The sequence below is a fragment of the Epinephelus lanceolatus genome, chromosome 8 (assembly GCF_041903045.1).
Source record: "Epinephelus lanceolatus isolate andai-2023 chromosome 8, ASM4190304v1, whole genome shotgun sequence".
Lineage (NCBI taxonomy): Eukaryota > Metazoa > Chordata > Actinopteri > Perciformes > Serranidae > Epinephelus > Epinephelus lanceolatus.
Genome location: NC_135741.1, coordinates 1,602,076 through 1,669,230, shown reverse-complemented (window position 1 = coordinate 1,669,230; position 67,155 = coordinate 1,602,076). Strand labels below are relative to the sequence as shown.

Sequence of the window (67,155 nt, the reverse complement as noted above, 5' to 3'; positions counted from 1 at the left end):
TTAACACTGCCTTCACCGTCCCTCAGTCTTTAAATCAAACGCACCTCAGACACAGGACCTTCTGACTCTTGTATATTTCCGTCCGCAGCTTTAAAGATTGAACGTCTTCATATGTTGAACTTCGCTGACAGGAAACTAAATGTTCAGACTTTTCAAATTAAAGCGCAGACCTGATAATTAAACTCTCAGTCTGCAGCTACACACTGACACAATTCTGTTTTCAATAAAATAATGTTCCTTAGTTGTAAAAATCAAACGCACCTGAAGTGAGGACGTCCTTCTGTTCAAAAGAAAACTGAAAATTAAAAAGTAAAAATTATCTGGACATTTAAAAATCTCTCATCTTCAACAGAAACTGGTTATTAAAACTTTTCATCCATGTTTTTTCTGTCTGAAACAAACTTCCTGTTTTATTCTTTGTTTTTAAACCAGTTGGAACGACGTGATGCGTTCACGGACACAAACTCTGACTCGTCTCCTCATCCAGTTGTTTTTTGGTGTTTTTTCCTTTTACAACGAGCGAAATAAACACCTTGTTTTTCAGGCATCTTCTGAAACATTTAAATGATTTACAGACAGAAACGATTTCAAATGACGCAGACAACTTGTCTGTTTCTATGAGCATTTATTTTCTCACTTCCTGTTCTGATTATTTATTTTACTGAACTTTTATTTTTCTCCTCCGGCTGATCTCAGTTTAAACTTCCTGTAGTTAATAAACGAAAATAAAACTGCAATTTTTTGTTGTTATTGAGCAGCTGTTTGTGGGCATGGCCTCCTGATGACATCATCACTACTCCTCAATTGGCTCTTTTTGTTTGATAAACTTTGTTTCTGCTCAGTATTTTTTCAGAATAAAAGCACCCAGAGTCTGCTGGTGATTCGTCACATTTTCAGGGAATTGAACCGACGACCTGCTGATGATGATGATGATGGAGATGATGAAGATTATCAGCACCAATCTGGATTTAAAAAAATAAAAACACTTCATTTGTTTGGTTTTTTTTTGGCAGCTGTAAGACTCCGCAGACGTTGCTACGTTTCCCACAAAGCACCACTGCTGGTGTGCTGTATCCATGGCAACGCAAGAGTCCAATCACACCAAAGGGAGAGAGACAGGAACAGTGTCAGTGTTTTACATCATCCTCCTCCTCCTCCTCTTCCTCCTCTCAGCTCCATGGAGGGATCTCTTCTCCAAACTTGGCGCAGTGAGCAGCGTTTTTAGCTTCAAACAGAATCTGAAGGAGAAAAAAGTTTCAGTTTATTGATCTTAAATGATGAAGATGTTTTATTGACAATAATAAACGTATGGAGACAGATTTGTGTCAATATTATTTGTGTGAACTGATCAACAGCCTTAATGTGTAATCTGAAAATTTAAAGCACAATCGGATCTGCAGATACATTAAGTCCATCAAAAAAAACAACAGTAAATTCATTTAATTAATTTACAAAGAAATGAAACGTATTTGCGACAATTTTACAAACATTCACCAATTTTTGTGAATCCAGCTTTTATTTATAAATCTAACTTCAAAAAACAAAATATATGCAGGAAATTCAAATCCCAGCCTACACATGTGCTTTAACAAACAATCTTTTTTTTTTATTTGTGTATCTGCAGATCCATTACACACTCGTAAAATAGTTTTTAGGGTTTACAAATCTTTCTTTGCATTTGTGGAAATATATTCACATTTTTCACATTAACACACAGATTGTCGAATTCCTCGCACACATTATACTTATAGAAATCCACCTCCATAAACAAATATTGGCACTAACCTATCTCCGTACACAAATATTGGCACTAATTTATCTCCGTACACAAATATAGGCACTAATCCATCTCCATATTAATGACATATTGTGATTAAGATGAGGTCACCTGGTTGTGTATGTAGGCCTCACACAGGTAGCACCACACGGACAGGTCACTGAAGCTCAGCACCAGCGGGTGTTCAGAAACAACACCGTGATTCACCATGTGCTCATTAACGTAACGACCACACAACACCTGAGACAGGAAGGACAGCAGGTGAGAAACATCATCATCAACAGGTGAGACAGACTGTGTGATGGACAGGTGAGACAGGTCACCTGGTAGCAGGTGAGACAGGTCCAGTTCTCAGCGTCAGAGCCGCATTCCTGACACGGCTGGAAGATGTCGATACCTGAGGGGGGGAGGGGCTTCACAGCATCCAGGTGAGGACACCAGGGCAGAGGGTCCACCACAAACAGAGTCTGAAGACAGACAGAGACAGGTCAGTGACATGGAGACAGACAAGTATTAATACATATCATTTAGTTATATAAAAATAATATTCTCTGACGTCCGTCTGTCCTCCAGAAATCAACTCCAGTGACGTCTCAGGCTTCGACCAACCACACGCTCCCTCTGTCTCTGGCTCTGCCCCCGCTCCATCAGCAGCCATGTCTCCGGAGGCAACCGACTCTGATGCTGCCACGGCAACAGCCTGTGAAGGGTTAATAAAGTATGAAAGACATGAAGATGGACCTTATCTATGATCTATATATTAAATCTGTATATCTAAACTCTCTATATATAAATCTATATATCTATAATCTACATAAAATAATTGGATATATTTATTGTCTTTATGAAATTATTAGTAATATATCTAAAATCTAAAAATAAATCTTTACATCTATAATTCATATATAGCAAATCTATACAAATTAATCTATATATATATGAATCTATATATAATCTATCTACATATTTATATATAATAAATCCATATATTTGTAAACTATAATGTATGTATACATAAATCTACCATCAAGACATATAACAAATCTATATCTATAAAATATGACTAAATATAAATCTCTCTCTCTCTCTCTATCTATATATGTATATAAATATATTAAATCTATATATCTATAACCTCTATATAATAAATCTATAAATCTATAATCTATATCTAGTCAATTACTCCAGGCCGTTGATGGACTTCCTGCTCACCTGAGGCTGGGTACTTGTTGCTGATTGGCTCTGCTCAGGTGTCACGTCACAAGACTCCGCCTTCACTTCACCTTCACAGGTGACCTTCTCCGAGCTGGGGCGAACCTTTGGTCTGGCCCCGCCCACGGGGGTGGACGTAGCAGGAGTGTTATTGGCTGAGGTTTCAGTGATGTCCAAACTGGCCAACCCCCGAGTGAGCTGCTCCAGACCACCCTCCGTCTGATTGGAGGAAAACAAGCAATAAGAGTCACAATATTCTAATGTCATCCTTTTTTCCTCATTCTGATATTAATCTAAAACATTTACTGATAGTTCCTTCGATCCTGCAGGGGGCAGCGGTGGTTTGTCTGCGCTGCTCTGCTCTGACTTCCTTCCATGTCCTTTAGAACTACGTTTCCCACGATGCTTCAGGGTGGGTAGGGACGTCCGCACAGACTCTGGGACTGAGAGAAAAATCAGGGAAGTAATTAACAATAACATTAAAAAATATAAAACAGATGAAGTCCTGCACTCACTGTATATCCTCAGCGAACTCCAGTAGGGGGCGTGGTGTCGGATGACCTCGTTGATCGCTGTCACGGCACAGTGATGTGGAGGGGGGAGGGGCGACACCAAGGAGGGAGGTGGGTCTCCTAGCAACACGCTAGTGCACATCGCCATGGAGTCAGAGATGGACGTCAAGTTATAACCTCCCTGAGAGACAGAAAGAGAGAGATCACTTCAATTTCCTTCACTTTACATTAATGCACTTCATTTCACAACATCTCACAACCATTCACTTCACTTCTGTTCACTTCACTTCACAACCCTCACTTCACTTCTGTTCACTTCACTTTACAACCCTCACTTCACTTTGCAACCCTCACTTCACTTCTGTTCACTTCACTTCTGTTCACTTCACTTTACAACCCTCACTTCACTTCTGTTCACTTCACTTTACAACCTTCACTTCACTTTGCAACCCTCACTTCACTTCTGTTCACTTCACTTTACAACCCTCACTTCTCTTCTATTCACTTCACTTTACAACCCTCACTTCACTTCTATTCACTTCACTTTACAACCCTCACTTCACTTCTATTCACTTCACTTTACAACCTTCACTTCACTTTACAACCCTCGCTTCACTTCTGTTCACTTTACTTTACAACCCTCACTTCACTTCTATTCACTTCACTTTACAACTGTCACTTCACTTCTGTTCACTTCACAACCCTTCACTTCACTTTACAACCGTCACTTCTATTCACTTCAATTTCCTTCACTTTACATGAATGCACTTTATCATCATCTCACAACCTTTCACTTCACTTTACAACCCCTCACAACACTTATTTCACTTCAGTTTCCTTCACTTTACATTAACGCACTTTATTTCACATCATCTCACAACCCTCACTTCACTTCTATTCACTTCAATTTCTTTCACTTTGAAATAATGCACTTCATTTCATTTTGTTCACTTCACAACCTTTCACTTTTCTTCACTTTTATTTACTTCACAACCCATTCACTTCACTTCACAACCCTTCCTTCCCTTCACTTTACATTCCTTCACTTAACTTCAATGCACGTCATTTCACATAATCTCATAACCATTCACTTCAATTCAATTCATAACCTTCACTTCTGTTCGCTTCACTTCATTTTCCTCATCTACCCTTCACCTCAGTTTCCTTCACATTACATTAATGCACTTCATCTCACAAAGCCTTTACTTACCTTGTTTTGTTTTTTTTTTTACTTCATAACCCATTCACTTTACTTGAAGACCCTCACTTCACTTCCCTTCACAAGAATCCCCTAAGAATTCCCTGATCTTCACTCTTCACTGAATTCACACACACACACACACACACACACACACACACACACACCTGACAGTTTGTGTGTTTACCTCCAGTATGAGTAGGACCCGCCCCCCCGCCAGTGACATCAGCAGGTGTGTGAGGTGGGCGTATCCCTCTGGGGTCACATGATATCCACCCAGCGGATCCCCCCGAGCTGCATCGAACCCGGCTGACACCAGAACCAGGCCGGGATTAAACTGCAGAGAGAAGCTTGACCAATCAGAACACTCCTTCAGGTCTGACCGCTGTGTGTGTGTGTGTGTGTGTGTGTGTGTGTGTGTGTGAGATGTTACCTCAGTTGCGATCGGCATGACAACCCTGTGAAAGGCTGCCAGGTAGTCGGAGTCGCCCATCCGCCCGCCACTCCACGCCACATTCACGTTAAACCCTGCCCCCTTGGACACGCCCACTCTGTCAGGGGCAGCATCTATCGAAGACGGGAAGAAAATCCCGTTGTCATAGCGATGGAGGGAGATGTACAGGACACTGGAGAGGGAGAGACTCACCATCATTATCACTTCATTTCACTGTACATCACTTCCTGTCACATGACACTCCTCCTCACCTGTCATCGTCCTCAAACATGTGCTGCGTCCCGTTGCCATGGTGAACATCCCAGTCCAGGATAAGGACTCGCAGTGGTGCATCGTGGGAGATTTTCTGGGCGTGGCGAGCAGTGAGCGCCGCCGTGTTGAAGAAACAGAAACCACACGGAAAATCTTTCTCTGCGTGATGACCAGGAGGACGCACGATCGCCACGCTGTTACTCACCTGGAGAGACCGACAGGAACACGTCTCATCTCGTACCACAGACTGTAGATAATGTACTGCACCACCTGGGTCAGGTGGGAGCTAACGTTAGCTGGTTAGCGGCACTGCTCATTCGGTGATGACAGCTGGTAACATGTTCCCAGTGGCAGACTGTGTTGCTACGGAAACATTGTGCCCATATTACGGTCTCCCCCAAAATAATGGGTGTAGCTTCCGTTACATCACCCTCTGGTTTGTGGCTCCGGGACGACGTTAGAAGCGTTAAATGAGCTGTGCTGCTAGTTAGCTTCTACCAGACCTGGGTGGTGCACAGAGTAGCAAAACTAAGCTATAAACCGACATGTATGACCGGTCAAGAATATTGTGGCTAACTAACAGTTAACCGTTGACGTCCCTCATATTCAGTGTCCGTATGTACCTGTCCTGTGAGGATCTTCTCCACTGCAGTGAAACAGCTCCCAGCAGCCAGCAGGGCAGACTGGAAGCTCTGGTTGTTGATGTAGATGGAGTTAAACTCGTTTCCCAGTTTGTACAGATCTCTGGGCTTCATCGCTGCTGTGGCCTTCATCTGCTCAATGTGCTGCACACTGCGCGCACACACACACACACACACACACACACACACACACAAACCTCTGTAAACATCACCGCCTTCATGTGTTATCAGAACAATCTGAAAAATGAGTTCCAGAACGCTCCCTAAAGTCGGAACGACTCAGAAAGTCAATAAAAAATTTGGTTCATGTTTGATCGATGTTAGAAACGTCTTCTTCACATGTTGCACACAGCACGTCTTCTTCACAGCGTCCGTGTTGTTTCCACGTTACGACTTAAAGCTCACGAACACAAACATGAACACGGATGAGCATCAGAGAAGCACCTGAATGCACCATACGTACCTGTGACACCTGGACAACTCCTCCTCTGTTGCTAAGCGAGCTGGTATCCGTTGGCAACGGTCGACCAATCCCAGCTGCTGATGTTTGGAGAAGATTTTGAAGATTCTCTGAGGCTGTTCAGGATGATGTCTGCATGTGAGTCACAGAGTTACAGTTTTATCATCACATACACACGCACTGTGTTTACACGTCATACATCATCATATCACATCACAGTTATCTACAGGACGGGCGGAGACGAGGTCACCCACCTGTCCCACATGTTCAGGTGCTCCATCATACTCTCATCATAAACCAGACCTGTTGTTGTGGTAACGGAGGGGGCGTGGTCAGTCTGCTTTGTGCTGTGCTTATTGGTCGTTGCTCTGATGACACGCCCCTCAGCAAACGGGCCGCCTTCTGCACAGGAAACAGGAAGAGGACAGGAAGTTTATGTTGAGCGTCGTCGTTCTTTCCCTGTGTGAATGTGTGAGTTCTGCTTTTCAAAATAAAAGCTGAGGCAGTGTGATGGAAGTCTCACCCAGCGTCTGCAGAGAGGCCCAGTGTGGATACAGAGCTGAGACGGTCTGAGAGATCGACTGCAGGGCGCTGAAGGACGGACAGACAGACAGACAGACAGACAGACAGATGGACAGACGGACAGAGAGGCAGTCAGACAGACAGACAGACAGAAAGACATGTGGTTAGAAATCTAGCAGTGTTACTGATAAACTCAGGTGTGTCTCAGGTGTTTCACATGTTACCTGTCAGACGGAGAGGTGGGCGGGGTCAGAGGAGGACAGGCTCCTCCCAGCAGAGCTCTGATACAGGCTGCAGCACCCTCTGCTGTCGACTGCAGGTTATAACCTCCCTGTGCGAGTACAACAGATAATGCTATATACATATACTCAGGCAGTATTTATCTAGGTGTGTATTAAGAGTACATGTGTATACTCTGGATTTATTTTGACAAGGCGCAGCTCCTAACAGTGTTTCACATTGGTTTTTTGTTGTCTGACTAATGACCTTTCTGGTCGACTAATGTTTAGTCCACTATTAGGGGGCAGCCCCAGTGTATACTCCAGTATACATACAGTATTTAGTACACACACACACACACACACACACACACATGTATAATGTGTATATATATGTGTGTGTGTGTGTGTGAGTGTACTAAATGCTGCATGTATCCAGTACAGTCTGCAGTGATGATGTGCGAGTGTTTTTACCTCGAGAGCCAGAATGAGTCGACCTTCAGCCAAACTCATCAACATGTGAGTCAGAACATGGAAACACTGAGGACTCACACACATCTCCCCCTGAAAACACACACACACACAGAGTAAGATATCAGAAAAAAACCTATTTAAATTCTTGTACCTGATCTCAGGTCTGTGGAGTTTTTACCTTCGGATCTCCAACTGCAGCATCAAATCCAGCTGAGACCAGAACCAGCTGAGGCTGAAACTGAACACACACATATATTTATATAATGATGTAAAGCTTATCAGCAATGATGTGTTTCCTGTGTGTGTGTGTGTGTGTGTGTTTCCTGTGTGTGTCTGTGTGTGTGTGTTTTACCTCGTAGGCTACAGGCAGCAGCAGTTGTTGAAAAGCTGCGATATAATCAGCGTCTGTCATCCCCGTCTGAGGATCAGTAACACATGACACTGATCAGTGATCAGTTCAGGATCACATCATCATAATGTGAGGAGTGAACAGAGAGGAGTGAACAGAGAGGAGTGAACAGAGAGGAGTGAACAGAGAAGAGTGAACAGAGAGGAGTGAACAGAGAGGAGTGAACAGAGAGGAGTGAACAGAGAAGAGTGAACAGAGAGGAGTGAACAGAGAGGAGTGAACAGAGAGGAGTCACCTTGTTCCAGGGCAGGTTGATGTTTCTGCCTTCAGCTCGTCCACTGCCGATGAACAGACTGTCAGACTCAGACAGGTGAGGCCAGAAAGACCCCTGCTCATACCTGTGGACACTGAAGTACAGCACACTGACACACACACACACACACAGATAAGACAGTTTTAACTCAGTGAATCACAGGTGCAGGAAAAGACGAACACATGGTTTCTGTGTGTTCACTGTTTATATATCTGTCCTCTGGAGTTTACCTGGGGTCCTCCTGGAACTGGTACTGGATGCCCTGACCGTGATGAACATCCCAGTCCACTATTAACACCCTGAAACACACACACACACACACACACACACACACACAGTCATTACACTGACAGTTTAAGGAGCCAATCAGAGCACTGTTATGAACCTCTGGCCTTCAGAATAAAAGCAGGATGTACACTGATGAAGGTGATGCCACTTTTATACACACTGAATCAGTGTCTGAGAGACCGTCAGCCAATCAGAGCAGAGGATCACTCACACACACACACACACACACACACACACACACACACACCCCTACCTGCTGATTGAGTGTCTGGTCTGAGCGTATCGAGCTGCGATCGCCACGTTGTTGAAAACAGAGTAACCGTTTGCCTCATTTGACTGAGCGTGATGACCTGGAGGTCTGACAGACAGACAGACAGACAGACAGACAGAGAGAAACAGCTTTTTGAGTGATGAACACAATAGAAGTCTCCAAATGATTTGCCTACAAAATGCTTTTAATGTGAAACAAGCGCAGCAGGAAGTGTAACGGTAACACCTGGAGGAAGTGAACGGCTCAATGAGACGACATGTGAACCTGCTGCTCTGACTGAACTGGAACCAGTTTAACACCATTTGTTCCAGAGAAACCTTCTGCTGAGGTAACTGGTAAACATTTGAATTTACAAGCTGATGAGGAGCACCTGAATGCACCATAACAAGCTGTGCTTACCTGATGACAGCAAATCCATTCCTGAGGTCAGAGGTCATCACCTGATCGACCAGCTGGAGGACTGAACCCACCGCTAACACACTCACCTGGAAGGACTCCTACCACACACACACACACACACACACACACACACACACACACAAAAACATATTTCATACGTGTTACGCTCTCTAACTGGCTTTGCTATTGGTTCATCCCCCTCTGCACCCCTCTGTGTGCTCTGGTTTCAAAGGGGAGATGAGCAGCAGGTGTGTTGGACTGTGTGACTGCTGCCTCCTGATTGGACGGTGAGTGCAAAGATCTGTCTCAGGGAGCAGAGGCGGAGTCTCGATGGCGTGGACCAATAGCAAAGCAGCAAAGCCTGTTAGTGGCTAGAGTTATGTCCACTATCTATAACTCTGTGTGTGTGTGTGTGTGTGTGTGTTCTTACAGGATGGAGGTAAATAGAGTCGTATTTCTCAGACAGAGTCTGAAGTTCACTTTCTGTCATCGTCTGAGTCGACTTCATCAATTCCACATAATCCTTCCTGCAAACACACAGAACATTAGAGGAGAGGACAGTAGAGGACAGTAGAGGACATTAGAGGACAGTTGATGACAGTAGAGGACAGCAGAGAACAGTAAAGGACATTAGAGGACATCAGCGGACAGTAAAGGACATTAGAGGACAGCAGAAGATAGTATAGGACATTAGAGGACAGCAGAGGACAGTAGGGGACATTAGAGGACAGTTGATGACAGTAGAGGACAGCAGAGAACAGTAAAGGACATTAGAGAACATCAGAGGACAGTAAAGGACATTAGAGGACAGCAGAAGATAGTATAGGACATTAGAGGACAGTAAAGAACATTAGAGGACATTAGATGACAACAGAGGACAATAGAGGACAGCAGAGAACAGTAGATGACAGTAGAGGACATTAGATGACAATAGAGGACAGTAGAGTCTCACCTGTGAGCCAGCAGCAGTTCGTCCTCTGAGGCCTCTCGGGGCTGAAAACAGAACAAAGTCTCATCTGTGATTCTGAGGTTACAAAACTGAAGTTTACGTGATGTCAGTGAACATTTACAGAGACTTTAATATTTCATTCTGAGCTGCATTCAGGTACAGTAGGAGAGATGGACATCTGTCTTTATTCAGGAGCGTGACTTGTTGATTTCACCTTCAGTATCGCTCTGAGCTCATCGCTAAAACTCTTAGATGGTGATAAAACTTTATTGTCAGATCAGGTCTGAGATGTTCGCTGGATCACAGCGGCTCCAAACTGTTTGTGACTGTTCATAACCAGGAAGTCGTGGTTCAGACGTCCGCTGGCTGCAGCAGATCAGCCTGAAACATTCGACCCTCAACTCAAGAGGCTTCATCACGTCAGACACAATCTTCAGACGTAAAGCAGAGGGGTTCTGAGTTTGGTGGAGCCATCGTGCTTTAATGCAAAATACATGATGATGTCATTTTGTCTCATGCACTTTCGTGTCATGGACACAACGATGAGCATGAAGCCAGCTGACTAAATAGGAAACATCTAAAATGGCTGCCATCCAGCCTCAGGTTGTCACCATGGTCGACTGATTCACAGTTAACCTTTAATCTGAGAGCGTCTCTTACAGGCCGTTACTCTTTTACTGGGTTCATCCACCGCTGCTCTCCAAGGGTTTATTATTACATATTCGTCCTCTGTGTCCTTCAGCACTTTTACAATGAAAGGAGAAAAATAAAATGAATTTTTACAGGTTTACTGCACCAACATGTGAGAGCAGGCAGAGCTCAGAGGGAACGTTACAAACATCTTAAGGGAGGTGCAATTTTATTTTATCAGCTTTTATCTAATCATTTTATTACACTGCTGCTGTTTTGATTTTGCCTCAGTACCCTAAAACCTACCATGTGATGTGTTGTCTTTTGACGTCTGTTGTGCCATGTGTGCAGCTATGTGCACTATGTGCTCCAAGACAGATTTCCCTCCGGAGCAATAAAGTTGATCTGATCTTATCTTAACGTCCGAGGGTGAGATTAACGAGTCGCGCTCTGAGAATGAAAGACCACACTCTTAAGTCCAGTTCAGACCAAAGATTCACAACCAGACCTACAACACCTACTGCCAACGCTCCATTCTGTAACACTGTAAAAGCTGCTGGTTGACAGGAAGTGACCACCATGAGACGGCGTATCATCTCTAGTCAACGACTCTCTGTGCTTCTGATCTGTAACGTTGACAGGAAGTGACCGCCATGAGACGGCGTATCATCTCTAGTCAACAACTCTCTGTGCTTCTGATCTGTAACGTTGACAGGAAGTGACCACCATGAGACGGCGTATCATCTCTAGTCAACAACTCTCTGTGCTTCTGATCTGTAACGTTGACAGGAAGTGACCACCATGAGACGGCGTATCATCTCTAGTCAACAACTCTCTGTGCTTCTGATCTGTAACGTTGACAGGAAGTGACCACCATGAGACGGCGTATCATCTCTAGTCAACAACTCTCTGTACTTCGTTCTGATTTGCAGCTTTTCAGACTTATTTTGTGGCTGAATATAATTTGTAGCTTCTTAAACTCTGAATGAGGATAGTGATAGTGAGATACTGGCTACAGTGATGAAACAAAACCAGCATCAGATGGACTGTATTCATAATCAATACGCCACAATAATATAAATAACTCAGCGCCAATTCATCAGTCAGTGAGAATGTGTGTGTGGGCGGGGCTTAAGCACATACAGCCAGCAGCAGCAGCGACCCACCGTCTGACACCGGCACACTGTGAGGACAGAAACAGAGGGCTCTGTGGGGACGGAGCACCTGCTGCAGCAAGCCAACACGCCGTCTGTGGTCATTTTGACTTGACCAGCAGACTTCACTACAAGCTGATTGGCTGTTGAAACAGGTGACGTGCTTTAAAACCAGCCGCCGGCCATTTGACCAGCTGAGTGTCAGGTGACACCATCAGACGGCTTGAGTCGAGCTCAGACCGGTCAGTTCACACTGCTGACACTTTTCTCTTTATTGGTTACATGTCGTCGTGAATATTTGGTCTGAACTGAGCTTTAAATCAGTACACACACAACAGACAGACAGACAGACAGACAGACAGACAGACAGACAGACCTCCACTCTGATGCAGTGAGACAGCAGCTCCTGTCTCTTCAGCTCCTCCATGATGGACGTCACTCTGTCGGGACATTCTGGATGACTGAACAACAACAACGACACACAGGTGACACCTCTTCATTAATCATGACACAGCTAAATAAACCAGGTGTGTGTCTGTGACGTGTTCACAGAGGGAACACAGGTGAGCAGGTTACCTGTCGTCCCACAGGTTCTTATGATGAGTGAAGATCTCAGAGTAAACCAGACCTGTTCCACTGACCGCTGACCTGCTGCTCAGATCCTACACACACACACACACACATACACACACACACACACACACACATTATTACTAATTACATTACACGTACCTGATGTGTGTACCTGATGTGTGTACCTGACGTGTGTACCTGAGCGTGGTACTCGAGTAAACGTGATCAGCTGTTTGTGTCTGAACTGTTTAAAGACGTCTTATTAAAGAAGAATCATCACTCTGTTTAGTTTCTCATGTCTCACCAGCGTCTGCAGTTTATCGCTCAGCTCCTCGTCCTCCTCTTTGCTCCTCTCCATCCTCCCTCTCCTCTTCGCCTCCTGCAGAGCGCCTCCTCCTTTCCTCTCCTCCTTTCCTTTACTGCTGCTGCTGTTGCTGCTCTGCAAACACAAACAGGAACATTTCATCACTCCTCTCTGCGACACACTTCAGCTGCTCAGATTCAAACAGAGCTCAGACCCGAAATACAGAAACAGAAGAAGAGAGGAGTCATCTCACTGACTTCACTCTGAGATAACCGTCATGTATTAACATGAAACTGTGACGAGAGATCCTGAGGTCAAACTCCAGCTCGGGTTGATGATTGACAGATTTCTTCTTCTTCTCACTCAATAAATGAAGTTCAGAACAAAAACAAACTCTTATGTTGAACAAGTTTCTTACGGATTTCCACAACTTTTATTTTTGTGGTTCGAGAGTAAAGATATGAATAAAGAACTGGTTTCAAACTGTCCGATCCACCAGAGTCTTACACCTCTGAGTTTATCTGATCCTGTTATTGATGCCATGCATACAATGATGTCACACTCCTGCACCTACACTGCTGGAAACTTAAAAGAAGGAGACATGGCAGAGATGAATAAATGTTGCAAAGTGTGGCTTCATGTCATGAAGACAGACCAGCTGACCGACCTGAGGAGACAGACGAGGAGATCGTCTGACTGACTTCAGTCCACATCCTGAGGAGTCTGATCCGGACGGCATCTCTGATCCACCTGAAGAACAACAAGATGTCTCCATTAGTAACAGATCAGCTGATTATTTCTTTAATTAACTAATGAATCATTGACGAGTCCACACTGACGTCTCATTTAGTCCAAACAAATCCAGCTCACTGAGACACTCACAGCAGAGGACCAGATGGTGTTTAATGAGTCATTTAAAGGATTAATCAATCAGAGTTGCCACACGTTTACCAATCAGTAATGTTATCTGACCCGACTGCAGCAGACGTGAAATATCTGTTGAACTGCCTTTAGGTTGTTTTGATGCATTTTCTCTTCAGCATGTTTTAACCAGAGCTGCTTCTCCTTTGTTGCCAGAGTCAAATGTTTTGGTCTGCCTCTCTCTTGAGTCATATATTATATTTGATGTTGGAAAGCCATATTTAAACCATTGTTAAACACGCAGTATCCAGGCGTTTGCAGATATGCAAACTGCCAGCAATCACTTTACCTGCTCATTAGCATCATTAGTCTGTTGCCAACAAGCTGCACACACCGACGTGTATCAGCTGATACTGGTGACATTTCAACAGTTTAAATACAAGGAAAGTATTTCAATCAAAGTCAGACATGTTTTGGGATTTTCAGGAACATATTTTAACAGCAGTCAAAATTCACATTTCATATTAAAAACTTTTCCAAGGTATTCTTTGAATCCCAAACCATTTCCAGGCCTGGAAAACAGTTTTTTTATTTCATAACTTTTCCAGAAATTTTGATGACGGTGGGAACCCCGATCAACGACCAAAGTTAGCGACAACTGACACAAAATGCTGTTTGATTTTAAAACATGAGGAGGAAGAGTTTGTGTCTCTGATCGTCAAACTGCTGCTTCACCTCAATGACAAAGACTTGATGTGCAGTGTCACAGAACACACTCACGTCTAAAGCTGCAGGATATACAACTTTTTTTTTTTTTTTTTTTTTTAAAAAAGCATGCGATCGTTTTGTCTGTATGAGTCACAATTTGAGTGGAATCTGTAATTTTTGCATTTTGTTTTAATTACAAAAATATAAAAATGTTGATAATGTGTTTTTGTCTGGAGTATGATCTGAATGCAGAGTATCTCTGTAGCACCACAATGCTTCACTAACAAATTGCAGCTCCTGTGATTTGAATATTTCACTTGACCAAACTGTGATTTTTTATAATATTTGGATTAATTGTGTCGTCATCATGACACATCTGCAGTCCTGTCCTGTATACAGGATATTTCGTTGTTCAGTTTCACCCGAATCACATCAAATTTTTTTTCCTTTAAATATTTTTTGTGATATTTAAAGAAAACAAGTGTTTGGAGGACATGTTTTCTTTGATTTTTTTGTTTTGGTTTATTTTTCTTGTCAAAATTTTTGGCTTTTTTTCTTTAAACCAGGGTTCCTACACATTTGGAATTTCAAAATTCCATACTTTTCCATACCCTAATTTCCAGACTTCTCTGCGTTTTTTTCCCCCAGAGAATATGCGACATCTGAGTAAATATATCAGTGTATCATATTTCACATCATATTTAATTATTGTTAATAGGTGATTGTAACCAAGTACCATAATGGCATGCAAATAAAAACTCAGGTAAGTTCAGTGTCTGGGCTGAGGCAAAAAGGTTGGGACTCTGGGTGCAAGCGATGCAGTAACGAGACGTCTGTGTTTTTCCTTTCATGTGGCTCAGAATCGTTTCTCCCCCATGTTGGCGACGTCAAACGATTTCACACAAAGCTTGCATCTAGCTCTGTGTGTGAATTGGGAATCCTTGGCCAACCACTATTTATATACGGTATTGTCAAGCCATCCATCCAAAAACTTGCATCTACCCATTGTGAACCACGTGAAACTCGTCTTCTTGTCGAAGGTGCAGTGTTGGAGTGAAACTTGATACCTGGGGGGCTGGAGGAGGGTCATGGGGCAGCGACTGGACAGACCACTTGTCAATCAGGTAAAAGGGGCGGGATGTTTTCTGAGGCGTTTACTCTCACACAAACTGTGCCTGGCCCGGCAAAAACACGATCCGGATTGATTAAATTATTTTTGGAAATACCTAATTTTCTATTTTAGAAAACAGTATTTTAGAACAGTGGTAACAGTCTGGAAACATAAATATTTTTCCATACTTTATTTTTCATTTTCCATACTTTTTAATACCTGGGAATTGATCAAATTTATTTCCATACTCTTCCATACTTTATATACTTGCGTAGGAACCCTGTTAAACATATCTGGCAATTTCGTTCTCTTAAAAATTTCTTGGCAATTTTTGTAGTCATCGTTTAAAAAAATGCCTTTTTTTACAATTTTCATTTTTTCACTCTTAAAAGTTATTTTTGATTTTGTGGGGGCATATTGATTCAAATGGTTGTGTTTTGTATTTATTTTCATTCTTGAAGAAAACATGTCTTTGGATTTGGTCGGCGTGTTTCTTTAAAAAACGTACACCATTTATAACAGCTGGTAACCGTAAAAACATACATTTATCATACATTTTCCTCACTTCAGTCACTCGGGGAGGCTCAAGGAAAAATATCTGTAGCTGAGAAGAGGTTCAAAAGAAAGTCACGCCCCAGCCACACCCTCTCCTCTGACAAATAAAGAACGTTAAGATAAATAAACTCTTTTTGATCAGCTGTGAAACTCATCGTCACAAAGCTGAACACAGACTGTTCCTCTGACTCTGCGGAGACTCGTGTGCAGTAAAATGACACAGACAGAACAGAAACACCAGGTAGAAAAGAAACACTGGCAGCAGCTAACAGTTACTGCACAGTGAGTACTTTAACTACATGTTAATAAATACACACTGTGACGTCAGTCAGGTTTTGATGCAGGACTGTAACTTGTAGCTGAGTGTGTCCACAGTGAGTCTCAGTAACGTTACTGCAGTAAAGGATCCGAGTACTTCTTCACCTGTGCTGTCACAGAGACAGGAAGCTCCGTGTGAAACACAGCGACCTGCTGAAAACAGCTGACTGTCTGAGGACCCGTCAGGCTCTCTGTGACGTCATCATAACAATAACAAATAACAACAATAAAACATGAAACCGTTCAGACTCACCGCAGCTCCTGTTCCTTCCTCTGTTTGTCTCTGAGCGCCAACTGAACGCCAACAACGTCGCGCCCGAGCGACGTCATTGGGGCGTTGGCGCATTGCGATGACGTCACAACAGACAGGCTCTAATGAACTTCTCTTGATACTGAAACTCCCTGAAATATCTTAATTTAAAATCTGCAAAGAGTTCAGTCTGCACACATTAACAGAGCCTGAAGGGACTGAGATCTAATCTGAATTATACTTTTTAATTATATTCTCATTTTTTACAGCTTGTGTCATATATTCTATTTTTTCCCTGTTTTTTTCTTAATTATTGTTTTTTACTACACAGAGACATAATGATTTTAATACTGAGGTCAACCTGCCTTTATGTATTATAATATACACATCTTTTTAACATGTAAATATCATCACTGTCTGTGTTAATATAATAATGCTGATCATGTTTAATCAATGATTATAAATGTATTTATTCCAGCAGCCTGTTCTGTTGCTGTCAGTGTGAATGTGTGAGATAAACACACCTCCTGATTTAAATCAAACACATGGAAATTAAAAAGAGCTGTGAAAGAAATAAAGAACATCCTTTAAAAATGTTCTTATTAAAGAAAAAACATTTATTTATTGAATTATATTTACTAATTTATATCTTTGTCTCATTTACATTTATTTATTTATTTCAGGATTTATCTCACAGCCAATTTTTAATTATGGTTGTATAATTGTATATTACTTGTATTCATAGGCATATTTATTTGTGTATTTATTCATACAATATTTTGGATGCAGTGGTGTGTCTCTTGTATGTTTCATGGCCCATAAAGCTCATTAGAATTTTTTAAAGTAAATTGTGATTTTTTTTAAAAATTATTTACATTTTATGTTAATTTATTTTCCATTTTTTTACTGTTTTATTTTAGATATTTTATTATTTTCTTTTACTATTCACTCATATTGATTTTATCTGCCTTGCTTTTTGTAAATTTGTTTTTCAATAAAGAAAATAAACAAACACATTTTACCAAAATAAAAGCTACATTTGGAATAACAGCAACATTAAAAGTTGGAATAAATCTCACTCTATATATATGAAAATATGATTATAGTTATTATCAATAATATATCATGTGATTATATAATTTCTTCTATTGTCCTAAAATAAATCTTTTATTATCATCATATTAAATAAATGAATACATATTTGTTTCTTATAAATTTGACACCAGTTCTGTCCATTAAAACATGCTGACAAGGTTCAGACTGGAAATTAAATCTTCTTTTTATCTAGATCGTCATGCGGAGCAGAAGATTTAATATTTTATTATCCATTAATGGAGATTTATCTCAAATATAAAAGTTTGAAACTCATCTTAAAGACACTCATCACTAACTAATTCAGAAAAGTTTACATAAAAATAGTTTTCTGTTATTTTGGATTCATTTGTCACATGATGTTAATATTTTATGAATATTTGACGACACGCTGTTTAAGTGATCTCTGTAGCTAAATAAATGTATTATGTTTAAAATGTTTTTTTCATATTGGCAAAATCTAATCGCCACAAAATAAACATTTCTATAAACACATTTAATAAAAAATAAGCAGAAATAATAAAACATCAGTTTTTAATGAAACATCAATTTGAATACAACGACATGAACAAACAAACAAACAGTTTCTACAAACAGTAAAAAACAACATGAACAAATAATAAAAAATATGTAGCAGAACACTGAGATATAAAATGAGACAACAAAACCATCAGGATAAAAAACTAAACATATTAAAGTTTTAGCTGCATGTTGTTGTTTTCTTATTACACATTAAAAACAACACTAGTGTTGAATACTAAATAAATATATTATCATATGAATGAATACAGGAAATATAAAATGTTATTAATATAAAAATGATGACATGTTATTTGCCCAGCTGCTCTTCACAATAAAAGAGTTTGTTTGTTTGAAATTTAAGATTAAAAAAACTTTATGATGAAAAATTAAAAACTGTTCAGCTTCAGATCTGAGTTGTTTTTATTAATGTATTTACTATTCTTTATCATGATGTTCTGTAATGACGCTGTCTGTCACTGGAGTCCATCTGTCTGCAAGAAGCTCTTATTGTGAAAGGATTTTTTCATACATAAGTTTTAAACCCGTATTGCATCATATAAACATCACAGATTCTGTCTGTATTCATTCATGTGATCATATATTTCATAATGCCTTAAACTTTTAGAGAATAGTAAAGGAGAGTGGTTTACGTCTCCATAGCAACCGTGGTAGTGTAGTACTGTTGGAATAAAACCATATAAAAACATCAAGGATCAATACTGTTATTAATGATGTCATCAGATTCACCACAGAGAAACAGTCTCATAATCACAATAAACAATCTCATGACTGTGAGACTTCAGAATGATGTCACCTTTATCTTGTCATTAACAGACCCTTATGATGATAATTATGAATTATTTTCTTGTAATCAGTAAAATAACGCCCGGTGATTTCAGGTTCTGTCACATGATGACCAGATCTCGTCTTGTAAACCTTTTCATGACCTCACTGAGACAAAGATTTCAGAATTTAGAACTAAACAGTCTCAAAGTTCTGATAGTTCTGATGTAATTATGAGACGCGGCGGTCATGTTTGTTTCTGTGGTGAACGTGTTGAGCATGTTGTTGGTCTGAGAACTGAAACATTCAAACACACTTAAAATGGAAAGACTTTAAATCCCTTCATGGTGACTGTTCCTCCACCTGTCTGTGTGTATGTATCTACCTGTCCACCTGTCTGTCTCTACCTGTCCACCTGTCTGTCTACCTGTCCTTAGCAGAGCGCAGGTCTGTTGTGATCGGGTCGTGTTGGATGGTCTGGTGCAGCATCAGAGCCAGTAAACCAGCTCGATTCGTCATCGCCGTCCTCAAGTTCCTCTCCTGCTCAAAAAGCTCGTCCAGTTTGTACCACTGAGACAGAGACGGAGACGGAGACGGAGACAGAGACAGAGAGGATGATGGTCTGCACTCCAGTCATTGCTGGGTGTTAATTAAAGCTATTGTTAATAACCTTTTGTAGTTAAGTGAGGACAGAATGTTTGACAGTGAATAAAGTTTTCTGTAGTTCTGTTAACGACTGGACTGTCTCAAGATCAAATAAAGTTTTGCTGATGCTGAATAAAGTTTTGTATTTCTGTCAATCACTAAAAATCTTGAGGTCAACTAAAGTTTTTTTTAACAAATAAAGTTTTGTTGACATAGAATTAAGTTTTTCGTAGTTCTGTTTACCACTCGGACTCTCTCGAGGTCGACCTCGGCGCGGCGCAGTTTCTCCCAGCAGTAGTGTTTGTTACACTTCCTCTTCGACAGTCGGCAGAACTCTCCTGTCGGCTCAAACACGTCTTTCACCAGAGGACAACCACAAACCTCATCTGCTGGGACCTGACAGACAGACAGGTAGACAGACAGACAGACAGACAGGGACATGGACACTTGATATAAAAAGAGTTTACATCAGAGGTTCAAGACCTTTTTGCGCTGTGGACCATTTTCACATTACTACATTTGTTGTATTCTATATTGTTCTCTCTCTGCGATGTTCTCTGGTTGTATGTTTTGTACCTTTGGATCTCTGGAGTGTTCTGGACACAGGACCTGCAGCCGCTTACAGTACGTCTTACTCTGAGGGTTATACACATCACAGAACAACCGGGTCGCCCTGAAACACAGACAGACACTTCAGAGACAGACAGGTCCTACTGTGACAGCATTAAACTCCTGAAAAGACAGACAGATAAACAGACAGATGGACAGACAGACAGACAGATGATCTTACCCCTCTATTCGTGTTGGGTACATGGAACCAAACGATGTCTGACTCTCGTACTGTTGAAGAGACAGACAGAGAGTTGTGATTGGATTTCACGAATTATTTAGAAACAATCAAAACTAAATATCTGTGATACTTAGTCTGAGTATTATGGGATATCTGTGCTGCATATGACATATTCAACCAAACGAATATTAACAGCACTGATGACAAACACTGGTTTGGACTAAAAACACATCTGAGCGAACAACACAGACATGAGGAGTTCCTCAAGGCTCCGCCCTCGGTCCTCTTCTATTCTGGCTCCCTACAATCACTGAGTAACACCACATTAAACTGTGTCCAGCGACGTAGTGCTGTTTGTTTTAACTTTTTAACTTCCTGTCTGGTACAGTCACTAAACTGTATCTATAAGAATAAACTCTCTGGGACTGTGTCAATGGTCAGTAAAACATCAGGTCCCAAAAACGCGACCAACTCTTTACAGAGCAGACGAGGAAGAAAGTGAAGAGTATCTTAGCCGATAGCTCCCGTCCTCTCTTCAGCTGGTTTGAGCTCTTGAGCTCCAGGAGGCGCTGTAGAGTAAAAATGTATTCAAAAAGTTCTTCATCCCAAACGTCATCTATACAGAACTGCACCCCTGAACCTTAATGTCCACATGAGTTATTATCAACCTCTACCTGACAAACACCTGGACAGGAAGTGGCTGTTTGGTTTTACTCTACTGTCTCTGGTGTCGTCCTGGTGAAGACAGACACACTGACCTTAGCGTAGCATCTCTCCATGTGTCTCAGCGCCACCTTCGGGTTCACGGGATGACTGCAGGAGACACAGAAGATCTGAAGGTCTGTGTCGTCGCCGTCACCTTCAGTCACCTACAGACAGACAGACAGAGGGACAGACAGACGGACAGAGAAAGACGCATCAAAGAAGAGATAAATCAAACTGAAAGCTAACTGTCTGTCTGTCCATCTCACCTCCTCGTGATGTTGGACTTGCTGCTGCTTGGCGTTGGCGATGATGCCTTCGAGTTCGTGGAAGCGTTTCTCCATCAGCGTGAGGCGGAGCCTCGCTGCCTGCTGCTCCTTCCTGATTCGCTCCAGCTGTCTCCGCCCCATCTCCTCAGCAACGCATGGACTCTGCTGCCACTGCTGGATCCTCTGAGGCAGGATCTCGTAGATACGACTGACAGAGAGAGACGTGTTTACTTGTTTGTGTGGATGTTGTTGACTTGTTTGTGTTGTTGCTGTTGTTGTGGTTGTTGTGACTCACTTGGCGGCGAGCTTCATGCCGCAGTCATCAGAACAGTACTTGGAGTTGGTTCTTGCTGGTTGGACACATCCTGGTCCCAGACACTGCCTCAGAGCCGTGCCCACATCCTTGACCCCGCCCCCTCCACCTCGCTCCCTGTGACGCTGCTTTGTTTTGTGACGGCGAGGCTTCACCTCCTCTTTAGGAACAGACACAGACTTCTACAGAGGAGCACAGGTGTGTTAGTGACATCATCAGTGACATCTTCAATCAGTCGGTTTACACCATCCTCACCTTCTTCTCCGGCTTCTTCTCCCGTCTCTTGACATGTTTCACCTTCACTGCCTTCTTCCTCAGAGAGTCCAACTGAGCGTCCTCTTCCTCGCTGCACCACACCTGCAACAGGAAGACGCATCACACCACAGAAAGTTCCTGTTCTTGCAGCTGATTGGTCAGAAACAGTCGCACACACTGACCAGGTCTCTGAATCCAGCAGCTTTGTACTGCTCATACAGCTCCAGCTCGCTCTCACTGAAGATCTCCTCTTCATCCTCATCCTCCTCTTCCTCTGTCTGATGCCCCACCCCTCTACGCGACAGGCCCCGCCCTCTGCCACCGCTCCGACTCATCTCCTCGTCTTTGACACGAAGCATCTTCTGCTCAATAAACCAACAACAACATCATCATCATCATCATCAGTGAGTCGTTAACAGGTGTGGAGAAAATAATGATCAATAAATCTTTATTACTTATAGAACATCTGATCATCCCAGTGGCCACTTTATTAGGAACACCTGTACAGTCTGATGGAGTCTGTTTCAACAGCTCTGTTTATGACTCTGAGTTATAGGCGGAGCTCTGAGTGACAGGTGGAGCTCTGGTGGACGGACTGTGACTCACAGGGTTCAGCAGCTGATTATAAAACAGACCTGCTGATGAACATGTAGACGCCAGTCTGCGGTGACGTTCACACACGTCACTGATAAACCAGAGAACTAAACAGTGCCGTCATGATGAACACACTCTGTGCGTCTTTAAGAAAACTAAGATTCATCCCAGTCATCCCACTTTTTTTCTATCCGCTAATCTGACAGAGCAGAGGACTCTGGGAGAAAAGAAGAGGAGGCGTGTCCTTTACTGAGGACTGGTGTAACGGGGGAATGTGAGGTGCTGTCCTGTTCCTGCTGTGGATCACTGCTATACGCCGCTCAGAGGCGGCTGCACAGCGAAGTTGCTGCCTGTGTTCTGCAGGAGTGACCATGCCATCATCTTTGAAGTCAAGATACAGTGGTGGAAAAAAGTTTTCGGACACCCCATGCATTTGTGAAATATTGCATTAAGAATCACTCTTAGGTCTTCAAGTGCAATTTCTTTTAGTACAGTCACAGCCAAAATACTAAATAAATCCTAAAAAAGCCATTAAAAACTTAAAATTGATTGGTTCCATAAAAATACATAAGAAATTTTGAGTATTGGGTCATTTTGGTACCAGTGATGAAGGTCGTTCTTTTTATTAAAAGACACAATTTTTGTTGCCAAGCTTCGTGTCTACATAAAGCCAGCACATTTGAAAGTTCTTCAGACACAAAAATGGCTACAACAAGGAACCTAACGCAGGAAACACGCCTGAAGATAAAGATTCTCAGCCAGGAAGGGTACAGCTGCCGCCAGATAGCCAGGAAGTGCAGATGCAGTCCTTCAGCAGTTGGATACACTCTGCAGAAATACAGACGAACCAACAGCTTGGAAGACAAACCAAGATCTGGGCGTCCAAGGGTTTCTTCAGCAAGAAATGACCGCATCCTGATCCGCATGTGCAGGCAAAACCGCTGAATGACATCACAGGAGCTTCAGCAGCAGTGGTCAAACCAAACTGGTGTCCAGTGTTCCACCCGCACTGTACGTGGCCGACTTTTAGATCATGGTTTAAGGTCCTACAAGGCTATCAAGAAGCCCCTGATCAATGAGAGACAGAGGTTAGCCCGGCGTCGTTGGACCCAGGCATACAAGAACTGGACAGCCAGGAATTGGAAGAAGATTTTGTGGTCAGATGAGTCCAGTTTCCAGCTTTATCTTCCTCCTACTAATGTGAGGGTACGCAGAAGGCCGGGCGAAGCATTATCTCCAGCATGTACAGTACCTACTGTCAAGCATGGTGGAGGCAGTATCATGGTTTGGGGATGCATGAGTGCTGCTGGTGTTGGTCATCTCACTGTCTGTGATGGCACATTGAACTCTACCAAGTATTGTACCATTCTCGAAACCCACATGCTCCCTTCTGCGCGTGCACTGTTCCGTCGAGGTAAAAACTGGATGTTTCAACAAGATAATGGCCCTTGCCACACATCCAAGGCCAGTAGAACTTGGCTGCAGGAGCACAGTATCCAGGTCTTAGAGTGGCCAGCTCAATCCCCGGACATGAGCCCCATTGAAAATCTGTGGTGGATTATCAAAAGGTCTGTTTCAAAGCATAAACCAAAGAATTTAGAAGAATTAAAAGCAGTAATTCAAGAAGAATGGGACAAGATTACCCCTCAACAGTGTGAAAGGCTCGTGGGGAACATGCCAGCCAGATTAGAGCTCTACTACGTGCCAATGGCAGGACTACTAAATATTAATTTGATGATGTGATGGTTTATTCATTTTTTGTTCAGTTTTGAACACATTCTCTGTTATTTGTTGACTTTGATACCGACAATGTTGAGAACTGACATATTGAAACTGTCAAGAATTTAGTTTTGTTAGTTTTTCTTCTAAACAATAAACAAAAAAATATAATTTGTATTTGCTTGTATCTGTCCAATGCAGCCACACCTTTTGAAACACAAAAAAGATTTTTCCACAAATATTTCATGATAATATTTGAGATTGTGTAAAATTTTAAGGGTGTCCGAAAACTTTTTTCCACCACTGTATGTAAGAGATGGAGTCAATCAGAATCTGGAGCACGTTTCAGGACACAACCGTTGACATCACCAATGACATCATCACTGAATCTGTGGCTACTGAACCCCCCTTTATCCCTGTGTCACAGCGTGCGGACTCACCCGGGCTCGGACCTCACACTGCCGCAGACGACACTTCTGTCGGATTTTGTTTGGACCTCCAAACTTCTTCATGTCTTTACAGAAGTCACACTGAGCGCAGTCCTCCGTCCTCAGGCAGGCGTCACACTCCCCGCACATCCGGGCTGAACGCTTGATCTGAAACACACACAGACAGGTGTCGGAAAAAAGTATCTGTGAAAATATCAGAATAAATATCAGAGAAAATATGAAAATATGAAAAAAAAAATCTGAGAAAATATTTCAGTTAAAATATATCAGTCTAGTTGCCAGGTTACCTGTGAGCCCCGCCCCCTGTCAGTCTAGTTGCCAGGTTACCTGTGAGCCCCGCCTCCTGTCAGTCTTGGGCTGAGGGGTGGAGCTCCCGTCTCCATCAGGTTCTGACTCTTTCTCCTCCTTCTTCTTCAGACGGTATTTAATCTCCAGAGACGAGTCTTTGTCTGCAGGGACACAACACAGCTAACAGCTAACACTCAGCTAACACATGGCTAACAGCTTACACATGGCTAACAGCTAACACATGGCTAACAGCTTACACATGGCTAACATATGGCTAACAGCTAACACATGGCTAACAGCTAACACTCAGCTAACATATGGCTAACAGCTAACATATGGCTAACAGCTAACATATGGCTAACAGCTAACACATGGCTAACAGCTAACATATGGCTAACACATGGCTAACAGCTAACAGTTATAGTATTTCTCTGCATGAACACTGTGTGACATGTGATCAGACACTGACCTCTGCAGGACGGACAGTACCACACTCTGATGGCTTTAGCTGCTTTTTCTGAAACTCCGATACAGTCTCCATGAAACCACTCGGTACAGTTGTCACACCCTCTGACAGACAGACAGGCAGACAGACAGACAGACAGACAGGTTAGTGTTGATGGCTGTGTGTTGACTCTCTGACTCTCAGATGAATGTGAGGTTTCTTACATCATGAAACAGTTGATGTCTGGTTTCCTGCACACACAGTAAACGGGACATTTGGGCGTCTCCATGGCAACCTTTTCTTCTCCTCCCTCTTCACCTTCCTCTCCACCCTCTCCTTCCTCTCCTCTTTCTCCTCCTCCACCTCCCTCCTCCTCCTCCTCCTCCTGTGGACCTCGCTCTGCTCCTGCAGCCTCCTCCGACTGAGATGCAACAAATAAACAAACAAACAAACAAACACAAACATGAAAACACCTTCAGACTCGTTCTCTTTTATTAAACATAAAACATAAAACACAGGACAGAGTCGTGTGGATTTATATTTTTATTCCTGGTCAACACAATTGTTTGTAATTGTACCGTTAACTATTAATGTGCCTATCATCATCCTGTTGGGTTGTTAGATTCAAACTTAATCTTAAACCACACGTCACATATCATATATTAAAAATGAATGTAGGTTTATTTGATCATATTTCATTGTATAGTTTATCATTTATTGATGATGTTTTTTTTTTTAATATATTTTTTTGGACAGTTTTGCCTTTAATTGATAGGAAAGTCAAGTGTGAAAGGGAGAGAGAGAGAGGGAGTGACATGCAGCAAAGGGCCACAGGCTGGATTCGAACCCAGGCCACTGCGGCAACAGCCTTGTACATGGGGCGCCTGCTCTACCACTAAGCCACCGACGCCCCAGTGATTTTTCTTTAAAATAAAGTTTTAGACTGATAGTGGTTAGGGACTGTTTGTTATGCATGGGGGGGGGGGGGGGGGGTCATGTCAAATAATTTTTAAGCACTGAGGAGGGACTTATGTTTTTATCTTGGTTTCAGGGAGGAGCATACAGATTCAAGTGGTTGTGTTTTGTATTTATTTTTCCGCCCATTTTTAAAAGACAAAAAGCAGGTTTGAAAGGCATTTTTTTCTGCAAAGATCTTCCCTTAAAATTTTTTATTTAAAAATCTTTCATAAAAACTGCAGGTGCTCTTTGGTCCTCGCGGAGGAAGCATAATGAGGAAGTGGAAGAAAATCCCAGTGAGGACACCAATATCAAAAATGTATATATACATGCAGTGTGTTTTCTTTGAAAGTCTTTGATGATATTTTTTTCTCGTTAAAAATTTTGGCAATTTTTGTTTGTTTAAAAATTGCTTTTTTGTTGTTAAAATTTTTTTAGCCATTTTTTCCCAAAAAAGTTTTTTTTCTAAATATCACCAAAATGACCATTTATCAGTTCCCTGGAAATCCAGAGTTCTCGCGAGAGCACAATTTGAATTTGCTCAGCGAGTCACTCTGGCAATCAGTAATGATGCTCATTACCCATGCCGTTGGAGCCGAGCTGCACCAATCACATCGGTGTATCTGATATAGGCGGGCCAGAGGCGAGCTAAACAGATGACGACAGCGCAGCGACGACGAAGTCCGGAATCAGTCAGTAAACATTGCAAGATGGCTACGGATGAACACCAGTTGTTTGAAACGGCTTTGGCCGCTACAATGAACGAGTTAGACTTGGCTTTTTCTCTAAAAGAGGAACAGAAGACGGCGCTCGAATCTTTCCTTTGCAAGAAGGACGTTTTTGCTGTTTTGCCGACCGGATACGGCAAGAGTCTAATCTACCAGTTAGCTCCACTGGTAGCTAAGCGTATGCGTCACCCCGTGTGTTGTTCTGATTGGTCGCAGTGTTATCCAATTGCGTGCAGTGATATTTACAAATGCATGCTTGGTGCCGCCCCTCGAGTTGGGCCATTTGCATTACTCATGGCCAGACCCTAAATCTTTCTAGATTTGGGTCTGGATTTCCAGGCTAGTGTATCAGCCAGAAACTGTAAAAACTGAAATTATGGTTGGACCTTCAAATTTCCTGCGGTCCCTGGACACATCACGCGTGATGAACACATCCATCAGAAAAACAAAAAACAAACCATAAACACATCTGATCTTAAAATATTGATATTTCATTAAAATCACTTTATTCTACGTCTCATTTGAAGTTTGTCCAAAAAAAAAAACAGACTTTTTCCATCTCCTGGATTTCACCTTCAACCTTTAACTTTCAAACATCAAAGTTTTAAAAATCTAATAACTCATTTATGGAGGAGGGAGGGTGATGGAGTTTCCTCCACTCACTCGGGGAGGGTCAAAAACTCAGCCCCCCGCCCTCTGTAAGTAAAGAACAGTCCCTAACTGAAAGAAGTCTAACTTATTTGGTAAATTTAATTAATTAATTTATTTATTTATTTATTCCATGGAGCTCCGGGACATGGACACTCTGCAAACCTTATAAATAAAGACAAGAAGCATAAATAAACAAACTGTGCTCAGTCCGCATCAGTCCGGATCTACATTATAAACCAGAGTGAAGGTGGACTCTACTGACCGACTTGTTCACTGTGTGTGTTTAGAAAAAAGAGAGAACAGGAGGATTTCACGGTTTGTCAGTTTTTCATATTCTGCGGTAATTTCTGCTCCGCGTGTTTAAACCTAAACTCGGTCCCTTTCCCACTGAGTCCTGACTTGATGTGATGCTGCGGGTTATTAACCTGAGTCCAGCTGCTGCTGCTGCTCTTCTCCTCCATCAATGAAAACATCTGTCTGTGAAGAGGAAGATGAGGATGAAGACTCACCATGATGAAGCTGCTGCTGCTTCAGACACAGCAGAAGAAGAAACAGTCCTCCAGGTGAACCCTCTCCACACCTCCGTTTATATTTCACTCATCTTTCACTCTGAACACAATCTGTACAAATCTCTTTGTTTCTGCTCCCTCCTCCTCCTCCTCCTCCTCTTCTTCTCCTCCTCCTTCATCTCATTCTTCTTCTTCTTCTGTAGGCCAAGTAAAGCTGCAGCTGTGACAGAGCAGCCGCTGCAGCAGCGACACCTGCAGGACGGAGACAATATTACATCCGGAATATTACATCAATAAATACAAAATAACTAAATAATTATACATAATCAACACACACAAAAAATATATAAAATATTTTATTAAATAAATAAACACAAAAATAAATATATATAATAAACACAAAAATATCTAATTACAAATAATAATGATACACAAATAAAGATAAAAATATAAATAACTTAATAATCACTAAATAAATAAGTATAAATACAAAAATAACTAAATAATTATAAATACGTAAATAAACACTATATATATATATATATATATATATATACATATATATATATATATATATATATATACACACACACATATATATACAGTACAGGCCAAAAGTTTGGACACACCTTCTCATTCAATGCGTTTTCTTTATTTTCATGACTATTTACATTGTAGATTCTCACTGAAGGCATCAAAACTATGAATGAACACATGTGGAGTTATGTACTTAACAAAAAAAGGTGAAATAACTGAAAACATGTTTTATATTCTAGTTTCTTCAAAATAGCCACCCTTTGCTCTGATTACTGCTTTGCACACTCTTGGCATTCTCTCCATGAGCTTCAAGAGGTAGTCACCTGAAATGGTTTTCCAACAGTCTTGAAGGAGTTCCCAGAGGTGTTTAGCACTTGTTGGCCCCTTTGCCTTCACTCTGCGGTCCAGCTCACCCCAAACCATCTCGATTGGGTTCAGGTCCGGTGACTGTGGAGGCCAGGTCATCTGCCGCAGCACTCCATCACTCTCCTTCTTGGTCAAATAGCCCTTACACAGCCTGGAGGTGTGTTTGGGGTCATTGTCCTGTTGAAAAATAAATGATCGTCCAACTAAACGCAAACCGGATGGGATGGCATGTCGCTGCAGGATGCTGTGGTAGCCATGCTGGTTCAGTGTGCCTTCAATTTTGAATAAATCCCCAACAGTGTCACCAGCAAAACACCCCCACACCATCACACCTCCTCCTCCATGCTTCACAGTGGGAACCAGGCATGTGGAATCCATCCGTTCACCTTTTCTGCGTCTCACAAAGACACGGCGGTTGGAACCAAAGATCTCAAATTTGGACTCATCAGACCAAAGCACAGATTTCCACTGGTCTAATGTCCATTCCTTGTGTTTCTTGGCCCAAACAAATCTCTTCTGCTTGTTGCCTCTCCTTAGCAGTGGTTTCCTAGCAGCTATTTGACCATGAAGGCCTGATTGGCGCAGTCTCCTCTTAACAGTTGTTCTAGAGATGGGTCTGCTGCTAGAACTCTGTGTGGCATTCATCTGGTCTCTGATCTGAGCTGCTGTTAACTTGCCATTTCTGAGGCTGGTGACTCGGATGAACTTATCCTCAGAAGCAGAGGTGACTCTTGGTCTTCCTTTCCTGGGTCGGTCCTCATGTGTGCCAGTTTGGTTGTAGCGCTTGATGGTTTTTGCGACTCCACTTGGGGACACATTTAAAGTTTTTGCAATTTTCCGGACTGACTGACCTTCATTTCTTAAAGTAATGATGGCCACTGGTTTTTCTTTAGTTAGCTGATTGGTTCTTGCCATAATATGAATTTTAACAGTTGTCCAATAGGGCTGTCGGCTGTGTATTAACCTGACTTCTGCACAACACAACTGATGGTCCCAACCCCATTGATAAAGCAAGAAATTCCACTAATTAACCCTGATAAGGCACACCTGTGAAGTGGAAACCATTTCAGGTGACTACCTCTTGAAGCTCATGGAGAGAATGCCAAGAGTGTGCAAAGCAGTAATCAGAGCAAAGGGTGGCTATTTTGAAGAAACTAGAATATAAAACATGTTTTCAGTTATTTCACCTTTTTTTGTTAAGTACATAACTCCACATGTGTTCATTCATAGTTTTGATGCCTTCAGTGAGAATCTACAATGTAAATAGTCATGAAAATAAAGAAAACGCATTGAATGAGAAGGTGTGTCCAAACTTTTGGCCTGTACTGTACATATATATATATATATATATAGTACATACACAAACAAATTGAAAATAATAAATAAATATCCAAACATAAATAAATATGACAATAAAATAAATATGGCTATGAGAAGAATCCTGAAATAAATACATGAGGCTATTTATACATAAATAGAAAGACTTCCTTGAGCTACATGTTTATATTTATATATAATTTGACTTGTTTTTATTGTGTTTTTTGTACTGATGCTTTTCTATGTCTTATTTGAAGAACAGTTTAATGACTGAAAACAAGTCAGTAAAATAAGAAAATGAATGAATGTGTAAATGTTTATGGTCTCAGCACAGGAACATGGATTCTGTAAATAAAACAGATGTAACACATGAACTATCAGTGTACACTGTTGTGACAGGCTGTAACATGGAGTACAGTGTGTAGTTGTGTGTGTTGTCCAGCAGGCGGCAGCACTGAGGTACTTTTACTCTGTTACTGCAGTAACGTTACTCATTCTGCTCTGTGAGAGTCCCGTTCTGTCCTACAGTCAAGAGTTCTTGTTATCATCAATTATTACTGATGATTTTCATGTGACAGCAGGTGGAGCTCATCTCTACTTTATGTTCTGTAGTGTGTGTGTGTGTGTGTGTGTGTGTGTGTGAGTGAGTGAGTGAGTGAGAGAGGGAGGGAGGCGGTCACACGCATGCGCGCGCTCCGGACACAGCGGCGAATTGTTTATGGAGAAACGTGACGAGAAAAGTTTCAAAGCAGAAACTGAAGAGAGAGAGACAGAGAGGAAGAAAGAAAGAAAGAAAGAAAGAAAGAAAGACAGAAAGAAAGAAAGAAAGAAAGAAAGAAAGAAAGAAAGAAAGAAGAGGAGGAGGAGGAGGACTGTGTGCAGGTGGGACAGACTTTATTTTTCACTCTGATGATATTTATCAAAACTAGTTTGTGTCTCATAAACAGAAAACTGATCCTCAGAGTGTCTCTGTGTGTTTCTCTCAGTATCAGTTCAGATTTATTGATCGTTTCCTGTTTACATGTCTGACCTTATTGATCATATTTATTGTTTATATAGAGTTATATATGTTTACTCTCTGAATGAAAACAGTTTGAACTTCTTATCTCAACATTTCAGACACTCAGAGTTTCTCATGATAACTGAAAGCTCATAATAATAAAAACAATAATGAAGACAATGAGAAAGAACAAAATATAAAGAGTGAAACTATCTGAGACTAATAAATATGTATTAATAAAACCATGAGACAGATTTGTTTAAACCAATAAAGTGACAGCTTTAACAGTTTAATATGAACTTGATTTCTGCAACAGATGAGACACAACAGAAAGATGATCATATTATTATATATTATTATAGAGATGATTTTATTTCTTTACCATTTTATTTTACAACACTTTGTATTTTTGAAAATTTGTTCATATTTAAATGTTTAATTTTTCTGCACTTTTATTCATTTATTTATTCAGTCGTTCATTGAAGCATTTTGAACTGCATTTAATTTCTGTTGGTCAATGAATACATCTCATTATCAACAATATTATTATTATTATTATTGTTGTTGTTGTTGTATTATTTATTATTAGTAGTAATAGTTTAATTGTTATTATTGTTTTTGTAATTATTGTTGTTGTTACTGATCATCATTGTATTTACAATAACAATAATTATTGTTACTATTTTATCATTATCATTATTATTGTTATTGTTGCTGTTATTTATTAGTATTGTTGCATTTATTATAATCAAAATATTTATTTATCATTAGTAGCATTTTTATTATTATTATGGTTGTTGTTGTTGATGATGATGATGATGATGTTTGTAAATAAACGGGTCACATCAGTCACAAAATGTAATTGTTGTTGATGATGTCATCACGTAGGCAGGATGGATGTGATGTCACACTGCACTGGCTCTGAAATCACAGAGGGCGGAGCCAACAAGAACCCGGTCCAATCAGAATGCATCTCGAGCCAGCCGACAGCCAATGGGACGCTCCCGCATCTCAACACAGGTGAGACAAAATCGATGAACCGCACCTTTCACTTGCTGTGTGATTTTTATGACATCACTTGACAACATCAGAGGCTTCGTCTCACACCTGAACGTCCACATCCTCTCTGGACCAGAGGAGGATGCTGAGAGACCACTTCCTGTTTCAGGAAGTCTCTGTGGGACACAGGAGGTATTTTTACCCTGAGCTCATACTGACAGGCCGACTTCCTCACAGCTCCGAGACATGAGAGGCCGAAAATCACAGAAAAGATTCATCAGAGAGTCAAAAACCTCACAGATCAACACTGTGTGAAATACTGATTATAGATCATCAAACTTCTGATCAAACATGTCGTCAGACTGAAAAACTGTAACTTGTGTGTGTGTTCCATCATGTATTGAAGGTGACCTTTGACCTGACGACTGCAGACTGACTGCAAGAAACGCAACACACACACACACACACACACACACACACACACTGATAAACACTGTAACAGTGTGTGTGATGTAATGAGTGTGTGTGTGTGTCACCCTCACCTGGCTGGACGCTCACCTGTGGCTCGGGAACTCTTCGTACTGATGCCCGTGTTTCTGTGATGTTTTAGATCCCGCCCCTGCAGAGGAAGCCCCGCCCCCACTCTCTGACAGGACAGAGGACAGTGGTGATGACTCTGTAACGGACAGCTCCCCCACTGATGATGTCTCTCGCCTCCTGCCCGCCCAGCCTGCCTCCACACTCCGAAAACAGAAAGGTAACTGCTGAACACCTGAGTGTGACGTCACCTCTGATGTCACCTCTGATGTCATCTCTCTGTTCCTCAGGTGTGGACATGTCGTCAGTGTCTCCTCCTCCCATCTGTGCTCCTCCATCTTCCTCCCTCACCTCTCCTCCTCCTCCTCCTCATCAGTCATCCACCTGTAACAGAAACAGCTGCAACCTTCATCATCATCATCATCATCACGGACACAGAACCAATCAGAAGCGTCTCTCCTCCACTAAGAGCCACGCCTCCATTAAGACGGACGCCGCCCACATTAAGGAGGTCGCTGGAGATGGTGAGCCAATCAGCAGTTTGTCCTGATGTCCTGACTTCCTGTCGCTACAGGAAACATCACGTTACTAACATGGATTACTGAGGCTGGATGATATAAACAGGGATACTCGACTCGACTCGACTGGTCTATACGCAACTAGACTAATCTCTGCCTGACTTGACTCGACTTGCCTCTTCCTCTCTCAACGCGACTCTGCCTCACTCGACCTGACTCATCTAAAGTCTGCCTGACTAGACTCGACTGAATTCTATTTGACTCGACTCCACTCAACTCGACTTGACTAGAATCTTCCTGACTCAACTCGATTCAATCTGACTCTGCCTCACTGGACTCTACCTGACTTGACTCAACTCTACTCACCTCCACTCTATCTGACTTGATTCAACTCAACTCAACTCGACTTTTTGTGTTGCCCTCCCACTTCCTGTACACGTTGGCAAATACTGACGAGGCCGACTGGAGCTGAACAGACTCGTTCATGTACCGGAGTCAGACTGTAGACTCACTGCTGGTTAGCCTGTTAGCTTGTTAGCCTATTAGCTTGTTAGTCTGTTAGCTTGTTAGCCAGCTAGCCTGTTAGCTTGTTAGCCTGTGGATATTCTTCCTACAGAGTTCAGACTCTGTTGCATGCTGGTTGACAGAAACAATTTACTGTCTGTTAATTTAACGGTAGTTTTGAGTTTTAACTGAAACACGTCGATCATCTGCAGGTTGTTTCTTTTTCCTGTTTCCATCACGATACAACAAACAGCTGGGACATTATTTAAACACGCACACGTTTGAGTCTGACAGGAAGCAGAAAACTGAACACACTCCCACCTCACTGTTTATCAGCAGAACACCCTCAGCATGGAGCCACGCTTATCTCTGCTGCACACACACACACACACACACACACACACACACACACACACACACTGATAACACCTCCCACCATCAGTTGGTCTGGTTTCTACCAGCCAACACCCAAACAGGACTGAGACTGACCGTCTGTCCTCAGATCAGTGACAGTCTGTGAGACGAGACATTGACTCATTGATTTATGACCTGTTAATAACTGTTGGTATCAAAATGCCAATTTACTCTTATAGTGGAGGACGTCATCCCTCTGCTGTCTGATTGTCTCTGTTGCATTCACTGTCTTGATTGTCTCTGTTGTGTTCACTGTCATGATTGTCTCTGTTGCGTTCACTGTCCTGATTGTCTCTGTTGCGTTCACTGTCCTGACTGTCTCTGTTGCATTCACTGTCCTTCTCTCTGTCTTCACAGACTGTTGCGCTCACTGTCTCCTGGCATGTCTCTTCTGTGAGCTGCTGTCCATGTGTTCGGCTCTGGGGGAGTGTCTGGCGTGTGGAGTGGGCGAAGCCGGGTGTTGTGAAGCTGCGGGTGGCTGCTGCTGCTGTGTGGAGGTGGCAGGAGAGGCGGCCTGTACGGAGGAGGCATGTCAGGCCGTGTTGGATTGTGGGATACTGGAGGACTGCTGTGGCTCGTCCGACTGCCTGGAGATCTGTCTGGAGTGTTGCTCCATCTGCTTCCCCACATAGAGCAGCCAATCAGAGAGGGGTCACAAGATGATGTCACAGACTCTGTTGCCTGGAGACGGAGCAGCTTCGTCCTGGAAAGACAAAACTTTATTGTCCATGTTTGAAAGAAGTCAGAATCTTTTTTATCTTTATTTGTTTCAATGATGAACAAATGACACAAAGACTGAACTCAGATCAGCTGATCACGTTTTGTTGCTGTGTAATGTGCTTTCTCACGGTGCGTTCACACCAAACACAAAGTTTTCACGCGACATAACCACAAACAAAGCCAACGCTAAAGGTCCTGACGCACCGAGCAGACAGTTGGCTGTTGCCCAATGATTGACTCGGCTCTACCTGACTCCACTAAATTCTACCCGTCTCGACTCAACTCTAATCAGTCAAACTTTGTGTGACTCGACTCGACTCTACCTGAGTCAACTTGACAATTAACAATGAGCCGGCAGTCGGCGGTCCCTCAGTGTTGGGCCGTCGGTGAGCATTTGTTGCCCTAGTCTTAGCGTGTCCTTCACCGTTGGCCCGAGTCGACCCTTGTTGGCTTTAGTGACCGATTCAGCATGTTGTGTCTGTGACAGCAGAGCTCATCAAGTGAATGAAATCACTCTGATTGGCAGCTCAGCTCAGCTCATGAGAAGAGAAAGTGAGGAAAGTAAACAAACAGCTAAAGTCCAGAGGGCGTGAGACCAAATCAAACTTGTTACAGAAGGGGTGCGTTCGGGATTACTCACGCCGAGTGTTGGAGTGCACTCTGCTTCCTTTAAGGCCAGGACTTGGTCTGATGTAATTGTGACACATGTTCAGACCTGCACTGACGATGATTTTATACTTAATTTTTATTATGAATTTTTTGTCTAGTTATTTTATTAACTTATTACAGTATATTACTTAATTGTTTGACTTCATGATCTATGGATACACTGCTGCTTGGTTTTTAACTGTGTCTTGTAAAGTGTTCTTAAGCACATTGAAAGGTGCTTATGAATAAAATGTTTTATCATTATTATTATTATTATTATTATTATTATTAGAGCCTCTGTGATCACTGTGTTCACGTCTCTTGATTCCAGCTGTCAGCTGTACTTTTAGCTATAAAGCAAGTTAGCACTAGCTTTAACGTTAGCTGCCTTCCACAGTTAGCACAGCTGTGAAGGTTGAATATTTGTGTGCTGTAAAATACTCCAAAAAAACACCTTTATTCGTAACGCGAGACAAACGCTGGCACAACGTTTGGTGTGAACACACTTTCAGCTTTTTAACAGTCGTGTCAGTGTTCAGATTTCTGTCTCTGTTGGACAGACAGACGGACAGATGGACCGACGTTCAGGGAGCAGTGTTTCCTGTATGCAGAGAGGTGGAGGTCAGGGGTGGGGAACAGTTCACTTCCTGTCACACAGCAGCAGTTAATGTTCACTTTTTTAATAACATTCCTGCAAAGCGTTCAAGTGCCAGTGTTGTTGCAGTCCTGCATCAAACATCTGGATCACAAGAGCCTGAAACTTTGTTTAAATTTCATAACTGTGGTGTTCAGTGAAGCCAAGATGGAGGATGTCAGTCCGCCTGTCTGTCTCAGTGTCCACTGATCTGATGTCCTGATGTGAGACTCTAAACGAGACACATTCAGGTTTTCACACAGAATGTAAAAAAAATGTCACTTTGTTTTGTGGATCAACAAACTGTGAAAACTTTATAATTAAGTACAAATGAAATACTTAAGTATAAATAATAATCGCATGCTTCAGTAGAGGATGAGTTGTGATGATCACATGAACAGGTCTTTGTCACGTAGCTGTAAAAAATAAACACCTGAATGACGTAACAGCAATCTGGTGTTTGTGCGGCACCATGACTGAAGCTGTCCTGAGGTCAGAAACTAAACTTCATGTGTGTAAAATGACAGAGTGAGAATCTCTCTGTGTCCAAACTGATGTTTGTGTGTCTGTGATTGACAGCTCGGGAGGGGGCGGGATCCTGCAAGGACAGGAAGTGTGTGTTTGTTGAAACGATGTGCCAGGACGTCCAAACAGGAAACAGGAAATCACTGAAATGACAATGCCGTCTGACCTCTGACCCCCGGAACGCCTGACATCAAAGAGAGACAGCCACACACACACACACACACACACACACACACACACACACACACACACACACACCACATCTGAGTGTGCTCAGAAAGAGGCAAAATACTCAGAAACAAGAATCAAAATAATGAATCATTTAAATCAGGTTATAAACAGTTAAAGTCTTTAAACTGAACTCTGTAGTTTCAGGACGACCCAGGCGTGTTCATATGAGACAGTTTGATTGATTGTGATCAGGTAATGAAGATCTTTATCAGTTACTGCCACCTGGTGGTCGCACTGACAGCTGAGCCTGTTGTGAATGAACACTGTTTGTGTCTCTGTGTCAGTTTAATGTGAAGAAACTTTATGTCATATCAGAGATATTGGATGAAGGGAGATACCCAACTGTAGGCTTATCCAATATTAAGAAAACGGTTACTCTTCCTGTCTCCTAAGTGGGCGTGGTTAGCGCTCCCTCCAATCAGAGCCTGTTCTCCCTCACCCCCCCCCCCCCCCCCCTCCCCACCACAGTGTTGAACAGAGGCTCTGTGGATGTCTGTGTATGTGGATCGAGAAGCAGGTGGAATGAAAATACATTCTTCCTATTATTGCAGCCTATTGCTGCACAAAGTTTGGGCATTTTTTATTTATTATTAGCGGTAAATAACTGTTTGTAAACTAACTGTGATTTTACCGCCTGTTTATCAAGATCACGAGATCTCGCGAGAACTCGTTTTCTGAGACGGACAGGGCTCAAACAAAGTTAACTTTCTCTTGATCTGTGCGGATGAAAAATGCAGCTTTAATGTCAGAATATTGGGAAGATGTGTGGCTTGTGGAAAATGAACCCAATATTTACTTTAGTGACTAAAGAGCGAAAGAATTGACCATAAATTGTGATCACGTTCATTTTCCTCATTGACGACAATACATTCAGAGCTGCCGCAAGTCTCCTACGGGGGCGTGGCGCTGACGTCACTGAATCAGGAAGTGAGCTGAGTTGGGTATCTCGCTTAGGTCGTATTTAGGTCACAACACAGTTATTTTATTCACCTCAACCCCAGAGTGCGATATGTATATGTATATGTATATATATATATATACATATACATATATATATATATACACATATATATATATATATATATATCCATCGCACTATATATATACTATATATATATATAGATAGATAGATAGACTATACTGTATATACTGTATAAACACAATATACACAATACAAAACATAGTATAGCATATTAATAAATTTATTAATATATTTTAATAAAGAAAAAGCTTGATTGTTGATTGAGTTTATTTCTCACACACACTCTCTTTTATACCCACAGCCATCAGACTTAATAATTCTTTGTTAAATAGATGATCTTACAGACTTCTTTGAAATTTCCTTTGGGGATTAATAAAGTTCTTCTTATTCTTATTACACTGACTGCTGTGATCCCTCAAAAGTAGTAAAAAAAACATTTTCAATATTTACATAAACACTGAAATTAATTTTGGTATTGGTATTATAACTATGAAAATGGGACTGTGGTCAAGATAATTTGAAAAGAGATACAGAAGGATGAGCAGCAGGGGATATTTGCAGCACAGCTGGTGGAAAAGTGAATATGTGCACAAAGGTGCGCTATACATAATATGCTATACTATGTTTTGTATTGTGTATATTGTGTTTATACAGTAAATAAATACTGTATATATATATATATATATATATATATATATATATATATATACATACATATTATTTTATACAGTCTAGGATATACAGTACAGGCCAAAAGTTTGGACACACCTTCTCATTCAATGCGTTTTCTTTATTTTCATGACTATTTACATTGTAGATTCTCACTGAAGGCATCAAAACTATGAATGAACACATGTGGAGTTATGTACTTAACAAAAAAAGGTGAAATAACTGAAAACATGTTTTATATTCTAGTTTCTTCAAAATAGCCACCCTTTGCTCTGATTACTGCTTTGCACACTCTTGGCATTCTCTCCATGAGCTTCAAGAGGTAGTCACCTGAAATGGTTTTCCAACAGTCTTGAAGGAGTTCCCAGAGGTGTTTAGCACTTGTTGGCCCCTTTGCCTTCACTCTGCGGTCCAGCTCACCCCAAACCATCTGGATTGGGTTCAGGTCCGGTGACTGTGGAGGCCAGGTCATCTGCCGCAGCACTCCATCACTCTCCTTCTTGGTCAAATAGCCCTTACACAGCCTGGAGGTGTGTTTGGGGTCATTGTCCTGTTGAAAAATAAATGATCGTCCAACTAAACGCAAACCGGATGGGATGGCATGTCGCTGCAGGATGCTGTGGTAGCCATGCTGGTTCAGTGTGCCTTCAATTTTGAATAAATCCCCAACAGTGTCACCAGCAAAACACCCCCACACCATCACACCTCCTCCTCCATGCTTCACAGTGGGAACCAGGCATGTGGAATCCATCCGTTCACCTTTTCTGCGTCTCACAAAGACACGGCGGTTGGAACCAAAGATCTCAAATTTGGACTCATCAGACCAAAGCACAGATTTCCACTGGTCTAATGTCCATTCCTTGTGTTTCTTGGCCCAAACAAATCTCTTCTGCTTGTTGCCTCTCCTTAGCAGTGGTTTCCTAGCAGCTATTTGACCATGAAGGCCTGATTGGCGCAGTCTCCTCTTAACAGTTGTTCTAGAGATGGGTCTGCTGCTAGAACTCTGTGTGGCATTCATCTGGTCTCTGATCTGAGCTGCTGTTAACTTGCCATTTCTGAGGCTGGTGACTCGGATGAACTTATCCTCAGAAGCAGAGGTGACTCTTGGTCTTCCTTTCCTGGGTCAGTCCTCATGTGTGCCAGTTTGGTTGTAGCGCTTGATGGTTTTTGCTCCACTTGGGGACACATTTAAAGTTTTTGCAATTTTCCGGACTGACTGACCTTCATTTCTTAAAGTAATGATGGCCACTCGTTTTTCTTTAGTTAGCTGATTGGTTCTTGCCATAATATGAATTTTAACAGTTGTCCAATAGGGCTGTCGGCTGTGTATTAACCTGACTTCTGCACAACACAACTGATGGTCCCAACCCCATTGATAAAGCAAGAAATTCCACTAATTAACCCTGATAAGGCACACCTGTGAAGTGGAAACCATTTCAGGTGACTACCTCTTGAAGCTCATGGAGAGAATGCCAAGAGTGTGCAAAGCAGTAATCAGAGCAAAGGGTGGCTATTTTGAAGAAACTAGAATATAAAACATGTTTTCAGTTATTTCACCTTTTTTTGTTAAGTACATAACTCCACATGTGTTCATTCATAGTTTTGATGCCTTCAGTGAGAATCTACAATGTAAATAGTCATGAAAATAAAGAAAACGCATTGAATGAGAAGGTGTGTCCAAACTTTTGGCCTGTACTGTATATATACATATTATTTTATACAGTCTAGGATATATATATCCCACTCTGGGGTTGAGGTGAATAAAATAACTGTGTTGTGACCTAAATAACATGCTGTTGCTATCTGCAGAAAGTATTAAAGCATGAAATCCCGCATTTTTAATGTACGAAAGCATCCTGTATCATAACTACATGTGTGCCGTTTGTAACAAACCAAACCGCGTGAAAATCAGTTAAAAATTCAGTGAGTTATTCTATTTTACTTGTGCATACAGCTCCTTCCTCAATAGAAGTGAATGCATTGTGGAGGCGAAGCGAGACCCATCCAAGATGGCGGCCGGCGAGGACGTCGGCTCTGATAGGCAGCGGCAGTCAATGCGGCGTCTATGTATATACGTCTATGGCTTCATCCAGTTTCTCTGCTGTTATTATAGTATGATGTTTGTTGGTGGGCGGGGCTTAGCTGGAGGCAAAACAGTTCTCCACAGACATTAGCTAGCGCTAGCTAACAAGTTGTGTTGTCTTGTTTTAGACGATGGAGGAAGATGATGTGAGTGGTGCGTTCAGAAACACTCATTGTGAGTGTGGGAGCGCACTCTGACACAAACTGGAGCGTTGATAAATTGGGAGCGCTGTCTGAATGTAGCGTTGGGTTATCCAGAGCAGCGCACTCTCAGAGTGGCAGAGCGCACTCTGGACACTCTGTCTGTGGAGACGGAGCAGCAGAGCGCCGAGCGGAGTGAATGTGTGATTAACTTAACCGTTGGTTCATTCATGTAGAAATATAACGCTGCGTTTCTTCCACCAACAGGGCTCTCATTTTAGTGTAGAGCGTCAGACTGAATTTACCAACGCACCATGTCAGGTCACTCACTCTCCGGACCGCCAGTGTTACTGGAATAAGTAAACACTGACCAACTTGCTCTTTTTAATAACTGCAGACTTGTAATTTTTACCCGTATTTGTTTTTCTGATCTGAGGCCGACTGCGGACACCTCAGTAAAAGAAATTAGTCATCCCCATGTTCTATAACTGGCAAAACTCAAAATCAGTTATCAGCACTCCACACCCAAGCAGTTAAAAGGAAAGCCAACCTCACTACACAGGATCCCGCCCACCCCCTGCACAAGTCCTTCCAACTGCTGCCATCAGGCCGCCGCTATAAAGTCCCCCTATCTAAGAAAAACATCCACAAAAACTCATTCATACCCACTGCCATAAGCATCTTAAATAATATTTTTAAGATCTATACACACTGTGTGTGCTTTCAGAATCTGTGTTGTGCAGTTGTTTCTAATCAGTGTATTGTCTTGTCTTGTATGTGGAGCCATGTAGAAGAAGATTTTCTGTTACGACAGACGATACATTTTTCTGAACCTGAATCTGAATCTATGAGTGGCCACTGGGAAAAAGCAAAGCAGTGCGGTGGGGCCGTTCATGTAACTAAAATGTATTGTTGTTGTTTAGAAACAGACGGAGAGAGCAGCAGTTTGTGAGGAAACAAAACACATAGAATCTATTTTTCATAAATGACTTTATTTCTATATAAAAGTTTGAATCTATAAAAACAAACATGATGCTAAATGAAACATATTGAATCATTTTCAGACTACATGCTCCACATAAACAATAAACTGATGTTTGTAAACATAAACATAAATCAGAATACAACATTAATAAAAACAAATCCCTTTATAATCTGATAACTGACCTGTTTACATCTCACCTCTGACCTGCTTCATATTTATGTGAGTTTTAAATCTGTCAGGTGAACACGACAAAGCTAACTGATGACAACATGAACTGTAGAGTTTGTTGCTACAATGACTTGTTAACAGCTGGATCCAGACTAACGGTTACCAGTTAACGAGGTTAACTAGCCTCTTGTATCAGTAACAGTTTGTAAAACAGCTAACAGCTAGCTAACTGAGCAACTGGCACTGAACTACACTAGTTAGCTAGCTGTAAGCGATGAATTAGTACAGTCCATAGATAAAAGCCAGCTAAAGCTAACAGTTAGCTTGCTCTACATTACTACGACTTACTATGTGAAAGTTTGTAGATAAAATGAGTAAGCAGTGCGATGACAGTAGCCAACAGTTAGCTAGCAGTTAACCTGGTGAACTATAGAGACTGTAGCTAACTTGTCAGTTTTTGCCCAGCTAACCTAACTGTTAGCTGTGACCTTGAAGAGTCCAGAGATATATAAGCTAGCTACAGCTAATGATTAGCTAATGTAGCAGTTGGCTACACAACAATATTAATGCAGTGCAACAACAGCTGACAGTTAAGCCCTGAACACAATCTGCAAGAACAGACAAATTTGTCCTTTTTCTCGAGGTGGCAAGAACAAAAACAAAGTTCTTTTTGGCCAGGACATTTCATACTTCATGAGAAACTCAAGTGCAGAATTCCTGGGAAGTCCTCATAGGCCCCTCCCACTGCAGCATTACCGCATTAACCACGCCCACTTCAAATTTCTGACCAATCACACAATAGTTCTCAGACACCACACAAAAAAACGTTTTGCCCAGATGATGCGTCGAGAACAAGCTGCACACCCAAACAGCCCTGTGAGACAGAACAAATTTCTCTGTTCTTGCGGAGTATGTAAAGGCCTTTAGCTCGCTCTGACAGTAACTGACTGTATGAAAGTTTTTAGCTATACAACAGCTGACAGCAAAATAATTTGGCAGCTACAGGCTACGGCTGTGTCTAAAATTCCAACATGCTGTCTAACGCACTAAAATAATCAGCGCGTCTCAAATCATGTGCATCTGTACTTAACGCTAAATATTTTGAGTGCACAAGTGTGCTAAGTGCGTTCACGCTGCCTAGTACGAGAAAATGCAGTGTACTACTGGCACACTCATAACGGTCCAAAAGTTGAGTGTGGAATGACGGGGGCCTTTGTGACATAGTTTCTGCCATGTCACAAACATCTCAACTTTTGACATGGCGGCTGGAGACACCAAGTACCAAAACTGTTGTTGATTTGAAGCCGTCAGTGATGTTTGTTGGGTCTGAAATGATTTGCTACCACCAACAATAATGCGAGTGTTAGCATTTGCTAGCTAGCTAACTTGCTCTTAGCTACGGCGGCTTCAGTTTGGTTAATGTGTGGGTGGAGATAGCGGTCAAATGTTGGCAATAATGCTCCGTCGTAAACACAGTAAACACTACCCCGCTTGAAGGCAGCAAGAGTGCCCAAGGAATGAGTTAGCATGTTAGCGCTCCCCGTTCCCTCGTCTTGAAGTCAGTGGGTTTTTTTAATGCATTTTTGGTTAGATGTCTGAAATAAGATCTGAGTTTAACACAAGCTGAAGAGACTTTATCATTTGTTCTACGGCATAAAATACATCTTAAAGAAAAGACGAACAAGCGGTTAAATGAGACAACAGAACGTCATCACGCCGAACAGCTTTACAGCCAATTTAAGTGTAAATAAGAAAGAAATATAAATTCTGACTTTGCTAGGTGTAATATAGTTTTAAAATTATGTTTAAATTACTGGTAGAGCTGAGGTTAGCATGGGTTGCCATGGTTCTATCTCCAACCGCCAAGAAGGCTCTGAGGAAGTGAGGTTGTAATTACAGTTCAGTGTGTCCGATACTGTTTATGTACACAAAAGTATTTTGAACGATGGTACACATGTTGGATATGTAGTGCATATTATGTGATTTCAGACGCAGCGTAAAATTCATACAGTCCAGTTACAGCTAACAGTTAGCTTGCTTTTAACTAGCTGGTTGCATGAACTGTAGAGTCAGGAGATGACAGCTAACAGCTAACTTAGCAGATGTTTCTGAACTCTGTTAGTTTACAATGAGAGGACGCTCAGTCAAACAGATGCTCAAAGAGTTTAAAATGTGATTAAGACAAAATTAATAAAGTTTACTGAATAGTGATGGATGATCTCTCTAAAACCTGGAAGGAAGAAAATCAATTAAAAAACTGATGGATGATTGATCAGCAGGGATATGAACGACAGGATTTGGAGATTTGAAAAAATAAAAATAGTGCTCTAGTCCTTTAGGTGATGCTGAGTGACAGTTTCCCTTCTGTTTCCTGTGAGGCTCAAACATCTGACGAAAAGCACAAATATCAGTAATAAATGATCAATACTGAACCTGATCAGATTCATCAGTTTGTTTCCAGCACACAGTGATTTTAGATTCATGTGTTCATGTACAGATTATATTTACAGTTTGTGTCAGAACAGACGTCTTTTCTTGAAAATGTTTATCTTTACTGTGGATTCGTTTCTAAATGACATCAGCAGAACCTCAGGTGAGTTCACACCTGAACAAAGACTCCTGCTGCCACTTGCTGGTCACACTGCTCACAACAGCTGGAATCATTTCAGCAGTCAAGAACACGATAAGACATCTGATTTCTACTTTGGGTTTTTGACTGAGATGATGCCTCTGAGGGTGAAAACACCTGCTGTGATGTCACTGATGGGGGCGTGGCCAGGCATAGCTCTGTTAATGTTAACATGATAATGCTGGTTGCTTTAAAGCCATTTTTAACCACAGACATTTTTCTGAGAACATTTTATCCACCTTATTCCAGCTCCCATGACACCTCGCCTCAATTATGGGTGTGACTTCCGGCAATGAACCTGAACCAGTGTTTTCCACTGATACAATCGTACGCTAATTCTCTGTCATAGATCAACTCTTAAATAAAACATGGAATACACTTAAGACAGTGTAACATGACATACCACTGTTATCTCTGACAGCTGTCTCAAAGTGTTGGTTATTTTTGTTTTTTAACCAAGCCCGTTAGCAATCAGCTTGCCTTGCTGTGTTAACATGTTGTTAAATTTAACAGAGCCCGAGCTAGCTTACGTTAAACATCTACGCCTGCGAAAAGATGATTTATAATTTTTTACAACTCATAAACAGACACTAGCACATTGGGTAACATTTAACATAATTCAGTATTAATTTTAGCTCCATGTAAAGTAAATAAATGTGATGTTTCCCAGCTAATGCTCCGCACGTCTGCCTGAACGACACAGTTTACACATTTTTATAGCTGCTGATTTAATAAGTCTGAGTTCTCCTGAGTAAAACATAAGTGAAATATAATGCCAAATTTATGTCATTCCAATTATGTCAAAACATAGTGAACACATTAGAGTAGGGTGTGCATGAAAATACAGAACAAATCATGTCCTGTATTGATTCAGTAAGGGACAGTGAATTTTGTTTTTCATTACGGGACAATCCAGTATTAAGGTTATACAGCGCCGGTGGTAATCTTTTCCTCTCCATACGTAGGCCATGAAAACTGTACCGCTTTTTACAGGAACAATCTTTTATACACTGTTGCTTCAGAGGCAACAAATTTATCTCAGTCTGGCTGTTAGTAATGTTACAGACGTAGACAGTGGAAAAGGTGCCAGAGCTCCGCAGGGACATTTTAAAAACGCTAATTCAACTTTGGTAAAATATCTGTTAGAAATAAAGCAGAACTTGCTAAATTTGAGGCAAATTACCTTGAAAAAGACCAGATGCTGATTGTTAGCCTCTGGGACGAACCATAGACAGTCGATGGAACCCAGCAGCCGACTACTTGGGGTGGGAATCACTTCAGGCCCCACGATACGATATTATCATGATACTTTTCATGATACAATATTATCGCAATTTTAAATATGTTGCAATATGCAGAGTATTGCAATAAAATATATAGCAATTTATTACGTTTTTTAACTGTAGATTATGTCCCCAAAGGAAAAACTTTGTCAACATCTGTTTTATCCTCAAAGATGAAGTTTTCAGTCTGTTCATCTCACTTTAGCCAATTTTATTGCAGCAGTAAAATGTATCTAGTGGACTGAAAAAAAGGTTTAAAGTCAAATTTGTATTTGTGACATTGATAATTTATATAATAAAAAAACTTATACTTGTTATCGAATTTTCACCCACCCCTTAATTCTACTACTTCTGCTGTATCACTGGAAGTTGCACTCATAATCAGTGGAGTAGCGGTAGTTAATAATGAGGTTCATGTACTACTTAGTAGATGGGTGGGTTACAGAAGAGGAAGTGCGTTTACTCTCCTATATATTCCAATGGCTTTTGGGCTGATAGGTGGGTATACTGTAAACAGACAGAAAAGGCGGTGGGCATACCCCACATACCTGTGTATACCTCCACTACACCTCTGCCTATAATCATTTCTACAGCAGCGCCCCCTTTAGGAATAAGGTGGATAAAAAGACAAAACTTTTTGTTTCAAAAAAAAAAAAGGTCATCGCAGACAGGAAGAAAAGAAACGGGGTAATCGTCCAAATTATCAGATAAACTGAGATGATGATGTTCACGTTACTAAGATGAGATCATGAGACAATAATCCAAAACTTCTGATTAGTGTCTCATTATTTCTATTAATCTAATAAAAAATGTCTCTGCCAACCAATCAGCTGAGACTTGTTCTTTATCAGCCAATCGGCTGGTCTGCTATTAAGATGAGACCACACTGTCATCACACTCCGAGACACAGCGGTTACTATGGTTACTCTGGAGGACACAGGTTGACCTGGTAACACTGTAGATGGTGCTTCTCAAAGTCAATAAGGATTGTTCCAATGTCAAGGATCCGTCGAATTCTACCGAGGACCGACCGACTCCTTCCTTCAGAGAATTTGAAGGATGCATGAGTGTATCCTTACAGCATCAAGTACCCACAGTTCTTTGTGTATGATTTCCCAAAATTGAGGGCGGGGCCTCTTCAGTGCCACACACCTGGCTACACTCGCTGGCCTGTTCCAATGTGTGTTCACCGAATCCTAGGATTGAGTCTTGCTTAATCTCTGTGGGACCGGACCTGGAAGGATCTGTCCTACCAAGGAAGCACCCTTGACTTTCAGAAGTACAACGGTGGGACTCACAGTGGTTACCATGGTAACACTGTAGATGGTGCTTCTCAAAGTCGAGGAAGGATCCTGAAACAGCTGATTTCAAAAAGGTTACGTCATCAAATCCCGCCAAAGGACTGTTCCAGTGTCAATGATCCTTTGAACTCTATCGAGGACAGAGTCCTTCCCTCAGGAAATTTTCATGGACGCATGTGTGTATCCTCGGGGGGCATTAGGTACCCACAATTCTTTGTGCACAATTTCCAAAATTGAAGGCAGGGCCTCTTCAGTGAGACACACCTGTGTTCACCGAATCCTTGGAAAGAGTCTTGCCTAGCCTCTGTAGGACCCGACTTGGAAGGACCCATCCTACCAAGGAAGCATCCTTGACTTTGAGAAGCACCATGAAGACTCACAGTGGTTACCATGGTTACTCTAGAGGACACTGGTTGACATGGTAACACTGTAGACTCACAGTGGTTGCCATGGTTACTATGGAGGACACAGTTGTTCCCTGTGACATCACCTTTGTGCGTTGTATGTTTGGATGACATCAGTGACTGAAATAAAGCTCTGGCCAATAGGATCCAAGCGTGTGTGATGATGTCATCAGAGGTCCTCGTCCATGCTGAAGCTGCTCCTCCTGCTGCTGGTCTTCGAGGCTCCGCAGGACAGCAGGGGGTCGGAGGTCACGCCTCCTCCCCCCTCCTCCATCAGGATGTCCCCAAGGCCGTGGAGCTCCGTCAGCCCCACATCGGACATCAGGTCTGGGGAGAAGACGGTGGAGGCTCCCTGAGGCTCATCCAGATCCACGAAGCTCAGGGCGTCCAGACCCAAGGAGGGGGTCACCAGAGTGGAGGAGGGGGAGGAGGAGAAGGGGTGAGGCAGCTGGGGGGCGAGCAAAGCCTGGGGGTCCAGAGAGGAGGTGGAGGTGGAGGAAGAGAGGCCGTTGAGACGAGCCTGAAGCTCCAACTCCTGAAACACAGACAGGAAGTCAGTACTGATTGGTTCTATCACATGACTAACTGTGATGTCACAGCGGAGCAGCAGGGGATGGTTGGTGTTGTCTCCTCCCCCTCCTCACCTGTATGCGGAGCAGCAGGGAGTGGTTGGTGTTCTCCAGCCTCCTCTGTCTCTCCTCCATCTCTCGAGTTCGCTGTTGTTCCTTCTGCAGTTTTCGGATGTAATCCACCGACGCCTTCAGGATGGTTCCTTTGTTCCACCTCGACTCCCTGAGTAACCAATCACAGGCAGCGCCTCGTTAACACACAGCACTAATGAGCACAACGAGGTGATGATGTCTGAAATCACTGAATCTTTACAAGTGATTTCCAAACACTTCTGATTCACTGTTTGTTGCAACATTTAATGAAACGTCTCTTTTTAAGTTAGTACTACAGCAGAGTGTGAGGATGTGGTGCGTTTACTGACGGGTCGCTGGATTTGGGGATCAGAGCTCCGAGTTCTTTGATCCGGTCGTTGATGTTGAACCTCCTCCTCCTCTCGACTGAAACACACAGTATCAATATTATTATTAGTATCATGATATAAATAAACAGAATCAATCACCAGCTGCTGTTCAAAATGTCCTCATTGTCCTCGGTGTCCTCATAGTGCAGTAACACTGCAGTACTCACTGAGGTTGTGGTTGTCTTTCTTCTGTCTCTCTTTGATCAGTGCTTTGGTCTCCGTCTCTACAACAACACAAACATTTCACAAACATTTCATGAGTAGTTTTCACATACAGGAATTAGCTTTGCTGTTTTGGTGTAAAACACATTTAGAGGAAATTAACAATAAGAGCAGGTATTACAAAAATCAAGAAACATTAATATAAAAGAAAATGACAATAAAATCTCTCCAACGTATCTGAATAAAGATCTGTGCATTGTTATGAAGGGACACGTTGTGCAGAAATGTGTTCAACCTTCAAACGTCCACATTCAGAGAATGTGTGTATATAGAGATAACAGTTACACACACTCTGTCCACTGATGAAGATCATGTCATCAGCTGAGAGCTCTGGTGGGTGGGATGCATTTATCAAAGCACTGTTTCCAAACAGAAGAACGACCTATAATGCTTCATATTTTAATTTGAAACATCACAATCTGCTTCTGTCAGAACATTAAAGACTAAAAATATGTTGACAGATGCATCAGGGGCTGCACACATGCTGCGTCTTAAACCGCCTGGAAGACACGAGGTCAGGCGCTGGGTGCTACTTCTGTGCCAGCTTTCAAGAGCACGACGGCAGGTTGCGTCTGAGGTTGCTAAGCAACCTTAACAAGCACTGTATAGCCTATGTACCTGAAATCCTGAGGTCAGAGCTGATCTTCCTTCCAGGAGCTGTTTATAAGTGTGTAGACCTATCGTCTGTGGGACAGATGTAAAGCTCTGGGTAGCCCTGCACTAACATGATCAACGTCTCCGTGTTTATCAGACTGAATATTCACAGAAGAAGAGAAAGATATCTGTCGGCTGTGATTGGTTGGTCCTTATCACATGACATGTGGTGGGCGCTGCTGCCTTCCAAATGTTGAATTTGTTTTATCTCAAGGTGCAGCTGCCGCGCCCTGAAAAAACAGGCGCTCAGGAACGCGTGCATGCTGCAGCGTCCCTCTGCCGCATGTCTACGTCAAAAACAACTAATTTGATGGCACAAAAAATGCGGCATGTGTGCGGCCCCTAATGTTATATTTATGTTACTATGACGTTACCGTAATGTTACTTATATGTGACAAAATGTTACATTAACATTACGTTAAACGTTAACTGACGTTTTGAGGTTTTTAAAGAAGACGTTCAGTCACTGAAGCTTCAAACTGTCAAACAGTTTTTTTCAGCTGAAGCAGCACAAAGTGTTCCTGAGTTCATGTTGACTGAACAGGAAGTGGGAACTGATGATGTGGGAAAATACGACGTGTGTGTGACTGTGTGTGTGTGTGTGTGTGTGTGTGTGTATGTGTGTGTGTGTGTGTGTCCACAGGAAGTGGTGATGTTGACTCATCAAACTGAAGAACTGATTTCCAACAGAAAAAAGGGAAACAAAGCTCTGACATCACAGTTGTCTGAACTAATCAGCAGTCAGCTCTGTTACCTGTTAACATGATAATCTTCTTGTCCAATCAGGTTGAGAGAACATTAATTATGTTAATGAAGTGTGTGTGTGACACCCACCGCTCAGCTCCTTCTTGACAGCGTGCAGGTCCGCAGGGCAACTGTTGCTAACGGTGATGGTGGGCGTGGCCATCCTCCCATTGCCGCCGTACACATCCAGCACGTTCCCTGACACTGGCAGCTGCAATGGACCAATCACAGCACAGAGTCAGAGGCTGACAGGGAAAGTGACCAATCAGAGGTTGAGAATATCCAGAGCATCCTGCGCTGTGATTGGCTGCAGGATGACCTCCTGCGCTCTCTGCTGCTGATAAACACTGCATACCAGGATAACACACGCACGCACAGGCGAGTCTTGGTGTGAATGTGTGTGATCAGCTGAGCTGCTGCAGAGAGGTCAGAGGTCACACCACTTTCTGTAACACTGAAGGATGAACACAGTCTGAATGAAGGGCTGTTACCTTGGTATTGATACAGACTCATATAACCACACTGATATAATATCTATGTATTTCTCAGGTGTTTGACTCCTCTCACTCAGTGTGTCTCTTCTTTACTCTGCAGCTGAACTTCTGATTAATAAACTGTTTCAGCTCGTCTCCTGAGCCGCCGTCTGCTCGTCGAGAGATCAGAACATGAATCTGAATATCAGTCACTGATCTACATTATTCATGTGACCTCCAACGATCACACTGAACAGTTCTGACAAGAAGAAACTCTTCCAACCAAATTCTGTCTGAATGCTCAGAGATGTATCACAGACAGTTATTAGTGTTGATACTTTGAGCTCTGCTCAGTGAACAAACTGTGTGTGTATATAAATGTCATGTGTTGCATGTATATATAAATACTGCATGTATAAGTTTTGCCTGTCAATCCTATCAATATTGTGTATATAGAAATATTGCCTTGTATATCAAGATTGCATGTATATAAATGTTCTGTGAATATGAATATGTATATATAAAAATATTGGGTATATGGGTACTTTAATCATTGTGCAGTTTAACTGATCTGAGCAGAGACATAAATCAACACGTATTATTTTCACATCAAAACTGAATGAATGAAAAACCAGCTGCTGTAGATTCGACTTTAAAATGCTGCTTCTGTGTTTATACATCTGTAATAATAATCTGTTCAATGAGTACTTTAACTTTGGATACTTTTAGTGCACCCTGCTGATACTTCAGTACTTTAACTTCACGCAGTCTCTGTCGTCGCTGACTGACTGACTGACTGACTGACTGACTGACTGACAGCAGCAGGAGGACGGAGCTGATCAGAGGTCAAACTCTCAAACTGACCTGAAACAACAAGAAAAACTCTTTACCTCCGATTTAATCTTCCTCTTCTCATGATCCGGCAGCAAAACCAAAATCCTCATCTTTCCTGAGTTCACACAAACACCTCAACATGTATGGACATATACACACCAACACACACACACTAACACACAGTAACACACACACACACACACACACAGTGCTGCTCTTCCTCTTTCTGTTCGGACGACTGTTGAACAATGAGGAAACGTCTCTTAAAGAAAGAAACAAAAAACCTCCCAGTGAGCTTATTATCTGCCTCACACACACACACACACACACACACACACACTGACTCCACCCATTGCTGCTGCAGCAGAAACAAGGAAGTCTGGAAAACTGAAGTGAGATTATTTAGACGCTGCAGACGTTTTGTGTCCGACATTTTGTTCTGTTGAATCAGTTCATTAAATAAAGACGATGACCAAAGACACAGCGCAGGGTGGAGGGAGTACTCTGCTTTAAAAGTACTGAAACCACAGAGTAAAAATACTCTGTTACAGTAAGGATCCTGCACTGAAAATGTTCCTTCAGTTAAAATATGTTAAGTATGATCAGTAACATCAGTTAAAGTATTAAAATGACTGTACTACGTTTATCTGTGATCTGATTGGATGATTCTGACTCCTACGTTCATGTGAAATGTTGCTGGTTGAGGTGGAGATCAGTTTGAACTATGGACTGTATGCTGGATGTTTTCTAGATGTTTCTTGTATGTTTTCTAAATGTTTTGTCAGTGTTTCCCTGATATTTTCTGTTTGTTCCCTGGATGATTCCTGTATGTTGTCTCGATGCTCCTTGGATAACTTCTTTATGTTTCCTAGATTTTTTTTTTATGTTCCCTAAATGTTTTCAGGATGTTCCTTTAATGTTTTCAGGATGTTCCCTTAATGTTTTCTTTATGTTTCCTGAATGTTTTTTTATGTTCCCTAAATGTTTTCTAGATGTTCCCATAATGTTTTCTGAATGTTTCCTGGACGTTTTCTGTATGTTTTCCGGATGTTCAGTGGACGTTCCCTGGATCTTTTCTGGATGTTTCCTAAATGTTTTATGGATGTTCCTTTAGTGTTTTCTGAATGTTTCCTGGGTGTTTTCTGTATGTTTTTCCGGATGTTTAGTGGACGTTCCCTGGATGTTTTGTTTATGTTTCCTGGATGTTTTTTGTATGTTCCCTAAATGTTTTCTGGATGTTTCCTAAATGTTTTCTAGATGTTCCCTTAATGTTTTCTGAATGTTTCCTGAATGTTTTCTGAATGTTTCCTGAATGTTTTCTGGATGTTCCCTAAATGTTTTCTAGATGTTCCCTTAATGTTTTCTGAATGTTTCCTGAATGTTTTCTGAATGTTCCCTTAATGTGTTCTGAATGTTTCCAAAATGTTTTCTGAATGTTTCCTGAATGTTCCCTTAATGTCTTCTGAATGTTTTCTGGATGTTTCCTAAATGTTTTCTAGATGTTCCCTTAATGTTTTCTGAATGTTTCCTGAATGTTCCCTTAATGTCTTCTGAATGTTCCCTTAATGTTTTCTGAATGTTTTCTTGATGTTTTCGGGGCGTTTCCTGGGTGTATTCTTACCGTGTTGGCGAGCTGCAGTCCAGAGTCAATCAGCGTCAGAAACTCGTCGTTCAGGCTGGATTCCAGGCTGATGATGTCATCGATGACCGTCTCTTCCATCTGAAAGAACCAATCACAGATCAGACAGCAGAAAGTCACCGACGACCTTTAACTACGAGTCAACAACAAGATAATATCTGATAGTAACGTTGACTGATGTCATACGTGGTCATGTGACCTCCTACATCTGTCCAAGTGAGTGGCTGAGGCACCTGTCCGTCACATGTTACCTGCTGTGATTTGTTGATTTGGACGGTCGGTGTTCATGAGGTTACATGTCAGTGTGAACATGTTAACTGCTGAAGGTTTACTGTGTGTTTACTCCGGTTTATACACAGCTAAGTATCTATGTGTGTGTGTCTTCCCACCTGTCATACCTATAATCCATATCTGTCTTACACAACAGGTGGTTCTGACCAAGTGATCTGATTGGACGAGAGGCACTCCATCAGTAGAGCATCACCTGGACTGTTAACGATACGCATCACTCTGCTTTACAGGTGTTTCATGTGTACACAGTTTATATGTATTCACCTCCTTTTTGTGGCTGATGTCAGCTAGCTGTAGTTTGGGGGCGGAGCCCAGATGGGGGGAGTGGCTTCGTGACGGTCCAGCTGGCTCCTGATTAGCTGTCTTGGCGGTGGAGAGATACTGACGCACCTGCTGCCTCTGAGCTTGCTGGATGTGATACCTGGTGGGGTTCTCCAGGTGAGTCTGCACCTGAGAGACACAGGCAGAGGTTCACTGTTCTGTGCAGGTGCATCATGGGAAATGTAGGAGCCACTGTTTGGGACATATGACTTATGTTCTCATGAACACTGTCGCTCATTTTTAACAATTTGGTTTATTGAATAAAGTTTTTAAAGAAACATAAAAACAAACAAACAAACACATCTTCACTTATTTCCTCGCAGAAATCTAAACTACTTCTCCTCCTCCTCTTCCTCCTCATACCTTGAGCACCTCCACAGGGACCTGAGCAGGAGGTCCACAGGAGGAGGACACAGAGACAGAGATGGGGGTGGATGCATCAGTCGAGCGGAGGAGCTGCTGCTGAGCCTCCTTCTGCTCCTCCTCCAGAGCCTGCTGACGCATCAGATCCTGACGCATCAAAACCCTGCAGGAGGAGAACACATGAGGAGAGGAGAGGAGAGGAGAGGAGAGGAGAGGAGAGGAGAGGAGGAGGTGCCGATTATCATCAGTGTTTCTGAGTGAGATCAGGCAGGAGGAGCACAGCGCCCCCTGCAGGGCGGACAGAGACAGAGGGACCTGTACTTTACTTTTTGTGTGTGTTGTTGTGTATTGTTGTTTGTGTGTGTTACCTTGACGACATGGCTGACGGCAGTGAGGATGAAGATGAGGAAGAAGAGGAAGCTCCTGCTGATGAACTGAAGAGAGAGACAGGGCTTCCTGTTAATGAAATTGATGACCTCATCTGAAATCTGTGACATCATCTCTCATCACATGACATCATCTGAAAACATTTATTAATAACTTTTCATTCATTGGTCAGTTTATATATTTCACATGAGGGTCACAGGAGGTCAGAGGTCACAGGAGGTCAGGGGTCAGAGCTGTGTGATACCTGATGCTGATTGGCTGACTCTTGATCTGGTAGAAGGTGTCGCAGTCTGACGGCAGCAAACTGTCAACCTCGATGTCAGCGACGATACCGGACTCCACCCTGACGGACAGACAGACAGACCGAATGAACCAATCAGCTGCTTCTCTGTGTCTCACTGCACTTCCTCTAATGTCCACCAGGAGCTGCTGTCACCACACTGACACACAACTACAGCTTGTACAAGCTCAGTTCTACCTGACAGAGGGACAGACAGAAAGAGAGAGACAGGAGGACAGGCTGAGAGACAGACAGATCTACATATAATGCCTGACGTCTCAAACTGTCCACTGATGGAAATATTTGAATTCTGGACACCACAGAAGAAGAAGAATGTGGAGGAACAACATCTGTCAGCAGTTTGACTGCTTTCAATCCCACTTCCTGTGTGTGTGTGTGTGTGTGTGTGTGTGTGTGTTTCTGCTGAGTCACTTCCTCTAATCCTCCACATGGAGCTGCAGACAAACCTCCTCCTCCTCCTCCACTATAAAAAATGTTCTGTATTCAACAACAGTTTTGACATGTTTCCATGTCACACAGAGACGACTTATAAGGCCCAAAATTTAACCAAAGTCCAGCAGTGTTGTTTCAGCACTTGTTAGCTCTCCTCTGATATCAGCACAGAGCGGCAGGAGCACAGGTTGCTAACGTTAGCCTACAGAGCTCTGTTAGCGGCGTGGTGATGAAGCAGAGTTCTTTTTTATTTGATGAACTCTTTGATCGAGCCTGAAACTAAAGTTGTGAAGGAATCAGGAGCGTCTTTGTTGTGTGTGTGTTCTGTTTATCTCCATCAGACAAATGAGAAATGTTGTTATAATTATACCATCACTGCCATCTACACGTGTTCACACGAACACCATCGACGACGACTGATGACCTGATGACGTCTCATTGGCCCGTGTCACAGGGGAGGATTTACACCTCTACATGTGGTAACTCTGTTTTAAGCAGCAAACAGTCACCAGACAACAAGAGGTGAGACTAAGAGACAGAACTGGGTCAAACCTTCACAGACCAAAGCAACATCACCCCCTGCTCAGACAGATGGTAGCACACTAGCTACGTTAGCTGAAAAGTTGTTTATTTCCACTTTAAAATGTTGCTGCTGTCTGTTGATGCTCTGTTGAGGGTTAATGTCAGAATGGACAGTCCGTCTGTCCGGAGGGTAGGGACACGAAACCCCCAGGAAAAACATGACAAAGTCCACAGCTCCACAACAGGTGTGTAGTCACTGGAGGAAAGCCGACAGACCCCGCCCACATCCCGCCCTCCCTCTGGTTCTTCTAGCGGAGGTAGCCTCGCGTCACCTGTGAAGAGCCTGGTTTTTATTCACTCTGAATTTTGTCTGGATTCTGGTTCCGGTCTAGGGAGTGGATGCGGAATTCACCAAATTCAACATAGTAAAACTTTAAATTCTGGCGCACCATCGATTTGGGGTGATGAGGGGTGTAAGAAAATCGATTAACTTAATGGCTTGGGGCTTTTCTTGTAAATTATATTCTTTTAATTAAAAGTTTCACCGCATTTTTATTAGCCTGGTGCTTTTATTTTGACGGAAAGGCGCATCCATCAAATTCCGGATCCTGTCTCACTCGCCCTGGTTCCGGTTCCTTACCAAAACGGCCACTAATGGCCCCAGACTATAGCGGAGGAGCAGATCACAGTCTGGGTCAGCGGTTTGATGGAGGCTGTTTAGGAGCTCAGAGTCAGGACGCTTGTCACATTTTTCCCCGGGGGTTTCGTGCTGCTGTCTTCTGGACGGGTGGACGTGTTCCTCTGGATCATCCGTTTTAGCACTGATCCAAGTCAAAGTATCAACAGGCAGCAACGTTTTTAATCAACATGTTAAAGTGGAAATACAAAACTTTTCAGTGAGCTAACACTGCAGCCAGAAACAAACATCTACGATCCATCGTGTGTTTGATCATCTGAACAAAGAACATGTTTCCTTGCGATGGCCCTCCTAAAATGAAGAGTGGTGAAAGTTGATATATTCTGTGATGATCCATGACTAAGGAGCTAACAAACAAACAGAGAGCGTTAGCTAGCGAGCTAGTGCCCTGGCTAGTAGAAAAGTACTTTTTTCACTACTTTAAACAAACAACTATGAACGCAAGGCTAATGTTATTTTTACAACAACAATCTGAAAGATATATTTAGAGATCTCTGTCTGTACAACATAAACTGAGGGTCTGGTATTTGTGCATGTACACGTCTAAGGCCACAAGTATACTGGCTGCCTGGCCAAACGTATGCTTAGTGTGCTGCGCCTGTGTGTATACTTGCTGCAGCACGGTCATTTGTCGACGCAGCCAAAACGCCTGATACTGGTGGTCTCCACTAGGGGCAGACCACAGCACTCAGACACAGAGGTCGCGAAAAGCAAAGAAGGCGGTGACTGTATTTCTGGATGTAGCAGGCTATACACAAACATGGATACTCTCGATGAAGAGGAGGTTATAATTTGCGGTCAAGGTCCGACAGCCTTTCTTCACAACTACTGTCCGCCACTGTGATGACCTCCGACCTCACGTTCACGATCTCTAGAGGTCTACTTCACACGAGCGCCTCTAGTGTTCATGTCAATATTGCATCTCGTGCATGCGTCATGTTACTTCGCGTCAAAGTGAGCGGCCTACGCGCCAAACGACTGCAAAATACGCATGGCAGCCATGATGCGTACGCGCATGCGTTGTCTGCAGCAAGTATACTTCTCCTCCCCGTCTCTGCAGCCGGATGTTTCTCGATACATTTTTTTCAGTTAAGTTTTCATCAAATGTTGCTCAGATTTTAACAGTTTAAAGAAAATGTTAAAACTGAAACCCGACTGCAGTTTAGTTTAAATCCTGTTGCGTGAATATTAGTGAGATATAGAGACAAAGGTGGTCGGTGCCATTAAAGCAGAAGAAGAAGAAGAAACCTGACACCGAGACTGGTTTCTCTGTGTTACACTGTGACTCACATTTTAACCACTTTCACTTCTGACTCTTTAACCGACACTTTGATAACAAACAGCTTTAAAGGGAACTTCTTCTGTTGGACAGGTTTGAGCTCATGTTCCACTGAAGCTACACGACGACAGAGAGACGTCGACATGACGACAGAGAGGCATTGATACAGACCCTCCTGACTGATGACAGAGTCTGTGTTCGACAGCTGAGGTTTATAATCACATAATTCACACAAACATGTTTGGATGGGAACATGTTATTAGAGGAAGACAGGACAGTGATGGGGGCGGAGCTCAGAGCCGACAGGTGATCAGAGCAGAGGCCCTGCAGGTAAAACCCGTCTCTCTCTGTTCACAGTCTGTGAGCTGCAGCAGGATCAGTTCACACTGACTCTGTGTTTCTGTGTTGCATATTAACTCCTAAACATTAAACCCCGCCTCCTTCTATATACTAAGTGTCTTGAACATGAGGTCAACCAACACAACAGTTTCAGAACAAGCTATTCATGATGAATCTCTGCAGCCGAGCTGAAGATCAACTGACACTCACAAATCACAATATAGACGAGTGCAATATTCAAAACGCCCACTGGTATGATTGGCTCACGGGCCAGAGAGGCCTCTGCTCCTCTACTGTCTCATATACTGCTGTCAGTTATTACCTCATCGTTAAGATGCAATACGTGAAACAGTAGCAGAACAGAAATGTTTGTATATATTGTATTGTTCACCTGTAATGTCATATATGTCCTATTGTGCTGACATTTGGGGAAATGCTTACAAAACAAATCTAGACCCTGTAATTAAACTTCAGGAAAGAGCCCTCAGAATAAAACATGCAGCAGGTCATCTGGAATCTACAATTGTTTATATCATCTCGCACCTTAAAACATCCAGACACTGTGTTTTTAAAACCATCAGAGACACTTTTTCCAGTTGTCAACAGAAACCTTCCTGTCTGTATTCAGAGGAGTTTGTAGGAGCCAAATATGTTTGTGAAATAATCCAGGGTTTAAGCTGCAGTTCAGTGTTTGGAACACAAGGTGTCGCTGTGATGTTCTCATGCTCAGGTGTAACGGTAGGAGGGTCACTGTTGTCATCAGCTGTGTGACCCAGAAGGACAAAGGTCTTTGTGACCGCTACTGCGTCACACCGCACGCCGAGGGTTTGGTCTTTGAAACTAAATGGACACTGTTGACGATGTGTTTCAGTGTACAGATGTGTTTCAGTGTACAGAGCAGTATACTGGTCCAAAGGGGAAACGAGGCCCGCTTTCCCCTCACACTTTCCCCTGCCGTTTCCAGCCTGTCGAGTTTCCCTAAGTCCAAATGCTGAAAAGTTGCTGTGTGGTGGGCTGCACGGCCAATAAAAACCCAGAGCTCAGCTTTTATCAGCTGCCGAGCAGAAAAACGGAACCTTGTAGAAGACTAAAGTGGATACAGGCAATAAAACGTGAGGCTTCAACAGGGGAGAAACTGTGGGATCCTGACACTCTGTATGCCTATGTGTGCAGCAAACACTTTGTCAGACCCTCCAAATGTATTTGTTAGAGTAACAGTTAACTGTATTTATGTATGTTAAGCTAAAGCACTGACAGTATGAATGCAGCTTCTGTTATAATTGTGCCCAGCGCTCCACGATTCAAGCAGTCCATTCCAGCGGTCCGCTCTAGCACTTGTATCAATCTACCAGCATGTAGAGGCATGTCTCAAAACAACACCATGTGCTGGTAGTAGGAGCAGGCTGACGGCTGAGCATGCCCAAATGCTCATCTTCTTAAAAAGAATCTCCACATCATGTTTTTTCCAAGACGAGCAAGGTAAGGAGAAGGGACACTGAGGTAGACCGGCAGTATTAAGTTTATCAATATACGTTGCCTCTCTGGTAGGCATAGTGTGCTAAAATAATCCTTTGCCATCTTATTATTAGCTAATTATTAGCTAGCTATAGCTAATAATGTTAGCTAGCTAGCTACCAGTTCAGTTGTGGAGACTTGAAGGCGCGGCTGCGGAGGCAGAATGACAGCGAACGAGTGAAGAAGCGAAGGGGAAAGTGGGCCTCGTTTCTCCTTTGGGGGCGTGGCTTTCAGATTATGACGCACTGCGCTCTGTCTCTATTTGACCTTTTTCCTGTTGACCTATTACGTCACAGACCAAACAATGGACAAACAAGTTAGCTACGGTTAGCTAGCAGCTAACTGCTACCATGGTGGACAACTTTACAGCTCTGTACATTTGGTCCGTCCAAAAAGTCACGGCTCTGGATGTAGATTTCTCCATGTTGTTACCGGCTTCTTCTTCTCTCACACATTTAATGCTATTGGACTTTCGGGTCAAAGCCCGGGGCGGAAACTGTGGAGCATGCTCAGAGCGCCTCGGCCAGTTTGGGTCTGATTAGTCTCTATATACAGACTCTACATTCAGTGAATGTAGAGTCTGTAGGCAAACCCCGGAGATCTTGCCTCCGGAAGAAGAGCGGAAGAGCCCTGGTTTCCGGTTGTAGGCTGTTTGTAATCTGTGTGATATTGGCCAATCATGTTTGAGCCGGCTGCAGTTGTTGCCAGGTTAAACGGTCCGTGCGGTGAACTAACGAGGCGGAACATAATTAGTGTCACTGCAAACTCTGAATCCATCGCAATGGTTCAGCATATTTACTTCTATGAGCAGGGGGAGGAAACGGAAATTCGCCTCCTCCAAACCGGAATACCAAAAAATCGGGGGTCTGCCCCCATTCGGCGTCTGACTTCTGGCAGACGCCGAATACAGCCTCTGGGTTCCGAGAATGGGGTCTGATTGACTGTATACATGCAGGAGTCACATGATCTGGGTGTGTTAGTCCCACTGTGACACATTCACTGCAGGAACATGTCACTCACACTGACATGTTTACAGGGATTTTAAAAGACTGACACAATAAATCCATTTTCTCTGATGTCATGGAAACGGACTGAGTGACATCATGAGCAGGACGATACAGCAGTCAGTAAAGTTGTGCCAGGAACGCCCTGCTGCATTTAGCCAAATCGTTGAGCCGCACGTACAGTTGATATTTTGTCAGTTTTTCCTCTCAGTCCAAATGTGATGATGTATTTTAATGGGTCCTGTTTAAACTCCATGTTAGTTTCCAGCAGCAGAATGAATGAATGAATGAGCAGAGCAGGAGGAGCAGAGGAGTAGGAGGAGGAGAGGAGGAGTAGGAGGAGGAGAGGAGGAGCAGGAGCAGGACAGGAGGAGCAGAGGAGCAGGAGCAGAGGAGGAGGAGCAGAGGAGGAGGAGGAGCAGGACAGGAGGAGCAGAGGAGCAGGAGCAGAGGAGGAGCTGACACACTGAAAAACATCTGAGAACATCTGGAAAGAGTTTGAGAGAAAAACTTCTGACGGAGCAGAAACACACTGAACACAACATTGCTCTTCATCACCTTTATCATCTTCATCAATTCACCTCAAATCTTCCTCTTCAACAAGCTGAGCAGCGACCTGAGACTGAAACACTCTTCATCTCTCCTCCTCCTCCTCCTCCTCCTCTTTAAACAGTCTGTTGAACATAAACATGGAGCAGAGAGACGTCTCCTCCTGCTTGTTTTTACTTTTGCTTTCTGTCTCACCGCCCACACAAGTTATGTGTGTGTGTGTGTGTGTGTGTGTGTGGCAGAGCAGGGTGTGGTGGTGGGACTGAGGAGGAGGAGGGGGGGCACACCACAGACTAGACTGGGCCTGTCACTCTGCCTGTTTGTCTCTCTGGGAAAATCCATGAGAAGACCAGCTACTGTATGTGTGTGTGTGTGTGTGTGTGTGTGTGTGTGTGTGTTAACACTGGATGACTCATTACACCAGAAGGCAAAGAGGATCAGAGGTCAAAGGTCAGACAGAACAACAACAACAACCTGCAAGACACAAGTCTCTGATGGGTTGCCCTCATCATCATCATCATCATCACTATATCACACACTCAGCACTTTAACACCACAAACTTACACATTTGAACTTTTAAGCTTTTAGGTACCTGAAGAGCACCTCACGCCAAACCTCATTCAGAACTTCGGCCATTTAAAGTTCACTTGTCTCTCAGATGAATTTAACTGACGTCTAAAACAAGACTTTAATAAACTTTGAATGGTGAGAGAAAACTCTTCAACTCGGCATACATCTTTATACACCATGACGTATTCACATTAGTAAAAGTTCTACTTAAATAACTGAGGTGATTGTTATTTTGACTCTGAACATTTAATTAGAACCAGCGCTTCTTTGTGGGCTGTTGATAGCTGCACAGAGGTTTATCATTAGGACAGCTGACTATCTGTTATCAGATCTGTTATCTTCATCATCAGCATCAACAGTTTGGACAGTTCTAGTTTAACTAGCTGCCTTACGTGAAGTTTCCGGTGCATCTCGAACCGGCGATGCTGAACTTCATTCAAAACTTCTGCAATTTAACATGAATTTTCCTCGTTGTTAATTTAGCGGTGTTACAAAGCAGATTCAAGTGTTTCCTTTTCATCGTTAAGAACCACAGCTCCATTCGGCACTGATCAAAAGCACATAGAAAAGGTTATTTATTAAGAAATGTAACTTAATAAAGCGATTCCGCTGGTTCAACGTGTAAAGATGTTACTTCAACGGAATATTATTAAGGTAACGTTTGCTGTACGTTTGCTGTATCACCTGGAGTTTATGCCGATTTTTATCACAGGTCACAACAGATCTGACGGATGTGTAAAGTCACTTTAATCTAAAGGTGTCTTGACACTAATGAGCACGGTGGATGTAAAACCACAGATTTTTGAATGGAGTTTGGCGTGGCGATCTCTCCGCAGCAGAAATAACGGTGCTTTCCAGAACTTCCGGACTCACCGGACCAGGTTCAGTGTTTCAGCCGAGTCCAGGATGACGAACACGGTCTGCGGCTGCAGGATCCCGGCCTCCTGCTGCTCCGGCTCGGCTCCGGTTCGGTTCGGGATCTGGTCCGAGCTGACAGCGGACATTTCTCCAGAGACAGAGACGTTTTAACGAACAGAGAGAATTAGGCGCTTTTATTTCCCAGCAGCCACCGGAGGATCAAAGTCTCCGCGGTGAAATCACAGCAGCATGTTTCAGGCACAGTCTCTGATTTAATGACGGCAAACACCTGGTCACAAGTTCGAGTCCCCCTCACAGCAGCACCTGGGCAGAGACTGAGACACTGAACTGCAGACAGAACCACAGACAGACAGACAAACAGTGTTACTGTGCTCACAGCAGCTGTGAATATAGATATACACCACACAGATCAGACACACTGCTGGAAAAAAGAAAAAAAAACAAGACATTTTTAGTTTTAAAATATCAGTTAAACAAAATAACTTCTCCACAACAACATCACACAGTTACTGTGATTTAATTAACCATTTAAAAGATTCCTACAGTTTAAGAATAGTTAGATCTAAGACTTTTTATTACTTCTTGGAATCAAATTTAAAATCAATTTTACAATAACTAAAAACTGAAGAAAAAGAAAACATGTACCGACATCAGTTACTGAGGGTTGGGTACAGCATTACCCTAATATATATTGTAATGCAACATGTGACTTTTTTTGGTTACATTAATGTGAGAATTTGGTTATTTCATATATTTAAAAAGATAGTAATATATATATATATATTAAATGATGCCAAAAAAAAAAGATGTTTGCATTTATTCAATTATTTTTGAAATTTTTACAAAACATCAGAAAAAAAAATCCTAAAATTTTACCTTCTATGTCTGAGCAGTTTTAAGACTTTTAAAAGATTAATTTAAAACATTTTAATTCCAGTTTACTTTACAGTATTTCTAGATGAAATAATTAAAGGCCTTTCAAGGATCCTTGGAAACCAACATTTTTTTTTTGTTTGTTTTTTGTTTGATTTTTTTTGTCCAAGTTTTAAATGAACACATGATGTGTCCAAAACTGTCAGAAACTCAAAAATCCAATGATAATTTTATTTTCATGATAATAAATATATATTTTTATTATTATTTTACAGTTTCTGGCTGTAATAAATGGAATTTGATTTTTTTTTTCTTTTAAACAAAGGTAAAAATAAATACAAAATACAACCAATTAAATTTGTATACCCCTCCCTGAACTAAAATAAAACAAAAACGTAAGCCCCTCTCCAGTGTTAAAAATGTTATTTGACATGCCTCCCCTTTCCACTCCCATCATAAGTGACGAACAGTCCCTACGTTCTGCTGATGAAATGTGTTTATTAAAGCCTGCAGGTGTTTTTCTATCTGTTCTGGTTCTATGTGTGACTCATCTGCAGGAGGCGGGTCTTAGTGCTCGGACCAATGAACTGCTGCTCTGAAGACAACCAGCCAATAGGACTGCAGTTGTGTTCGCTGACAGCCAATGAGCTCCAGCTGTTCCTGGATCACAGTCCGCCGCCATCTTGTTTGTTTTTGTGTCTTAAGCCTCTGGTTACGGGAAGTGAGAGTGGGACGGGGAAATCCGAGGTGACGTCACCCACCTCGACTGATCGGCCGAGCTCAGACTGACAGGAGAGCTGTCCAATCAGAGGGCCGCAGAGAGGCGGGGGGCGGGGCTGAGTTTTTACAGAGCGTTTCATCAGCAGGACTGAAAACACCAAAAATAACCGAAGAAGAGGGAGGTGATGAAAATGAAAAGAAAAATACAGCCACAAATTATAAAGTGAATAATTTAATTAAAACAGTCGTGATATGATGAAAACAGCCACGTTTCATGATTCACAACATATATAATATAATATAATATAAAGTGAAGAATGTTTCATATTTCACAGCATCCAATCGACATTGCACATTTAGGGGTGTGTGTGTATATCATTAAAATATTAATAAGTAAAAAATAAATTAATAAAATATTGATTAATGAATACAAATATAATTAAATATATAATGAAAATATGATAAAGTATGTAAAGTAAGTATTTAGAATTATAAGAAAATATAGTTATGGATTCAGAGACATTATATATAGTCTAATGCATTTGATTTATACAATTCAATTCCTTTTTTTTGTCACTGAAAATAAATACAACAAAATTCAGTTCTGAGCTGCTGCATGCACACGCGCTGCCATCTTCCCTGTATTTATATAACTGTATAAATGTAATTCTTATCTGGATAAATTTTCATTTTCATAAATGTAAATTTAATTTATTCAGTTACTTTCTGTACCAGCTTATCCTGTTGGGGGTCACGGGAGGCTGGAGCCTATCCCAGCTGACACTGGGTGAGGTCACCAGACTATCACAGGGCTGACACATAGAGACAGACAACCATTCACACTCACATTCACACCTACGGACAATTCAGAGTCACCAATTAACCTGCATGTCTTTGGACTGTGGGAGGAAGCTGGAGCACCTGGAGGAAACCCACACTGACACAGGGAGAACATGCAAACTCCACACAGAAGGGCTCCCCACCCTGGGAATCCTCTTGCTGTGAGGCCATAATGCTAACCACTGCACCACTGTGCCACCAGTAATGTAACCATACCTTTTTTAAAATTTAACAAAGGAAAACAAAACACACATTTTGATGCATTGTCAATATTATATTTCACCCTCTCTAAATACAAACATGTCAAAATCATTATTTGTATAATCTGTCACACCTTCACCTGGAGTCACTTTTCTGTTTTTAACAATAATATCATGGATCAGTATTTTCTTGTGTTGACACTGGGTGGTGCTGTTACTGCATTTGTACGTTGTTCTACTGCATCACAATAAGGCTTTTTGAATGAGACAGCAGCAGCAGCAGCAGTGACAGTGGCAGTAATAGTAGATGTAATAATAGCAAACACACTCCATGTGGTCAGTTTTTACATTTTTATTTCATTTATAACCTCATAAACATTTCTCATTGTATTTTCTTACAGAAGGGCATGATGGGAAACAGACATAGACAGGATGGAAGGCAGTGGCCGGCCACTAACCAATAACCTGCAATCAATCAATACTCAATAATCAATAATAACAAGATACTAGAACTACAACAGGAAGAAGAAGAAGAAGAAGAATACACAACCATGCTGCTGTTACACCTGGAGAGAGCTCCTGGTTCTAAATCAGTTTAACCATTTCTGGTGATGTTTCCAGTTAGGGACTGTCCGTTATTTATGAGGGGGTGGTGCAAAAAGGGGGAGGCATGTCAAATCATTTTTAAGCACTGGGAAGGGATTTTTAGGGGAGGGGCATACAGACTGAAATGGTTATATTTTGTATTCATTTTACTGCAGATTTAAAAAAAAAAAAAACCAAACAAACAAACAAACATGTCATGTTCTCAACTGGCTTATGCTTTTATCCTGACTGTTTTTTTTAAAGCAGATCAGGTTTTTGGTTTTATGTTTTTCTCAATGATTTTGATGATTGTATTATTTTCACTTGATCTGTAAAGCACTTTGTAACTGTGTTTTGAAAGGTGCTATACAAATAAAGTTTTATTATTATTATTATTATTCCAAACCCACCCACCAAAATTATACCATTCATCACAGCCAGAAACTGTAAAACAGAAATTATTGTTTCAATATAAAAAATATCTGGAGCTTCAGGGAGGGTCAAGAAACAACAACAAATCAAAAAAACAAACAAACAAACCAAAGACACACCCCTCCTCTGATAAGTAAAGAACATGTCGCTAACATTATTTGGTTTGGTTCATGTTTCAGCTTCATCTCGGCAAACTGCGAGTATAAACGGAGGTGAAAATCCTGATGGTCTCCATGGTAACAGCAGCCAATAACAGTCCATAACACTGTGACCGTGTGATGAGGAGCAATCAGGTGATGGATGTTTGATTTAACACATAAAACCCACCCGAAAAACCACTGAGATTATATCAGAATCCAGATCAGGACCAGGATCAGGATCAGGATCAGAACAGGAAGTTG

The 67,155-nt window shown here is 42.1% G+C and overlaps 4 protein-coding genes across 5 annotated transcripts; 1 reads left to right on the top strand and 3 right to left on the bottom strand.

Moving 5' to 3' along the window:
* Positions 1-667: 667 nt before the first annotated feature.
* hdac6 (histone deacetylase 6) lies at positions 668-16,838 on the bottom strand. Its single transcript, XM_033629074.2, has 29 exons — positions 16,757-16,838; positions 13,618-13,700; positions 12,951-13,085; positions 12,650-12,735; positions 12,450-12,534; positions 10,293-10,333; positions 9,771-9,867; positions 9,341-9,438; positions 8,924-9,028; positions 8,613-8,681; positions 8,365-8,491; positions 8,073-8,138; positions 7,899-7,958; positions 7,721-7,810; positions 7,253-7,359; positions 7,030-7,097; positions 6,761-6,908; positions 6,510-6,638; positions 6,029-6,197; positions 5,405-5,610; positions 5,133-5,325; positions 4,887-5,036; positions 3,505-3,682; positions 3,296-3,432; positions 2,990-3,208; positions 2,334-2,477; positions 2,101-2,244; positions 1,889-2,017; positions 668-1,238 (listed from the first exon to the last, which is right to left on the bottom strand). The coding sequence occupies exons 2-29, from the start codon at positions 13,687-13,689 to the stop codon at positions 1,170-1,172; spliced, it is 3,321 nt and encodes a 1,106-aa protein (XP_033484965.2). The 5' UTR covers positions 13,690-13,700; positions 16,757-16,838; the 3' UTR covers positions 668-1,169.
* Positions 16,839-18,362: 1,524 nt separating this feature from the next.
* On the bottom strand, positions 18,363-28,663 carry cxxc1a (CXXC finger protein 1a). Its single transcript, XM_033629662.2, has 14 exons — positions 28,465-28,663; positions 25,844-26,040; positions 25,644-25,744; positions 25,214-25,335; positions 24,878-25,033; positions 22,307-22,486; positions 22,125-22,226; positions 21,852-22,051; positions 21,557-21,764; positions 21,344-21,454; positions 20,586-20,635; positions 20,372-20,468; positions 20,039-20,191; positions 18,363-19,720 (listed from the first exon to the last, which is right to left on the bottom strand). Exons 1-14 carry the CDS (start codon positions 28,465-28,467, stop codon positions 19,574-19,576), a joined length of 1,827 nt encoding a protein of 608 aa, XP_033485553.2. The 5' UTR covers positions 28,468-28,663; the 3' UTR covers positions 18,363-19,573.
* A 2,700-nt stretch (positions 28,664-31,363) lies between these two features.
* Positions 31,364-37,104, top strand: LOC117258620 (uncharacterized). Of its 2 annotated transcripts, none has more exons than XM_078169694.1 (5): positions 31,364-31,566; positions 32,577-32,704; positions 33,294-33,440; positions 33,511-33,744; positions 35,014-37,104. In XM_078169694.1, the coding sequence occupies exons 1-5, from the start codon at positions 31,403-31,405 to the stop codon at positions 35,286-35,288; spliced, it is 948 nt and encodes a 315-aa protein (XP_078025820.1). In that variant the 5' UTR covers positions 31,364-31,402; the 3' UTR covers positions 35,289-37,104. The 2 variants fall into 2 exon arrangements, with proteins under 2 accessions (XP_078025820.1, XP_033485554.2); XM_033629663.2 differs by having other exon boundaries at positions 31,371-31,566; positions 32,573-32,704.
* A 5,159-nt stretch (positions 37,105-42,263) lies between these two features.
* Positions 42,264-63,472, bottom strand: tfe3a (transcription factor binding to IGHM enhancer 3a). The gene is made up of 11 exons (XM_033628789.2): positions 63,099-63,472; positions 55,261-55,359; positions 54,998-55,063; positions 54,630-54,792; positions 54,210-54,395; positions 53,637-53,735; positions 50,799-50,919; positions 49,256-49,312; positions 49,050-49,125; positions 48,703-48,850; positions 42,264-48,593 (listed from the first exon to the last, which is right to left on the bottom strand). The coding sequence occupies exons 1-11, from the start codon at positions 63,227-63,229 to the stop codon at positions 48,228-48,230; spliced, it is 1,512 nt and encodes a 503-aa protein (XP_033484680.2). The 5' UTR covers positions 63,230-63,472; the 3' UTR covers positions 42,264-48,227.
* Positions 63,473-67,155: the final 3,683 nt, after the last annotated feature.

What these genes read in the sequence shown, in the direction of transcription:
- LOC117258620 (XM_078169694.1), top strand. Translation starts at nt 31,403, where the DNA reads ATGGAGAAACGTGACGAGAAAAGTTTCAAAGCAGAAACTGAAGAGAGA. An exon ending in AGGAGGAGGACTGTGTGCAG is followed by an intron (nt 31,567 to 32,576) that starts GTGGGACAGACT and finishes TCACGTAGGCAG; the next exon opens with GATGGATGTGATGTCACACT. An exon ending in TAAGGAGGTCGCTGGAGATG is followed by an intron (nt 33,745 to 35,013) that starts GTGAGCCAATCA and finishes CTGTCTTCACAG; the next exon opens with ACTGTTGCGCTCACTGTCTC.
- tfe3a (XM_033628789.2), bottom strand. Translation starts at nt 63,229, where the DNA reads ATGTCCGCTGTCAGCTCGGACCAGATCCCGAACCGAACCGGAGCCGAG. An exon ending in CCGTCAGCCATGTCGTCAAG is followed by an intron (nt 54,793 to 54,997) that starts GTAACACACACA and finishes CTCCTCCTGCAG; the next exon opens with GGTTTTGATGCGTCAGGATC. An exon ending in ATCCCCAAATCCAGCGACCC is followed by an intron (nt 48,851 to 49,049) that starts GTCAGTAAACGC and finishes TTGGTTACTCAG; the next exon opens with GGAGTCGAGGTGGAACAAAG.
- hdac6 (XM_033629074.2), bottom strand. Translation starts at nt 13,689, where the DNA reads ATGCCGTCCGGATCAGACTCCTCAGGATGTGGACTGAAGTCAGTCAGA. An exon ending in CTGCAGTTGGAGATCCGAAG is followed by an intron (nt 7,811 to 7,898) that starts GTAAAAACTCCA and finishes GTGTGTTTTCAG; the next exon opens with GGGGAGATGTGTGTGAGTCC. An exon ending in CCTGTCTCACCTGCTACCAG is followed by an intron (nt 2,018 to 2,100) that starts GTGACCTGTCTC and finishes TTCCTGTCTCAG; the next exon opens with GTGTTGTGTGGTCGTTACGT.
- cxxc1a (XM_033629662.2), bottom strand. An exon ending in GTACTGTCCGTCCTGCAGAG is followed by an intron (nt 25,336 to 25,643) that starts GTCAGTGTCTGA and finishes GTGTCCCTGCAG; the next exon opens with ACAAAGACTCGTCTCTGGAG. An exon ending in CTGCTGGATTCAGAGACCTG is followed by an intron (nt 22,227 to 22,306) that starts GTCAGTGTGTGC and finishes TTCCTGTTGCAG; the next exon opens with GTGTGGTGCAGCGAGGAAGA.